The sequence below is a fragment of the Mercenaria mercenaria genome, chromosome 5 (genome assembly GCF_021730395.1).
Source record: "Mercenaria mercenaria strain notata chromosome 5, MADL_Memer_1, whole genome shotgun sequence".
NCBI classification, from domain to species: Eukaryota; Metazoa; Mollusca; class Bivalvia; order Venerida; family Veneridae; genus Mercenaria; species Mercenaria mercenaria.
In genome coordinates this window covers 1,966,261-2,038,349 of record NC_069365.1, presented here as the reverse complement: position 1 = coordinate 2,038,349, position 72,089 = coordinate 1,966,261, and the positions used below count along the sequence as shown (strand labels likewise).

Here is a 72,089-nt window from a genome sequence, read left to right as displayed (position 1 = left end):
CTGGATTGAGCGGCCAACACCTTATCCACTAGACCACCGCTCCCTATTGCGATTAGAGAAACCGTTAGCAAACAGCATGGATCCTGACCAGACTGGGCGGATGTTGGTTTTCTCATGGCGCGGGCTCACATCGACCTCACCAAAAGGCAATTATTGTATAATATCACATGCGCAGAAATTGAAAATAACGATTTGCGCACGAGATATAAAAACGCTTATGATATATTATTCAAGTTAAAACTAATGGGAAAAGTGCATTGGACATTGTGTGGGGTATAATAATTTAACATCTGAATTGCACACATTTGTAATCCATGCTTTAAATGTTCATTTTAAAACAAAAAAGTTAACATTGTGTGAATAGTTGTATAGCATATAGCAAAGCATAGTTCGTAGTCCGACCGGACCGGTTTTTTTTAAATTGTGTGTTAAAAAGATATGCTAGATTATTTCAAATATAAAAGAAGAGAAATCAAAAATTAAGTAATCTAAAAACAAAAATAACATTACATCAAATTGTTAAAACATGCAAGTTCATTGCTATCACTACCCTCCCATTTATCCGTATTAGATATTTACCGTTTTTTTATTGTTTTGTTTTAAACAGACTGAGGGGGCATGTTTCGTGGTGTGTGTGTGTGTGGGGGGGGGGGGGGGGGGGTGGGGGGGGGGGGTGGGTCGGGTTCGAAACTTTGCGACCGATCTTTCATATTTTAACTCCAGTTCATTCATTTTCTACAACTTACTGTAACTCCGGGTATCATCTCCATACAAATCACCCGGTTTGTTTAAAGCTAAATCATATGATTTATCATTTGAGCAACATTTTATGATATTTTTTTTTCAGTTTCTTGTATTTCAGGAACAAAGACCTATTACATAGAGTTATACCTCTTCTGGAAATGTTTACTTTGATTATTTTTTATGAAATTTTGTAATTGCCTTCCTTTAATATGAAAAAAAATGTAAAAAGTAGACTTGTTTTTTAGATTTTGATATAATTTATTTAGTTTATTTAGTTTTATATTCAGATTTGAATACTTCAACAACCTGAAACAATTGGCAAGATGAAAACAGCGCATAGCTTCGTAGTTCATCTATTTTCGAACTATCTTGGTTGCGCAACGAGATAGGCAAAAGGAGTATAATAATAATTTCATAAACTTACATTTCTAGTTAATTTTCGCAGAATGTGTACTTATCAATGCAAATGTTTGACAACTTTAATATAAGAGTGATTATATTCATATGTTCCCTAAGACAAGATATTTTCATTAAATTAAAACTTAATATGCTAAAACGCTATCTTGGTCGAGCAACCAAATTTTATAAATACTTCCAGTGCACGGTATAGACCCCTTCGCCTTACTACACAACCTAGTGTCACATCGTTAGGTGTGAAATAACGACGACATTTAACTAGCCTGTCCAGTTCTGTTGAAAGTATCCTGCAAACTTGCTATCTCGTGTCTGTCGGTACACAAAATGACACATCGACTGCGAACGTATTACTTCTTTGATTGAGTGTGATTCAAATACATTTGTATCTTGTTATTTTAGGTCTTTGCTTATGTCAAGTGCAATACTTCATCAAACATACGTATCATCAATATTAAATACTTTGCTTCTACTTTGTAATAATGAAATAAATCCCATAATTGCCTTGATAACGATGACGGTATCACCATTCGTAATTATATTAGCCTTCCGTCCGTAAGTTTCCGGTGGTTTCCGTACAATCGGAATCGGCTATTTCCGTGGTTTGGGCCGGGCCGGGCTGGGCCGGGTTTTATTAATAACCAAATTGTTCGTGGGGAATTCAAAGTGGTCGTTAAAGACAAATGGTCGTTGAGGACACGTGGTCGCATCCACAATATTGACTGTATATACATTTGCTCATTTATATGATTTTATTTACATTCAAGCCATATCTGTGAATTTACTTGTCTGGTCTCTATGCAAGTTTAGTTGCTTTAGTGGCTCAAGCTGTCTACTAGCATGAGCCTCTCTGCTTTGTGAGCTTTTGTGACAGCTCAATGTCCGTCGTGCGTCATGTGTCTTGTGTCCGTCAACATTTTCTAAAATAATCTTCTTCTTGAAAACCACTGGGCAGAATTATTATGTGAGTTATATAGTAAAAAATACTTAAAAAAATATTTGATCCTATTTGCAAGACTGTTTAATTATAATTACCTGATGACCCCCCCCCCCCAAGTATTATGATGTCACTTGACTGTGACCGTCGACCTACTTTTTTTTTAAGATACAGCCTTGAAATTTTGATGACATACACAGTTTTGCACACCAATCGTAAAACTGAATTTCATTGACCATGAATGTGACCCACTGACTTTCTTAATATTTTATCATCAGTTTGACATTTGAAACATGTAGCTCATATTACTCAGGTGAGCGATCCAGGGTCATCATGACCCTCTTGTTTAAGTTATCCTGTGGAATATGTATGTCTCTAAATTTATATATGTTAAAGAGGGTTATGTTTATTTTTTTTTAAAAAGAGATATAACATGCAGCTATTTCTTTGATACAGTTGAATGTTTGCTTGTATTGGAGTTGTTCTTAATGTGATATTTGTAATGTTTGTAATCATGACATATATATTAACGAATAAATTTATCTAACTAATAAAATTGAATTGAATTGAATACAACTGGATGAAAAACTACAGCACAGCTTGCATTATAAAGGACCACCAATGGGAAGGCAAAAACATGTCTCATAATTCAATATAATTTGTTCTTTGATAGCATAAAAAAGGAACTGAGAAAGTGGTCTCTTAATGGCAGGTAGACTCTAAATAGAAGTGGCGTCTTGAGCAAGTTGAACTTTATTTGAAGTATCCATGTAGAATACATATATTTGGAAACCTGGTAAAACTGTAACCATAATTTTCTAAGTCCAAAAGCGGGCATAATTTGCCCAAAATACATGCCAGAGTTATGGCACTTGACCCAGTCAGGTTGGTAATTGACCTAGAAAAAGAAATAATAAGTTTCAAAGTTTATTGGTAAAGTCAAGGCCCGTTAAGGGCATCTGACAACAACAACATGAAATGTTAAACAGTAACAGAATAATGAAAATGGCAAAAACAACAATGATGGCATGATAAATGAGTGTGACAGCAAGAATTATTGTTAATTATTGCATGTTTTCAGTGAAAGTTTGGAAAATAGGATGATGTATTACCAGTAACTTTCACAATGGAAACAAAAAACTAAAGGACGAAGCAATTTTCAATGAAATAAACAATTTAGACAAAACATGCAATAAAAGTAAGGAAGTCTGCCTGCTCTACATGTGAGACCCAGATATCCCTACCCACAAGCACCACATCCCGCATCCCCACTCGTAGCTAAGCCACTTGTAAAAATATCACACCCGGTGCTCGCACGCAAGAGACATCCCACCTACACACTCAAACAAACAAACTTTCCCTTTTATATATATGTGTATACATGTGTGAAATATAAACGGAGAATGAGAGAACTGAAAGAAGTTACTTGCATATGGACATAATATGTTTACAAAAGAGTGAGAGTTTTACTAATACTACTCTGTCGGTGCTGTTCATTAACTGTGAAAATTTGACAGCATTTGGATTTTTATAATAGTACTTCTGTAAATATTTCTTTCTTGCAACTGTAAAATGATTACATTTAAAAAGATAATGAAACTCATCACCCAAAGCATTTTGATTACACAGATTACAAGTTCTAAGGTTCCTATCAATGTTAAAGAATCTTCCTTTTTCAATAGGTAATTTGTGATTCATGCATCTAAATTTACAATTAGCTAATTCCAATGACAAAATGCTAATATATTTTTCAAAAACAAAATTTTCTTTATAAATACGATATCAAAAGGAATGAGATCTGATGTTGATACAAGTTTTGTGCAAGTTTGATGAAATTCAAATCATAAATGAAGCTGCTATTGTGCAGACAAGGTCAAAATAGCTAATTCTGGCCCTTTCAGGGGCCTTCACTCTTGAACCCAAAATGGGATCTGGCCAGTTCAAGAAAGGAACCAAGATTTATGGAGAAACAAGTTGTGTGCAAGTTTGGTTAAAATTAAATCATAAACCAGTATCGTGCAGACAAGAAAATGTTGACACACGCACGGACTGGCTACGGGCAACAGACGAAGGGTAATCATGAAAGCTCACCATGTCACTATGTGACGGGAGCAAACAAAAATACATTTAATACAATTATTATAATACAGCTGAAGACGTACTGGATTATCATTTTATATTATAAATTTATGTGTGTACATAAGTGATATTACCTGTGGTAAATTTCCGTCTTAAACCTGATCCACTCTAATTCTATGGATTCAACTGCCAAATCGCTATTATATGCCTTCAGAGCAGGTTCACAACTCTGAGCTATGTCTACCAGCTCCATGTCAGCAAAATCTTCTAAAATTTTGAGAAAAAAACAACAGTAGGCCCGTGTTTGCATTTCGTCAGCATGATTGTGTTTGCACTGACAACAACATTTTCTTTTTTTAAATCTGAATTAAGATTAAAGTATTTGATAATTTAGACAATACTCTGATGGCCATGATGGCCCTATACATCGCTCACCAGAGTTGATCTGGCCTACTGACCTAGATTTCACTCCACACGACCAAGAGTTGAAATTGACCTAAAGATCATCAAGACAAACATCCTGACTAAATTTCATAAAGATTTGGTTACAACTGTGGCCTTTAGAGTGTTCACAAGCTTTTCCTTTGACCTGGCCTAGTGACCTAGTTTTTGACCCCACATGACCCAGATTCATATTTGACATAGAAATGATTAAGACAAACATTCTGACCCAGTTTCATAAAGATTGAGTCACAAGTGTGGCCTCTAAAGTGTTCACAAGCTTTTCCTTTGATTTGAACAGGTGACCCAGTTTTTGACCCCACATGGCCCAAATTGAAACTTCACCTAGAAATCATCATGTCAAACCTAATGTTTATGAAACTTTGTCAGATCGTTTGTCATGATGATCTTTAGGTCAAGTTCGAGACTGGGTCATGTGGGGTCTAAAACTAGGTCAGTACATCAGATCAAAGAAATAGCTTGTGAACACTTTAGAGACCACATTTGTGACCCAATCTTTATGAAACTTGATCAGTACGTTAGTATTGATGATCTCTAGGTCATGTTTGAATCTGTGTCATGTTGAGTCAAAAACTAGGTCAGTAGGTCAGAACAGTGGAAAAGCTTGTGAACACTGGAGGCCACAGTTGTGACCAAATATTTATGAAACTTAGAAAGTTTGACATGATGATTTCTAGGTGAAGTTTCAATTTGGGCCATGTGGGGTCAAAAACTGGGTCACCTGTTCAAATCAAAGGAAAAGCTTGTGAACACTTTAGAAGAAACTTGTTCAGCATGTTTGTCTTGATGATCTTTAGGTCAGTTTCGATGTTGTGTCTAGATTGTTCACAAGCTTTTCCTTTGATCTGACCTACTAACCTAGTTTTTGACCTCACATGACCCAGTTTCGAAAATGACCTAAAGATCATCAAGACAAACATACTGAACAAGTTTCATAAAGACTGGGTCATGAATGTGGTCTCTAGAGTGTTCACAAGCTTTTCTTTTGATCTGAACTACTGACCCAGTTTTTGACCTCACATGGCACAGTTTGCAGCTTGACCTAGAGATAATGAAGACTAACATTCTGACTAAGTTTCATAAAGATTAGGTCAAAAATGTGGTCTCTAGAGTGTTCACAAGCTTTTCCTTTGATCTGACCTACTGACCTAGTTTTTGACCCTACATAAACCATTTTCAAACCTGACCTAGAGATCATCAAAATTAACATTCTGACCAATCTTCATAAAGATTGGGTCACAAATGTGGTCTATAGAGTGTTCTTAAGCTTTTCCTTTGATCTGACCTACTGACCTAGCTTTTGACCCCACATAACCCAGTTTCGACCTTGGCCTAGAGATCATCAGGACAAACATTCAGACCATGTTTCATAAAGATTGGGCCAAAAATGTGGTCTCTAGAGTGTTCATAAGGCAAATGTTGACGGACGACACATGCCGACGCACACCGGAAAATGACTTGTCACAATAGCTCACCTTGAGCGCTTTGTGCTCTGGTGAGCTAAAAAAAACAGGAAGTTATTAGTAAATGTTTGTAGAAAAACTTCCTTTATTTTAGATGATAGAGCTACCTAATTCTTCGTTAAGACTACTTGGCTAGTTCTTAAAACTGGTGAAATAGCTTCCTTTGAACAGATGAAGACCACTGTCAAAGCGGGAACTGGGTGCAAGAGTTATGCACCTTGTGTCATATGATGAGGGTGATGATGTAGAACAACTACTTCAAGTTTGAACCAAATCTATTAGGTAGTAACTGAAATATAGCGAAAATGCATCACTCACATCATATGACACAAGGTGCATCACTCTGGCACCAATTTAATAATACTTACTACCAGAGTTATGTACCTTATGTCATTTGATGTGGGTGATGATGTTGAACAACTACTTCAAGTATGAATCAAATCTATTCAGTATTAACAAAGATAAAGTGAAAGTGCAGCACAACTTTAACCTGAAATTCTTAGGACAAGAGGATTATGATGGTCCTGAATCACTCACCTGTCCCCAAATGACCCAGTTTTGAACTGAGTATGACGCCGTTTTTTTCTACTATTTGACATAGTGACCTAGTTTTTGAGCTCATGTGACCCAGTTTTGAACTTGACCTAGATATCATCAAGATAAAAATTCTGACCAATTTTCATGAAGATCCATTGAAAAATATGGCCTCTAGAGAGGTCACAAGATTTTTTAATTACTTGACCTAATGACCTAGTTTTTGAAGGCATGTGACCCAGTTTCGAACTTGACCAAGATATCATCAAGGTAAACATTCTCACTACATTTCTTGAAGATCTCATGAAAAGTATGGCCTCTAGAGAGGTCACAAGGTTTTTCTATTTTTAAATCTACTGACCTTGTTTTTAAACGCACGTAACCCAGTTTCAAACTTGAATTAGATATCATCAAGATAAACATTCAGACCAATTTTCATACAGATCCAGTGAAAAATATGGCCTTTAGGGAGGTCACAAGTTTTTTTTTATTTTTAGACCTACTGACCTAGTTTTGGATCGCACATGACCCAAATTCGAACTACTTGACCTAGACATCATCAGTATAAACATTCTGACCAATTTTCATGAAGATCCATTGAAAAATATGGCCTAGGAAGGTCACAAGGTTTTTCTATTTTTAGTTCTACTGACCTACTTTTTCATTGCACGTGACCCAATTTCGAACCTGACCTAGATATCATCAAGGTGAACATTCTGACCAATTTTCATGAAGATCTCATGAAAGTATGACCTCAAGAGAGGTCACAATGTTTTTCAATTTTTAGACCTACTGACCTAGTTTTTGGCGGACGTAGCCCAGTTTTGAACTTGACCTAGATATCATCAAGTTAAACTTTCTGACCAGCCTTCATACAGATCCCATGAAAAGCATGGTCTGTAGAGAGGTCACAAGGTTTCTCTATTTTTAGACTTACTGACCTAGTTTTTGACCGCACTTAACCCAGTTTTAAACGTGACCTAGATATCATCAAGGTGAACATTCTCACCAATTTTCATGAAGATCCATTTAAAAAATGGTCTCTAGGGAGATCACAAAGATTTTCTATTTTTAGACTTACTGGCCAAGTTTTTGACTGCACATGACCCAGTTTTAAACTTTATCTAGATATCATCAAGGTGAATATTCTGACTAATTTTCGTGAAGATCCGTTGAAAAATATGGCCTCTAGGGAGGTCACAAGGATTTTCTATTTTTAAACCAACTGACCTAGTTTTGAACGGCAGGTGACCCAGTTTCAAACTTGATCTAGATATCATTAAGATAAACATTCTGACTAACTTTCATAAAAATCCCATGAAAAATGGACATGTGGTCTCTAGAGTGGTCACAAGCAAAATTTTACGGACGGACGGACGCACAGACGACGGGCGATCACAAAAGCTCACCTTGTCACTTTGTGACTGGTGAGCTAAAAAAGGAGGCATAATTCATGAAAAATTGGTGCCAAAGTTATGCACCTTGTGTTATATGATGTGGGTGATGACATTAAACAATTATTTAAGTTCGAATCAAATCCTTTCAGTAACAACAGAGACTGAGTGAAAATGCATCAAAACTTTAACCAGCAATTCCAAGTAAAAAGTTGAAATAATCCATGAAAAATTTGTGCCTGAGTTATGCAGCTTGTGTCATATAATGTGGGTGATGATGTTGAACAACTATTTCAAGTTTGTTGAACAACTATTTCAAATTACAATCAAATCCATTCATTAATAACAGAGATAAAGTGAAAGTGCATCAAACCTTTAACCTGAAAATCTCAGTGAAAATCATGAAATATTGATGCAAGAGTTATGGCCCTATGTCAGATGATGTGGGTGACGATGAGGAGTAACTATTTAAAGTTTGAATCAAATCCATCAAGTAATTACAGAGATATGATGAAAAAAGAGAAAATGTAAAAAAGCTTTAACCAAGGTGGGGGACGCTGAAAGACGCCAACACCAGGTCAAGTGGGATAGCTCTCTTTATACTACATATAGCTGAGCTAAAAACTTCAGCATAAGTTACTTACATGTATGTGTTTGTGCGTTTGTTTTGGGTTTAATGCAGTTCTTCATCAGTTTTTCAGTTATATAACGGCAGGCAGTTAACCTAACTGGATTCTGTACCAGTACAATCCTGTCCTCTGAAAGAAAATTGCCAACTTCCCCACATGAATACAAGGTGAAGTAAGAATGACTTCAGACACAATGTCTTTTATCAAATTGTCATGGAGAACATGTTAAAAGCCTGAAGATCGAACTTATAACCTCACTATACACAGATCTGCACTCTTCCTTTTGAGCTAAGTGGGCAGCCATAACTTATTAAAAACCCCAAAAGGGAGTTATATTAACTGAGTACCGCATGTCAGATTATCACAGTGAACAAGTGTGCAAAGTATTATCAATTCCCAAAAGTGACATCAGCTTAACATATAAAGACATGGACACAGAAGCTGTCACATAAATTGATGGACAAGTCAGTGAAACAGCTCTATTGCCAAGCTAAAAACTAGTTTACTAACATATCAAATTAGCAAGGGGATTTTAGTGTTCTTTTTCAAAATTGAGCAACCTCCCTTCAGTTGTAAAAACTTTACTTGTTTTAATTTTTTAAGTTTACTTTTTTCTTAGTGCAGCTGGATAAGTGAAAAAAATGATCTACTTACCTATTAACATGTTTTCCAAAAATGCCATTCACTGTTTCCCTCATCATGTAGGACAAAGACCTGCATCTCATTATCATTACAACTGAACTTCATACATTTCACTTCAAAAGAAGAGACATTTTTTCAGTGTTTATTAAAGCCTAAAAAGTTCTAGATGTACAGGGATAAAATGGGTACAGGGAATGATAATGTGGTAATTATAGACAATGCCAAGTTTCTGTGTTACCACAATGTATATACATCCTTTGTAAATACTGTAACATATCAAGTACCGGTATCTTGAGGCCTGAATGGAATATTAGATAATCCAAATGTGTAGCCTCATAAAATAAAGTTATTATTATTATTATTATTATTATTATTATTATTAAAACATATGATAAACTAAAAGTAAAAAAAATAAGAGAGCCACTGTTGACCTCTGTTGCTGACCTTAAATATATGTATGACTTACTGAATCACAAATAGTAATAAATGTATTTGTATAAACCAGTAGCCTCTAAAAGGAGATAAAGTTAGATAAAGTTGGAAGAAGATCTGTAATGATGCTACAGACCAAGTTTCATGAAGATCCACCAAACAGTTCAGGAGAAGAAATCATTTGAACACTTTTCTTTTTTAGCTCTAGCGACCCTTAAAGACATATTCACCCTATTTGAAACAAACTTGAAAGAGGACCTTATAAAGATGCTACAGACCAAGTTTTGATGAAGAGCCATCAAGCCGTTAATGAAAAGATATTTTTATTTTTAGCTTTAGTGGTCCCATAAAAAGGGTCTAGCACCTCATCCCCCATTTGAACAAATGTTGGAGAGGACCCTATCATGATGGTAAAGATCTGTCAAACAGTACATGAGAAGTACTGTTTTAAATGCATTTCTTTCTTAAGCTCTGTATGGGTTTGGTGGTTTGGGAGACTGGGGGGTAATGTGAGAGCTCGAAAGAATTTAGTAGTGGGTCACCAGAGGAATATTTGCGAGGACTTACCGGTATTTCTAAATCGTACCAGCAGTGTTAGGGCAAAAAAAAACATTTTAAAGCCTTTCCTTTTGGTTGCCACTGCAACACAACTTCTCAAAGGCTGACTTAGATTTGACGGAATCTGAATCTGTGACAATCAAAGGAGCATTCTTGGGAGGTATGGTTGAAATTGGCTTGGTGTCATAGATGTTCTTTAAAGAAATTATGGAGAACATAAATTTCAGTACCTGCACAATTCATGTGAGCTTGAACTTAGATCCAGAGATAATGCTAACTTGGCTATCCCCAAACCACGCATAGAATTCTTTCGCAAATCCCTATCATACTCTGGACCTGTAATCTCGGAATGCTATTCCAGCATATATTCGAAATTCAGATACACTTCAAAAATTCAAAAACTCATACCTTCAATGGAAGTACTCTCAGGCTGGGACCACCAATTTTAATATGTAATTTCATGGTTTAAGCAAAATTTTCTTAAGTTTGTAATATATATGTATATATGCATGCCTTTGCTGTTTCTTTTATTATCTTCTTGTGTTTTATGCTACATTTGTTCATTATTAAACTTTCTTTTCTGGTTTATTTCTCAGCTGTATAGCTATATATTTATCAATCATTACAGTTCTCTGACTTGTAAGTTTTGTAATTCATGTTGTACTTATTTTTTTGATAATGTGGACCATATTGAAAATTGGTTAAACACCAAATATGTTATCCATTTTATATAAAATAAAGTCGTTATTATTATCATTAATTTAGAACAAAATAAAAACTGACAGGAATTATATCTTTTGCTTCTAACCCTTTGAAATACAAGAACAGCTTAGGAGTAAATGTATAACTGGATAATTACAATCTATATTTAAATCCAGATTTAACAATAGCCAAGATCCAGAACCACCTTCTTGCTTGGCGTTTCAGCAGCAGAATGTTTCCATTCAGCATAATGAAGGAAGGAGAGGTGGCAAAGCTTTTTGGCAGTGCAGTCATACATTAGATTGCCTGGTTAGGTGCTGGAGATCTAACAAAATGCTTTACAAGTTATCTGATATTAGAGCTTCAACCATTGAATGCTTTGCTGGACACACACTTTTTGTCTTGTGAAGTATCTGGTATGTTCTGGTGAAGGTACAGGATGCCAGTGGTACAGGTCTGATGTTCTATGTTTATCAAGGTTGATGTATTTGTAAATGAATGCTAATGAGAAGTCTGTCATGGAAATTCTTCTGTATATAAGGCAAAGCAAAGCAGCTGTACTGACAGTGTGAATATATATATTTTTAAAAATCTTTCTTCTTGACTGCTCCTTGGCACAATGTCAGACGGTTTCCTCCTCAGAGTAACAATATGTTGTTTCTGAATTTAAAGACATGCATCCGTCATATTCCATTTCAAGTTCTGCAGATTATTTACTCTGTTTCGAAAATATTGATCTCTGTAGATCTATAGTATTTTTCTTTAATTTCAGAAAGTTATTTTGTAAACATGAAATTATCTATTAAGAAAATTCTACCTCAGGGATCAGCTTAACTCTGTTGAGCACTTGCCCATAGGGTAATTTTTTGTGATCTTTCAAACATTTCAAATATTTCACTTGTCTGATGGGCAAATGAGTATAATATTTTGCTTGCCCACACTCCACTTTTACCTTCTCTGGGCAATAAGGTGGTTCTCAAGTTTTTTTGTCAGCAACAGCTTTCAGGCCCCTTGACCTTTGATCTACTACCCTAAAAATATTACAGGTCCTATCACCCTATGAAGTCTTAAGCTTCTAGGTCAAACGGTTCCCAAGTTATTGAAAAAAAATTAAGTGTGACAGAGAGATGGCCCCTGTGATGCTGACCTTTGATTGAGTGACCCCAAAAACAATAGAGGTCATTTACTCTGCAAGTCCTATCACCCTATGAAGTTCAAAGGTTCTAAGTCAAATGGTTCTCAAGTTACCGACAGGAAATTGATTTCCATATTCTAGCTGCTGTGACCTTGACCTTTAATAGAGTCCCCCCGAAAAAATCAATAAGGGTTAGGGTTTGTTATTCTACATGTCCAATCATCCTATGAAGTTTGAACATTCTTGGTCAAGCAGTGGTTGGGAAAGGAGGGCGCGATGCGCGATTTCACGCATGGCAGTGGCTAGGTAACCGTTTTTAGCCGGTTCCGGCTACCTAGACCTTTAGTCTACGTAGCCGGTTCCAGCTACCTAGACTGCCGGTTCTATATATACATAACGTATATGTACATGTAAGGTCAAGGTAGCCGGTTTAGATAAGCTTTATTATAAAGGATCATTATATTTAATTTTAATATATTAGTTAAATAAATTACATTTCTTGTGATTTATTATTTACTATTTGTGACTTACTTGTTTATTTGGCCGTATTTACGCACTTATCATATCTGCCGATACTTTGTTATGTTATCATGTCGTTTTTGTCACTGGCGTGTTTAAGTGGCGCGTTTATAAATTCTTAAAATATCTTTTAATGATTTTTGTAGTTTGTTATATATTAAAAAACATTTTTGATAGATGTCAACTGTCCGAGATCCTTTAGCATTAGGTCATTAGTTATTAATTATCTTTTGTATTTAGTATAGTATGCTGCCTTAGATAAAGAGCTCATATGTTCAAACAAACAATTAGAACCAATCAAGATTATTGACTAATAAACAAATGGGCGGAGAAATTATGTAGTAATTAATTAATTTAAGACGCACATAGAGGTGCGAAAGTGATGATCACCTACAATTATCACTTAAACGGGCGCAGGAAAGGATCAAACGCCAGTATGTTCAGTTGAGCCACATCATTTAATGACAGACAGACAGACAGACAGACAGATTTCTTTATTACTACCCAAGTATACATTTACATATACAATATGTGGATTTTCTAATAAAGTTATTCATTACAGTGCCAATTTAAAAATGTCTTAGGATAAAAGCACAAGTTTAAACAATATCAAATTCAAGCGTTAACGGTGTCATACATGATCAAAATTTGATACAGTTGGTGGATAAATTTATATATTTTTCTGATCAAATATTCTATGTATTAAAGTTACATGTTAAGGCGTCATTATCAATTATAAAGAAAGAAAAGAAAAAAAAAGAAAAAAAGAATGATATTTATTGCAGCAAGCATATTGGAGTTTCAACATTCTAAAATACATTTGAGATGGTCATTTGTCAAACAAGATGATTTTAATCAAATTACATGCATGAGTTGACTTGAATAAAAATATACATATATATGTATGTTTACATTTAAGACTATTTTTTCTCATAATATAAAGTAGTGCTAAGTCAATAAGGTTATTAAGAGTTGTTACGCTATTATTGCATAAAATGAATTGACGATAATTGATGAATGGTCATTGATTATGTGATTCTAATAAAATGTCATAATAATATAAAAGACGCGCGTGTACATTGATGCTCTTTATTTTGCCCTTTAATACTGTTTGTTTTGTTTTGTTTTAAGAATGAATCACAGTATCTCATATATCTATCGAGTATGTTTTAACATAACAAAATATCGCCCGCGTAAACACGAAACATACAGGTTAAACAAAAATAATAAATAATGAATTACAGGAAATTTAATTCATTAAACTAATATTATGATTCTTTATAATACAATTTATTAAATCTGGCTACCTCGACTACCTTGATTGTGGGACGTTTTATTGAGGGAGGTTGCGGCCCGGCTGTTTTGGGGCGTGCTGCGTGTTTGGTTTTCGTCCGTTGCGTTGGCGCTGCCTTCCCTTTGATTTGTGTCTGGCGGGGGAAGGGAGGTGGGGTGGGCGGGCTCTGTGGTAGGCGGTTTTTAAATCCTACCAGGACTGAACTGAACTTTATATCGTCTCTGCCTGTTCGTCGGCCCTTAAGGGTGTTTCTCTTGTTGCTCTGTCATCTGGGGGTGGGAGGGTGGGGGGGCATTGGTGCATCATTTTTGGTTCTTGGGGTTTTCTTTTTGTGTGTTTATACACGAACATTTTTGTGTTTTGCATGCCGTGCCTTTTTGTTTCCTTTGCGTGTGTGAGGGATTCGCCTGGGGGGATTGCTTTTCTTTGCACTGTCCCTGTCTTTGGAACATGGGGGGGTATGAGTGAGGTTGGGTGCGCCATATGCCGTTTTGGTTTCCCTGTTTTGTTTTGCCCTGCCGATTCAACACTATTTCCTTGTGTTTCTGTTGTTTACTATGTGCTTTGTTGTTGCCCCACTTGTTGTTCTTGGGTGTGTTGCTTCTGTTTGCTTTGTTGTTGGGTTAATTCTGTAATTGCTTTTGTGTTTTTGTGTCGTTGCGTGTTGTTTTGTGTTTGTTTGTGTGTCACGCGGTCTGCTGTTGGCTTTGGTGTGTGTTGTGTGTTTTTGTGATGTTGTGTGTTTGTGTTGATAAGGTGCTTTGTGGTGCACGCATCCTCGTGCTGTGTGGTTATGCACGGTTGCGTGGGTTTGTAGTATTATTTTTAGGTGTGGTGATGCACCGTCTGCGGTGCTGCGAAGGTCACGCGTTGTTCAGTTGGCCACCTGTTTTGTTGACGCGCTGCGCGGTTTCTTTATTACTTATCCCTATGTATTTACTTTGGTTTTTTATACATTTCATATATCGAATTTAATATAGGAGCCGGCTACCTAACCTTTAGTGTAGCTGGCCGGAACCGTCTACGTTAGACTAAAGTCTAGATAGCCAACTGCTATCTAGCCAAAGCCATATTTAAAAATGTCTTATAAAATATTACTTAAAATATTTTCTGAATTTCAATATACATGTAATCTAGTAAACTTTAGGTTTTACTCCTTTCACGATCTAACCTCTCATTTTCAAAAGTGACTTTCTGAACTTATTGACTATAATTTATATTATGAAATACTGATGTTAATATAAGTTTGTTTCATATGATGAATTGACATAATTGATGATGTCTAAATTTTCCATAATAAAATTTAAAAAAAAAGCAGTTTTGGGAGTTTTAAGATATTTGCAAATATCAAATATTGTTATAAAGATTTTTTATTTTTCTAACGGAATACCGTGATAACTCAATTAAAGTCACAGCATTATTTACATCTGTGGTAGTTTCTTTCCATCATCTTCAGCCTTTCCAAATAGCATGTTTCAAATGTAACTGAGTGTTAAAAAGAGACTTAATCAGCATAAAACTGAAAAATAAAATAATCTTACATCTACAATATGCTTTTAGTTTTGTTATCATTGTCCACACATTGATAAATACTAGTTTATCTTATATGCACAAACTGCTTTGGGTTGTATTGGATGTCACATATCGAATGAGCTGCATCCCTGGATTGTCCAAACGGAAGTATAGAGTGGTTAGTGTAGGTTTTCAACCCTACAGTATCGAACGTGAAGTCTGGCTGTTTCGTCAGACCTTAAGTTATCGTACACGCTTCGGAGGGGAGAATATTAATTCTTGAGGATTTTTTTGGTAAATTTAATACAACAATTTTATGGTAATTGCATGACTTTTTGTTAATTCTTTGTTTAAACTTGACGAAGGGAAATATTATGCTATAACTTGGCACGATACCCTCTCTATAACAGGGGGGTGGTTATTGGTGGTAATACCGTTGAAAACAGGGATTTTTCTATGTCAACATACCGCTTACAGCTTCCTGTGTCCTTTGTGCCGAGTAGTCCCAGCTGGCAATTTTGTTGGGCAGCTGCACCTTTTGTAGTTTTTAATTCAACATCCGTGCTTTTTCTGTGTTTGGTTGGGGTCACGGTCTGGTAATAGTTCTTTTACTGTCTTTTGTACAGCATAATCCTGTTGATTTTTTTGTTTTTTTTAACAGTTCATCTATCATATCTTAAACGCTCTAACAGTAGCTCGTGCTAGTAACTTTATGAAGATAACTTCGCCAAAGTGTTAAATTCTACATAATAATAAGCACTAAAATATTTTGATCCTTACTATAATCTAGAGTAAATCCTTAACTGCAACGCTGACTAGCCAAAGTTAACTTTTACTTATGACTCATTATTGATGAAAAGAGTAATATAACCTTTTGTCATATTCGGACTTGATACGTGGTCGTCGCGTAAATGTTAGACTTCTAATTCCATAATGAATATACAAGAAGCGTTGGGCTTAAGTATTGCAAAATTAGATAGAAGTTTTGATTGTCATCGAATAATGAACCTATTCTGTCAAAGTCAAGCTATACCTGGATTCTTAAACTTCACTTTCCAATAGATTCAAGAACTGATTGTATAAAAAGAATTGAATAGGAAGATGATATACATAATGTACCCCTATGATTGATCTTTATGTTATACAGTCAACGATACAGTACCTTGAATATAAAACTGATTTGGATGATAATCAAAAAGCTATCAGGCCTGGATCACGAAATGTGAATATAGAAAGTCAACCGCATGTACCTCATATTCAGTGTGTTTTGTCACATCATCAGTTGACCGCTGAAGCAGTTAAATAAAAGTATTTCGAATAATAACTCAGAATTTTGCTAAATCTTAATCACACAATGTTATAGGATTGTCTGCCATCGTGTTTATTTTTGAGTCGTTGTTTCTGAAATAAGGTCACATATTAACATACGTATAATGGTTTGGCATCTCTTTCCAAACAAGCCGAGGGCTTTGATATTGGATGTAACAAAATCAGTTCACTCTATGTTCAGATTATCGAAATATGGGACAAGTCCTGTTCTTGCAAGCTATATAGAAAAACTGTTGAACCTTTTGCCCATTAACACCACTGATGAGCCTAATGTTCTTTACTATTTTGTGATGACATCAATCTGTGTGCCTCTTATTATTCAAATTTTTCACAGGGTCAAAACGCTCCGCTGTCACGGTACGATTGCTGTACATAGAACTTATTACTTTCATAAATAATTTCTGTTCAATATTGACATAATAAATGCACAAGGGGTCATTTTCGTGTCCGACGAGCCTCACTGTTTAATTTTGGACACCATATTATTAATGACTTAATAGTAAGAACTATTCGCAAGTGGAACTACCTGGACATTAAATATGAACTTTAAAAAGTTAAGAGACATGATTATAAAAGAAGAAAGCAAGATTTCATTGTTTTACTCCTTCCTAGATATGACATATATACACTCACCTACAGTTTGCATTAAACGTTTATAATTCAAAGTTCAGGTACTCTGTCTACATATTGTATCTAGAAATGTCAGCCAGTGTAACGTAACATGGTTTTGTCACTAATCATCGTTATCGCTTAAGGCAGTTATTTTTTTCTTTCATAATATCGTCAGTTTTTGCACATTTCATTTCAGTGATCTTTCTGTGCATTGTGTTATGTTTTTGGGGAACGTTTTTTTCTGTATTGTCACATTTGCATCGTTTATGTATGTGTCATTTTTAAAAACAGCTCGCTTTCAGAACTTGGATGACATGTTCATCTTATTTCATATTATAAATGAGTTAAGTATCTTCCATAAAAGAAAACTGTTGAGTGATTCTTACTAAGTCTTAAAGAATATTACAGTTAATGCAAGGTAAGTTTTTAATTTGTTTCATTTTGTGCTGTATGTTTACATATTTGAGTATTCTCGATTGTACCGAAATGTTCCTTAATCCTGTATCCATGTCATATTTAACATTAACATTTCTTCTGTCATTATCGTTGGCCCAAACTTTCTTGAACGGTTATCATCCGGAAACTGTCTTGTACCCGACAAGCAACTGGAACTAGTGTTGCATAAGTTATACCAGAAACCGTAACTTGGCAAAATCACACTTTCACCTGGTAGCAACTGGAACTAGTGCTGCATAAGTTATACCAGAAACCGTAACTTGGCAAAATCACACTTGTACCTGGTAGCAACTGGAACTACTGCTGCATAAGTTATACCAGAAACCGTAACTTGGCAAAATCACACCTGTCTGTTAATAACCAGATTCTAATCCGTAGATCTTTTTTCTTTACCTCTTCTTTGACCTAAAATAAATGACGTACGTCTTTAGTAATACAAGTTATTAACACAAAAATAGCAATTTACTGACTAATTTTGCAATTTAGTTTTCTTATTTCGAGGTGTTCAACTTAAATTTGAACGCGTAACAAAGATACGTGTATGCTCAATGAACTATATTTCGCAATTGATAGTTTATCGCTCCAATTCTTTCTTTTGTTCTAAAAACTAATTGTTTAATTTTGTTATAGCGCGCCCCTGCGTCCGTCTTTTTAGGATCCCCTTATACAGTAGGTCATTGGTGTTGCGTTTCTATTCTTCGGTGGGTTAAGGAAATATCTTTTCTACTTTTAAGATAATCTAATGTCTATTGAGATATATGGCTTGATGCGGTGTACTGATGAAATATCAAATGTTAAGAGAATTGTCCTGGAGATACACTAGTCACATATATGTGTTCACAAATTGTCCAAAAATATAAACTGAATTTAAGCCTTTTCTACGCAGACTTTGTATTTTGTTTAAGTTCATTTCTTGACAATATGGATCTCTGGTTTGACTGCAACGATACCCCCACCCAAGCATCCAAGGAAATATGCTGAATGATCATCAGTTTCTCAACATCACTGTCACTTTTCTGACATAGAACAATCTCATATGCCCGGAGGTTCCACCTAAATAAATCATAGCCTCATTGGAAATAACAATATTTTGCCATATCTGATTGCATATTTTCTAACCTCCAGGAACCTGCTCTTGTTTGTTGATGTGAGCAGCGTTGACTTGAACATTCCATTTCCCCCCGTAACATTTCCCTCTAATTTTAAACAAAATGCAATTAAAAGTTCAGTGAGAAACTCGATACTTAGCTGAAACAGACTTGGATTTTGACGATAATTGACTAGCTATATAGGTTTTGCAACAGCATGCCGTTCATTGAAAGTTTCCTTCATAAATATAATCTGAAAAGTAGATCCCTCGGAAGCGCCGAGAACAACGCAAACAGTGAAAATTGCAGACTCGGTTTGATTGAGTCTGTTCATGAGCAGTAATGGAAAATGCAACAATGCCCACGCCCCCTAGCACCGGCTTAAGCAGTATTCAATCTTCGAATCTAAATGATTTGAAATCAATGATCCCGAAGGACCAGAAAATATAACAACACTGAGATGAAGTCGGGGAGACTTTTTACGGCCGCCACACAGCACTTAACATCCGCTGTTGTGAAGTAAATATAATCTGAAAAGTAGATCCCTCGGAAGCGCCGAGAACAACGCAAACAGTGAAAATTGCAGACTCGGTTTGATTGAGTAAAACAAATACTATTTCTATTACACTGTAACCCAATTTTATGATGAATGTTTTGGTAACAGCTTTAAGAAATGCTAGATAGGTCTCATTTACCACGTTTTTCATACACTTTCATATGATGGTTAGTCTCCTAAACCCCAGGTACTCTGCTTTCTAAGCTGTCACATATTTCGCATGTGCAACTTTCATTTTAATTTAGGTACATAGTACCTATTCGGTTGAGAAGTGACCCGTACATATCAAGTTTTGATCTTATTTCTAATATATTCATTAATCAATAACCTCAGGTATCAAGTGAACGTTCAGGTAACCTCCCTTTGTTTACATAAACTACTCCCGGTTAGTCAAAAAGTAGTTTTCCAGTCCGAAAATGAACTTCAACGCAACACTACTGGCCCTGTATGTATTCATCCTTGGATGCCAGCTCCTTACCTTTAAGAGAAATATGTGTAAGGACCAGACCAGCCCCAGAATTACTGATTTTCATATTTCTGTACCTGACCAAAGCAACTTTACTGTGTGGAACAGTTTCAGCTATCACAGAAAATTTCCAGTGCAAGTAAATGGTAATCCTAGAAGGTCATCATCATTAATTTTTCTACACTGCCTACTCCTGACCCAGGTCTCGGATATTGAAACTAATCCTGGACCCCCAGCAAACCATACTCCCAAATACCCTTGTGGCACATGTAATAAAGAGGTCACATGGGCACAGAAGGGTATCTTGTGTGACTCATGTGACTTCTGGTATCATACAGACTGCCAAGGTATAGGCGACTCAACTTAAGACTGTCTGTCCGAGTCCCGCTTTATTTGGCACTGCACTAGGTGTGGCAACACTAATTATTCGTCGTCACTCTCAACCTCCTTAAATTCACTTTGTGAATTAAAGCACCATCTATTTACCCCTATAACCTCTAACTAGAGATGACACCCCAGATATGAACGTGAATAGTCAAATACCCGATCAGGTAAGATTCACACGCAGTCCAAAATCTAGACCAATTGCCACATCTACCCCAAATACTAAGCAAAAGGTCAAGACTCCCAGACCTCCTAAATTAAAGCCTGCAGAGCGTCTCTCTGTTATAAATGTTAACTGCCGTTCCATCAAAAACAAAATCCCTGATTTACATCAGGTTATTTCTCAGGTTAACCCGGATATTATATGCATGCCCGAAACTTGGCTGAAACCAGAAATTCGTAATTCAGAAATTCTTCCAGACCACTTTAATTTTCAAATATTTAGAGATGACAGGACAGAGGGCCAAGGAGGTACCCTCCTAACCATCTCTCGCTCCCTTGTCAGCTCAGAACAGCCTCAACTCAGGTCAAAATGTAATTCTGTCTGGGCCAAACTGTCCCTTAAAGGTATCAAAGATATATACATCTCTTCCTATTACAAACCTAAGGAAGATGATGAAACATCCTTAAGTGAACTTTGGTCAACCATCCAGAATATCCCCAAAAACAGTTCTATCTGGGTCATTGGTGATTTTAACAAAAAGTTTTACTCATTTGTCAAATCGAATAGGACAGAAAATAGTAGTGTTGCTCCTCTTAAAAGTGAAGGTCAAACATTTGTCGATCCGACAGCAAAAGCAAGCATACTCAATCGGCAATTTGAGTCAGTTTTCTCACGGCCTCAGCCCCTAAGCCTCGCCCAGTCATGCAAACAACTGCTAACTCCTGTAAATAAACCAGTCATGCCCAAGGTCAACATATCCCAGGAAGGTGTAGAAAAGCTCCTTAAAAACCTGGATCCAAGTAAAGCCTCTGGCCCAGATGAATTACCACCTAGGTTATTGAAGGAACTGTACTTAGAAATAGCCCCTGTCCTTACCTACATATTCCAAATCTCCCTCAATACTGGTATTGTCCCCAATGACTGGAAGCATGGAGTCATTGCCCCTGCATATAAAAAAGGCCCTAAGTGTAAACTCTCTAATTATCGCCCCATATCCCTCACATGTATTGCCTCAAAGTTAATGGAACACATCCTTGTCTCCAACATCATGTCCTTCTAAGATCAGTTTAACATTCTCAGCCCCTATCAACATGGTTTCAGGTCAAAACACAGCTGTGAAACCCAGCTAATAAGTTTTTCCCAAGAAGTGAATGACAGCTTAGAACAAGGTCAACAAACAGATATCATAGTCATGGACTTCAGCAAAGCTTTCGATAAGGTAGATCATCACAAACTAGTCCACAAGTTACAAAGACTAGGTGTTAATCCACAGGTCACTTCTTGGGTCAAGTCGCACTCAGCAGGTTGTCGTCGAAGGTCACAATTCAGACAATCTCCCCGTCCTCTCTGGTGTCCCACAAGGCTCGGTTCTCGGACCTTGCCTCGTCCTCTCGTACATAAATGATCTGCCTGAAAGTGTTAAAGGCAAGGTGAGGCTGTTCGCAGATGATACAATAGTCTGTGTTACGGTCAAATCAAACAGTGATGCCCAAGCTCTATAGCAAGACCTTTTCAGTCTCGAAACCTGGGAGTCTGATTGGTCCACGGACTTCAATCCAGATAAGTGCGAAGTTCTAAGAATCACTCGCAAAAGAAACCCTGTAATATTCCCTTATAAGCTGCATGACATCGAGTTAAAATCGGCTGATTCTGCCAAATATTTAGGCATAACCATTAGTAAAGACCTATCATGGACCAATCATATCAATAATGTAACATCCAAAGCAAAACATTCCCTAAGACTCCTCAGACGTAATGTCAAAACCCCAAATAAAAGAGTCAAAGAGGTTACATATAAAACCTATGTTAGACCCCAGTTAGAGTACTGTTCCACCATATGGCATCCATGGCAAAAATACTTAACCCATAAAATTGAGCAAGTTCAAAGATCTGCAGCAAGATATGTCTATAATGACTACAATTACACCAGTAGTGTCTCCAAAATGATAAATGAACTAAATTGGCAAACCCTAGAACAACGCCATAAGATCAGCTCAGTTACTATGTTATACAAGATCCAGCAACACATTGGTTTTGTTGACAACAGTCACCTTAGACCTACTAGAAACTTGAACTACTTGATACCGTATTCAAAGACACATTATCATGCAAACTCCTTTTTTTTCCCAGAAGCATACGTCTGTGGAACAGTCTCCCTGTGTCTTTGCAAGCTAGTCCCAGCTTAGAAGTATTTGCAAGGCAGCTACCACCCTTCTATCAGTTCTAATTCAACTTCCTGCTTTTACTTTTTAACCTGACCTGTAAAACAGTTCTTTTTACTATATCTTTGAGATGCACATAATCTCTGTATTCTTATTATTTTTAACAGCTGTCCCTGACATAGACAATCAATTACATCATATCTTAACATATTTGTTCTAACATTTGGCATGAAATGTTAAGCTTTGAGAGTTTAGATAACCTGGAACACATCCGCTCACAGTTGCTTCTTTTGCATAACGACCGTAGTTACTTTTTAACCGCATAATTACATGTTTGATACAGAAGTTCGGATCTCATTTTCCTGATAAAGGAAGTTGATGTCTTCAACATGACAATACTGAACGGAAAAGAGCAAGTCAGTTCGTATACTGCAATTTATAAACTGTTTTGATGAATTATACACCTAGCAAATCAAACAGTGTATCAGATAGGTTTAATGAATGTAATAGAGTCGTCGGTGTATGGGAATATTTAATTATGTGACACGTTTATATTTATATAGTTTAATTGAATAGAAAGGTCTAGTTACATCAAATTCCTGTATTCATTTTTGCCTTTTCAGAATTAATGTAGACCTTCTTTTGAAATACAAGTTGTCAAACGTTACACGTGATTATTCTATTGAGTATTGACATTTGATTTCTTTTTATAGATGTTTAGGATAGTGATATATTATTATATTTATGTTATGCATTTAGAGTGTATGTTTTTGTTATGACATGTTAAGATATACTACTGTAAATTATCACGTAATTGTAGGCGACTATTCTGTAAAAGTATTACCCGTCATATTTTCTATAAAACGTTTCTTCAAAATATAAGAATGTAAAGTCTAATTCAAAGACCAGCTATAAAATTAATATTTCATTAGTTCTATCATTATTGCTGAAAAATGCGAAATTTAACTAAGATGTTTTAATCCATCTTAAAATTTACGAAACATCTTGTAATTTCTAGCTCACTTTGGACATATTCATCATATTGAGTTTGACATGCAACCACTCTGTTTGACAGATATTCATATTGATTGATTGGTTTATTAATTTAAAAAGTGCATTCTGTGTCTGCAACCACTGCATAAATAAAGAAACAGCTGGTATAGCACTGAAGTAGAAATCTGTAAAATAACTACTTAATGTTTTAATGTATTCATCACGCAAAAATAGAGTTATGGTATTTCACTGGTTTAAAAAGTGGCCTTTAATGGAAGTATGCGGTCAGTCGAATGTCAGTCATCGTAACATGGTCATTTTTATAGGTTTAGTGTATTTTTTTCTCTTTCATTGTCTCATTATACAATTTTGTAACTGTAACTTTATCTGTCATTGTACATGTTATCTTGATCGACTTGTGATTCTCAATTGTTTACTTGCTGGAAAAAAGTGACACTTTACCAATGTCAGATATAAGGGCGTTTGTAAGAATATTTTGTAATTTCTGGAAGTGAAGTAGAGGGACTACGGAAAAAGTCTCCTTCCGTAATTATTAAGCATAACAAAACTAAACACGAATTTACGCATTTAGGATAAGTTTCGAATTTATATAACAGTATCCCTATGATGACTATTTATGTATATATGAATATTACATCAATTCTAAAACCCGTTGCTGTTCCAATAAGTAAAACTAATATTTGTATTTATGTGTAATTAAACAAAAAAATAAACGAAGACAAAATGAAGACTATTGGTGCATTTCAAGTTATAGTATATATGATATGAGTCGATGCGTTCATTATTCATGTTTTATGTTAATACGTGTTCATAAATACTTTACGAACGTTCATAAACCTGTTAGCCAGTATTTATACATTCACATTTGCATATCTATAATTGGCTGTAAATGAAGAATTTCATTTTATATTTTCAGAATAGCCATGACAGGACATTTGTATAGTACATGTATATTTAAGAATTTTCAATATTTAACATTGCCTTTTGATACAAAGGTCTGTCACTCTATAGCGGATTTATATTACATACAATTTTCAAGGTTAGTTTTCTGCTGTCAGGATAAGTATGGTATTGTTGCTTATTTTTATGTTGTTTTTTGTTGTTTTGTGTGCTACAGGATTATTGTGTTAAATATTTACATTTGAATATTTTGGTATATACCAATGCATAGTTAGAATATTTAACCAAGTAGATGTTGGAATGCAAGTGCAATTTCTTTAAACGTAGATTTTTTCTACAAATAGCTGACCAAATGCAGTATTACAAGGACGTCATTAGTTTATTATGATATCTGATAAAAGTAGGGCACACTGTTTTTTTTCTAATAATCTTTTCTATTATGACCTTTAAGTTCTGTTGTACTTATTAAGCATTGTAAGCTGATTTAAAGATTAGGCAAATTGACTCTTAATAAGATCATGTTTTTAGAGATAGGAATGATATATACTTGGGAAACAGATTTTAGTTTTGCGTGCTTTGTTGGCAATTAAAACACGGTTTGAAGTTCAGATGCGTAGTAATTTTATCACGAAGGCCGAAGGCCTAAGGGTTTAATTATGACGCATATGAACAAAAAAAACGTGTTTTATTCGCCAACAAAGCACGCAAAATTAAAATCTATTCCCATTCTAACACGTTCGAATTACACAGGAAATGATATTAATCTGGAATCCTTTTTAATTGTAAATGGACTTATTACCAAAAGTAGGTCATTTTGCGAAATGTGTTAATAATCGACAAGACAATACAGGTAAAATCCTTTGTTTATGTGAAAGAAAATGTGTTAGAATGTTTCACAATTTATAGACATGATATATACTCATTTCAAATACTATTAGTATACTGGATACACATTTACGCTACTATGTGACAGATATCTATATAAATTACATTTCAGTATATTGCGTATGGTTACGATGAAAATAATTATAGGTTATTAGCTTTGTATCGGAAAATATGCACGAGTTCTACAGCGGAAATATTGCGTGATTTTATGAATGCAATATTCTTCCGCTAAAGAACGAATGCATATTTCCCGATGCAAAGATAATAACCTTTTTATTACATACGTATCTACACGTATAAATATTGTAATATCGTGAATTTGTTCAATAGACTGAATAACATTGACCATACAGAACTAAATAAAAGATTAAATGCAACGGCACTCATGAAATTACGTCACGTACCCGATATGAAATTCAGGCGTCAGTGTATGTGAAAATATTGACGTTTCCGGTTCCATTGTAACTTAACGGGGAATAGAAACGCGTATGTAATATTCTAACACGACCAGCGAATAACCTACATACATGTAGAGCAAAATCTATCTCGGGTTATTCTGCAATAAACCACTCGCATGCAGTGACGTCATCCGATCCAGGTGCGTAGCACGGTCGTAAAAAGTAGTTACAATTTTTTCTAACACTGTTGATACTAGCATGTCGAGATATAACAAGTTCCCAAGTGTGATTTATCGTAGAATAACCCGATTTTTTCGTTCTTATGCGAAACAATACATCACTTAGGCCTACGGCCTTCGTGATATTAAGAACTCAAAACACGGGTTATTTTACGATAAACCGCACTTGGGAACTTGTTATTTCTTAAATAAATTGTATTACATTTATACAGTCGCTTTAAAATGAACAGTTTAATATAGATTTATTCAGATGTGATTGAACTATGGGTTCGTTTTTTCTGTCCTCATTGAACTTAAAATCGTTTTAGGCAAGTTTTAATCCAAAAATTGAAACCTTTGTACATTTCTTGTTCAATAATAACAGTATTTGTATAAAGCTTGTTACCTCTGTCAGTTGAAAAGCTGCCTTTAATAGTGGATTTGTTCGGTATATAATCGATGCATTGTCTATCTATAAATGTCAGCCTGTGTAATATAACATGGATGTTTTACATCTAGTCATGTTTCTAGGTTTGTTATTTTCCACAGTTATCTCATATATATTTCAGTCTATTTATTTATGCGTTTAGTCTGTTTCTTTTCTCCAGATTATTTCCAATATTATTTATATGTTAATCAATTTAGTGCTTAGCAAAGGCAATGTGAGAAAATACCTAAAATATCAATAGCGTTAGTTCAGTAACTTGTGTTTTTATGATTCTTGATGGTAGTCAGTATGAAGCACAGATCATCTTTCGATGACAAATATAGCATTAGTCAGTCGGATAAGGATATATAATTTTAAAGCATTCGTTTGGAAGGTAAACGGCGGTCAGGTGTCAATTTTGAGTATGTAATAATTATTAGTGATGAGAATCGGACAGCTGAAGCAGAATCGATTAATCGGTCCGATTCTGATCTCTCTCCGAATCGATTAATCGAAAGAATCGGAACCGAAAGATCAATACAGACTTTTGTAATGTGGCAATATGGTAGTAACAGCAAACCTTTCTCAAGACTTTCAGATTATTGTATGACTACTTTTATTGCTTTTTATGAAAAATTATATGACACAGCTGCTGTACTGTACAGCCTTTAGCAATTGTTGGGCAATTATGGCCTAGTTGTTCGAATCTTTAACCGGCTGTTAACCTATCTGCTGGTTAGATCTTGATTCAAAATATTTGTCTTGATGGGATTTTTTTTTTATTTCACTATAAAGGCAGTCCTTAACTCAAAGATTTGTTTTTCATTTTTTTCTAAAATGTCGACATATAGCCTTAAAAGTTAACCAACCGATAGCTTAACCGGCTGTTCAAAGATTCGATCAAATAAGTCCAAACTGCGATCTGGGAGGAACTATTGGACCAAATGCAAATGTAACTAGAATTCATCTTTTCTCTATGACTCAACGCCTGGGATTCTTGAAAGTCATGCTAGATGCACTGCCAAATTTGACATGGAATATATGCTGGGGACATTGCTGGCAGGTCTGGAATTGGTTAATCAATTTTTTTTAAGTAAATCAACTATTTTGTATTGAAGGAATGATAAAAGCTTGTCAAATAAAATCTGAAAATTATTTCCAATTAGAAAAAAGTGGGTGGGGTACCTTCGTTAATGTACGCTTTAAAGCATATTTTGCAAACAGCTAAAGTAGTGTCAAGGTTTTCCTTAAAAGGAGCCAACACCCGGCATTCAGGCTTCATGCAGAACCCAAAATATTTCAAGGCGTCTGACTTTTTACTGCTAGGGCAACAATTTTTTTATTATTGTTACGATCATGACAGCTGGCCTGACAGCGTTCTCCAATTCAAAGAGCAGATATTTTGAAATACTAACCCAAAGATTATAAAAGAGCAAAAGTATTTACGCTAAACAGCGAGAAGTATCTGAAAAAGTCCTGAAAGAGGGATGTTTTTTTTTAACAAAATCAGCGACTAGAATCGATTCATTTTGGTCAGAATCGATGTCCCCGACTTTTAAACTTTGGCGATGATTAATCGAACATCGGCGACAATCGGAACATCACTAATAATTATGTCTCCCACATTAAGTAGGGAAGACATCTCGATTTTGTGCTGTCCGCCTGTCTGTCTTTCTGTCTGTGTGTCTACGAAACTCCTCCAACACAACCGGACAAATTTATACCACACTTCCCAGGGGTGATCATTGCCTAGCCTAGTTGTGTATATCGTTGGCATGTTCCAGGGGTGAACATTGCCTAGCCTAGTTGTGTATATCGTTGGCATGTTCCAGGGGTGAGCATTGCCTAGCTTAGTTGTGTATATCGTTGGCATGTTCCAGGGGTGATCATTGCCTAGCCTAGTTGTGTATATCGTTGGCATGATTGCCTAGCCCAGTTGTGCTTAGCCCAGTTGTGTATATCGTTGGCATGTTCCAGGGGTGATCATTGCCTAGCCCAGTTGTGTATACCGTTGGCATGTTCCAGAGGTGATTATTGCCTAGCCCAGTTGTGTATACCGTTGGCATGTTCCAGGGTGATCATTGCCTAGCCAGTTGTGTATACCGTTGGCATGTTCCAGGGTGATCATTGTCTAGCCCAGTTGTGTATACCGTTGGCATGTTCCAGGGGTGATCATTGCCTAGCCCAGTTGTGTATACCGTTGGCATGTTCCAGGGGTGATCATTGCCTAGCCCAGTTGTGTATATCGTTGGCATGTCCCAGGGGTGATCATTGCCTAGCCCAGTTGTGTATACCGTTGGCATGTTCCAGGGGTGATCATTGTCTAGACTAGTTGTGTATATCGTTGGCATGTCCCAGGGATGAGCATTGCCTAGCCTAGTTGTGTATATCGTTGGCATGTTCCAGGGGTGATCATTGCCTAGCCTAGTTGTGTATATCGTTGGCATGTTCCAGGGGTGATCATTGCCTAGCCCAGTTGTGCTTAGCCCAGTTGTGTATATCGTTGGCATGTTCCAGGGGTGATCATTGCCTAGCCCAGTTGTGTATACCTTTGGCATGTTCCAGGGGTGATCATTGCCTAGCCCAGTTGTGTATACCGTTGGCATGTTCCAGGGTTATCATTGCCTAGCCCAGTTGTGTATACCGTTGGCATGTTCCAGGGATGATCATTGCCTAGCCCAGTTGTGTATACCGTTGGCATGTTCCAGGGGTGATCATTTGTCTAGCCCAGTTGTGCTTAGCCCAGTTGTGTATATCGTTGGCATGTTCCAGGGGTGATCATTGCCTAGCCCAGTTGTGTATACCGTTGGCATGTTCCAGGGGTGATCATTGCCTAGCCCAGTTGTGTATACCGTTGGCATGTTCCAGGGGTGATCATTGCCTAGCCCAGTTGTGTATATCGTTGGCATGTCCCAGGGGTGATCATTGCCTAGCCCAGTTGTGTATACCGTTGGCATGTTCCAGGGGTGATCATTGCCTAGCCCAGTTGTGTATATCGTTGGCATGTCCCAGGGGTGAGCATTGCCTACCCTAGTTGTGTGTATCGTTGGCATGTCCCAGGGGTGATCATTGCCTAGACCAGTTGTGTATATCGTTGGCATGTTCCAGGGGTGATCATTGCCTAGCCCAGTTGTGTATATCGTTGGCATGTTCCAGGGGTGATCATTGCCTAGCCCAGTTGTGTATACCGTTGACATGTTCCAGGGGTGATCATTGCCTAGCCCAGTTGTGTATACCGTTGGCATGTTCCAGGGGCGATCATTGCCTAGCCCAGTTGTGTATATCGTTGGCATGTCCCAGGGGTGATCATTGCCTAGCCCAGTTGTGTATACCGTTGGCATGTTCCAGGGGTGATCATTGCCTAGCCTAGTTGTGTATATCGTTGGCATGTCCCAGGGGTAAGCATTGCCTAGCCTAGTTGTGTATATCGTTGGCATGTTCCAGGGGTGATCATTGCCTAGCCTAATTGTGTATATCGTTGGCTTGTTCCAGGGGTGACCATTGCCTAGCCCAGTTGTGCTTAGCCCAGTTGTGTATATCGTTGGCATGTTCCAGGGGTGATCATTGCCTAGCCCAGTTGTGTATACCGTTGGCATGTTCCAGGGGTGATCATTGCCTAGCCCAGTTGTGTATACCGTTGGCATGTTCCAGGGGTGATCATTGCCTAGCCTAGTTGTGTATACCGTTGTCATGTTCCAGGGGTGATCATTGCCTAGCCCAGTTGTGTATACCGTTGGCATGTTCCAGGGGTGATCATTTGTCTAGCCCAGTTGTGTATATCGTTGGCATGTTCCAGGGATGATCATTGCCTAGCCCAGTTGTGTATACCGTTGGCATGTTCCAGGGGTGATCATTGCCTAGCCCAGTTGTATATACCGTTGGCATGTTCCAGGGGTGATCATTGCCTAGCCCAGTTATATATATCGTTGGCATGTCCAAGGGGTGATCATTGCCTAGCCCAGTTGTGTATACCGTTGGCATGTTCCAGGGGTGATCATTGCCTAGCCTAGTTGTGTATATCGTTGGCATGTCCCAGGGGTGATCATTGCCTAGCCTAGTTGTGTATATCGTTGGCATGTTCCAGGGGTGATCATTGCCTAGCCTAGTTGTGTATATCGTTGGCATGTTCCAGGGGTGAGCATTGCCTAGCCCAGTTGTGCTTAGCCCAGTTGTATATATCGTTGGCATGTTCCAGGGGTGATCATTGCCTAGCCCAGTTGTGTATATTGTTGGCATGTTCCAGGGGTGATCATTGCCTAGCCCAGTTGTGTATACCGTTGGCATGTTCCAGGGGTGATCATTGCCTAGCCCAGTTGTGTATACCGTTGGCATGTTCCTGGGGTGATCATTGCCTAGCCCAGTTGTGTATACCGTTGGCATGTTCCAGTGGTGATCTTTGCCTAGCCCAGTTGTGTATACCGTTGGCATGTTCCAGGGGTGATCATTGCCTAGCCCAGTTGTGTATACCGTTGGCATGTTCCAGGGGTGATCATTGCCTAGCCCAGTTGTGTATACCGTTGGCATGTTCCAGGGGTGATCATTGCCTAGCCCAGTTGTGTATATCGTTGGTATGTTCCAGTTCGGTGTTTTTCAGCAGATTTATGGCTCTGCATTCGTCAAAATTTATGATGATATTATAGATATAGCCACTTCTCTTATGTAATAAGGCGGATTACCACCAAACCTTACGGGAGTAATCAGTGCCATGTCTGATTATGCATATTATCGTCACGTTCCGCTTCAGCAACTTACCTCTGACTTATGGCCCTTGATTTTCACCCTTTATAGTGTTTACACGACTTGCTGTATACAGTCAGGACTGAATTTTACCAATCGTCATGAGTGACGACAATATGCATAACTATGCTTCACATGATATTGTTGGAATGTTTTGGTTCGGAGTCTTGGCCCATGATTTGTGGTATTTTACAATTTCTGCACGGTAAGTAGTGGGAGACATACGTTTTTCGTGAAAAACAATTTCTAGTTGCTAGTTTAATTTTCCACGTTTCTTCTGTTAAGCTGAACTAACAAATAAGTTGAGGTCTTTAACCGCAAATGAACGCAAAAAGAGAAAGTATATACATGTACCTACCTTTAAATGTATACAATTCTACGTAAAATGTGTAGCGTATCAAATGGAATTATTCCGTTTGTTGTTACGGACTGGCAGATATATTTATTACGTCTCAATTTTGAATTGAATAGAAAGTTAAGGTATATTTGAATCAATAATATATTCAACTTACTTTGCCTTTCAGGATTAATGAAAACTTCACTTCGTATGATGTTAATCTTAATGCACAATGTCCACGGTGCTGTGTGATTATTCTTTAAAATTTGACTGTGGTTTACTTTTTTACAGGTTTATAGCATATTTTGCCTAGTGATATTAGATTAGTAATACGCCTTTCGAGTGTATGTGTTTCTTTGGACATGTTTTTCTTTGGACATAATTATGGTTGTTAAAGAAGACATGCTATTGCAGACAAACCTGTAATGGCTATGTAGGCCTACCTTCGTCAACGGATGTAAGTCACTTTTATTTTGAAAGTAGTTCCTGGAATATTTTGTTGATAATATTTATAGGTTATTAGATTTGTATCGAGAAATATGCACGAGTTCTGCTGCGGAAATATTGCGCGACTTTAGGAGCACAATATTATTCCGCGAAAGAACGAGTGCCTATTTCTCGATGGAAATCTAATAATCTTTTTATTACATACACATACTACACTTATAATTATTATATAAATGATATAAATTTGTTCTTTAGTCTGAGTAAAATTGATATAACGTCGTTAAAGAACTTTTAAACGCGACGACATGCATGAAACTGACGTCACAAATGACGTAACGCACCTGATATGAAATTTGAACGTCAATATGGTTTCAGGTTCCACTGTAATTTAACGGAGTTAATAAATGAGTATTTATTTCAACTGGATGTTATATCAAGATCCACTTCTCAAAGATCAGTTAAAACCGTTTAATAAGTTTAATCTAGCTTTAAATAAAAGAAATAACATTTAACGTAAAAAAAATGTGAAGCATCGGTCTTTAAGGTCTTGTTTTATATTAGGCTTGTCATGTTAACTTTTGGGGTTGAACTAATTCCAACATAAACTTTTTGGTGTGTAAGGAAATGAAACATAGAAAAAATGTCCTCAAAAATATCAAAGCACATTTTTGAGATATTGCATTTGGAATCATCTGAAGTAACGTTTACATCTACTACTTATTAGGGCCGTCACTGTGGACCATATGTTGTATTGTTCTTCTACTGGTAAACTACAGCATAAATGTGTTCTTTGAATATCAGTAAAAAGATATTTTAAGATCTCTAGCACTTACTGGTAGCTTACCTTTAGTATTTTATCATCTTTGTCATAAAGCGTTGGGGTGTCAGAATTCAGAACAGAATTTCTAACCAAATTTATACATACGTATTTCTACAACAAACTCGTCGGCATTGGAGTTAAACGGTTTAAACACCAAACATGTGTATCTCAAAGTCCGAAACAAGAAAATAAAACAGTCATAGGGCAGTTACTGCAGATCGGTGGGTTACTTGATAATATCAATATATGCTCGAAATTTATAAACAGTTACGATAATTATTCAGTCATGCTTCTTGAAGTGCTTTGTTATGCAATGCATGCATGTGTATAAAGAAATGATACTAATATTTTGTTTAATTGACTATATAGCAGATAGATTTGCAAAACTTTGTTAAATTAAAGTCTAAAGGAAGCTGCCCTTAAATATCACTTAATTATCATTGGGTTTCTTTTGAGGACTTTTTTTCTTGTATTGTTTACTTATTCAAAGATGATAAATTAGCAATAAAACTTCATGTTGGAATTAGTTTGAGGTTCGGACATTTTGTCTAGTAATATAACAAAGCTCGAACTTGGTGAAGCAAATCTTCATTTTTGACATAATATAGTTGTCATGTCATTCCTCGTAGCCGGAATAATCATTTACGTCAAGTGATAATGTCCTGTTGGACTTGCAGTCACTTTCAAGCTACGTCTCTGTCTTTCTCGTATTGATTGGTTTGTTTATTATAGTGTATTGTGTATCTGCAACTGCGGTGTACATAGCGGGACTCTTACGATATAACCATGTACATGTTTCAGGCCAGTGTGTTCCAAAGTGTATCATTTATCAGGAGTATAAAAATAAGAACAAATACAATTGTTGAATATAGTTATCGAGCCAAAAATAGAATAGTGTCAGCTGCCTTTAATGGAAGTGTTGAGGTCAAACGATACGCTAGGCCTATAAATGCCGGTCAGTGTAACATAACATATGGATATAATGATTTTGTTACAAATTACCTTTATAGGTTAGTGTTTTTCTTCTTTCATTATATCGACATTCAATTTTGTCACTACAATTACGTTTGCTATTATGTTTTTGTCCAATCGATTAGTAATCATGGACACTTTAAAATCTGTCAAGGATAAAAGCGTTTGCAAGAATATATTGTAATTGCTCGGTGTTATAAAGTATCCGTTTTCGCTGACTTCTAAAGGTGTTATAATATTATACAAAACTCGATGAACTATACATTAATTAAGGAAATGTTTAAGTATGATATTAAATTCCCTACTTTGAAGTTTTATTTATGAATATTACATGAATTATAAAATTCTTTTAATATTCGTCTTACAAAATAATTAATAAAATTAACATTCGGGAGTTTCATAATAAAACAAGAAATAAAGTGAATAAGTGTGTGATTACTGGTGCATTTCTAGTTAAATGATATAAGATATTAGGAGGCGATGTGTCTTTCTTCATTGATGCGTGCTTTCATAAATACGTTAGAAACATTCATGAAGTGTTAGCAAGTTCTCTTACTCTGGCATATGCAAACATTATAATTGAGCCGTGCCATGAGAAAACCAACATAGTGGCTTTGCGACCAGCATGGATCCAGACCAGCTGCACACCCACGCAGTCTGGTCAGGATCCATGCTGTTCGCTAACAGTTTCTCCAATTCCAATAAGCTTTAAAAGCGACCAGCATGTATCCTGACCAGACTGCGCGGATGCGCAGGCTGGTCTGGATCCATGCTGGTCGCAAACCCACTATGTTGGTTTTCTCATGGCACGGTTCAATTAATATAATATCACTATCCTAAACATCTATAAAAAGAAATCAAAAGTCAATACTCAGTAGAATAATCCTGTGTAACGTTTGACAACTTGTATTTCAAAAGAAGGTTTTACATTAATTCTGAAAAGGCAAAAATGAATACAGGAATTTGATGTAACTAGACCTTTCTATTCAATTAAACTATATAAATATAAAAGTGTCACATAATTAAATATTCGCATACACCCACGACTCTATTACATTCATTAAATCTATCTGATACACTGTTTGATTTGCTAGGTGTATAATTCATCATATAATTTTATAAATTGCAGTATACGAACTGACTTGCTCTTTTCTGTTCATTACTGTCATGCTGAAGACATCAACTTCCTTTTTCAGGAAAATAAAATCCGAACTTCATCGGCGTGAAGTTGGCAGTATAGCAGTAGCTGCAGTAGGAGCATTTAACTGCTGCTACTGCCAGCAGTTACAGCAGTTTAACTGCTGCTACTGCCAACAGTTACAGGAGTTAACTGCTCCTACTGCTAGGTGGTTTAAAATTCGTTCCTTGATTTTATATTTCTAAAATTCATTTATTTATTTATTTGGGTTTTACGGCGCACCAACACAATATAGGTTATATGACGCCAAACAGGAGTACAAATTTTGGTTTCACATCTCATTTACATCGAAATAAAAACATGCGGTATGGAATCAAAATTTGCATATCTGCGGGAATCACAGAGTTACAGCAAAACCAAGTGTTAAGACCCTATTAGTCGCCTCTTACGATAATGCAAGGGTAAGGCAGTGGTTCCAATTCTTTTCATACATAGATTGTTCCAGAACCACGTGGGGTTCCAAAATTCAAGTTATATCAATCTCCCTTACTGTACTTCGTCGAAGTTTACATAATAATCAACAGCGACTCTTACATCGTAACAGTATAACATTCAAGTAGAAATCGGCTTTAATTAAACATGCTTCTTGTATTAATTGAATGAAGCATTATTCTTTGAAAATAAATCTTACTTTTGTTTATTCCGTAAACAAATATCATTTCTTTTTTCTTTTTTCTCTTTCTTTAGGTTGCTTTAGAAGAACACTAATGGTTTCATAGCTAACAATTGCCATTAGTAGTTACGTACACCATTGCATATAGAAATCTCTATCTGAAACACAAGCTTATTGTTTGAATTGCGGAATCAAATCCTGTTTCCAGGGGAGGTGGGGAGGGACTAATTACTAGTTTGTGTCTGCCAAAATTTAATTTACATGTATTTTTTTCTTCGCATCTTATTCACATCACTTGATCTCGGGCTACACTATATGCAGCAATAATTACTAGTTTATATTCCTACGCCTTTTCAATACAGCTGAACACACGAATTAGAGTTTTCAACTATAAAAATAATAAACGGTTCAACCGTAGAAATAATGAACGCAAAAAGAGCAAGTCACCGCATAAAAGTTCAATTACATACTAACAATAGCAAAAAGTGTATCTGGGTGTCATGAACTTGTAGGTATATTTATTACGTTTCACGTTTTATATTTATGTAGTTAAATGAATAGATGGTCTTGGTATATGTGAATCATTTCTACATCTATTTCTGTATTCAACATTGGCTTCATTTCTTAATAGTGCTAGACGATTACTTCTTATAGCGTGTCTAACCTAGTGACAATAGATATGCTATTGGAGTGTTTGATTTTCTTTGGAAAAGTGGTTGATGAAAAAGAAATTATAAATAATCGTGTAATGGCTATGCAACTTAATTAAAATGTAAGTGAATTTTCTTTTAAAGTAGCGCCAGGCATATTTACTTTGTTGAAATCTAAGCATAAAACTAAAAATATAAATCTGTATCATTTCAACAAGCATGTTGTATTGGACCCAAATTAAAAAACAATCCCAAACAAAAAAAAAGATTGGAATGAATCGGTGTAATAAATGGTAAACAAATCGGGTGATTTGTTCACGATTTGATCACGATTCAGATGGTATGCACATGAGCTAATGAATCGGTGAAAAATCGTAAACAAATCGTTTAATAAATCGGTAACAAATCAGGACTTTAAATTGTTTTACTGAATAATGAATCGGTAACAAATCGTGTATGCTGAAGTTGAAATGAAAGGAATTTGGAAATCAGTGGCGCTAATAAATCGGTTATAAATCGTGCTAATGAATCGGTTATGAATCGTACTAATAACTCAGCATTTTTTTAAGGGACGAAATCATGGGTACAAAAAGTTTGAGGACGAATTGTAATTCTTTAGAAAGGGTAGCATTAACTATAAAAATGGCAAACTAAGTGTTCTAGTAAGGAAAGAACAACATGAAATATATAGATTCTATTTACAGTATAGCAATTGCAAAATTCAAAAATATGATACATATTAGCATCAGATCTAATTTATAAAATTTCTTTAAAATTGTCATGAAAACATATGACAATCTTGTAATTATTTCCTAAAAACTAAATAGCTTCAAATATAGTGTGAAGAGTTAATGTATGCACTTAAACATGTCCTTTTACAACTATATTAGACAATCAAACATTTGCACTTACTCCATAACAGTTAAAATTCCAGTATTTTAGAGGATGTGGTGTCTCTGTGTATTTCAGTTATCTCGCCAAAATGCATTAAAGATGGCTGACAATATACTCATGTTTCCCGCCCAAAAAGTCACAATTTTACTTTTTAATGAATCGGTAATAAATGGTACTGCACAAAATATTTGTTTCTAATGAATGGTAAACAAATCAGTTATCTGCAAAATTAATTGGGGAGGGACTTTCTCTGCAAAACCCGATTTGCTTCCGATTCATTAAATGAAGCGTAAACAAATGGTGTTAATAAATCGGCAAATCCCGATTTGTTCACCATTTATTCACGATTTTGATAGCATTTGTTACTTGATTTTTTTGTTTGGGTTAACATCTGCTTAACTGGTTTCAATTTTGTTAAAATGCCAAGGAAAAATGTATTGACTTAAAAAATGAAGAATCAGTACTAATCGCCTGCTTATATGTTTGCCTACTCTACCTTATACCGTCTTGACACACTTCCTGAACACCATATAGTGATTAACCTAGTAAAACCGATCCTTGTTCTGGGCAGTCCTCGTGACCGGAATAGTTATTTACGTCAAGTTATAATGTCGAGTTAGACTTGCAGTCGCTTTCAGGCTACGTCTCAGTATGGTAAACGTTCGTATTGATTGGTTGTTTATTATTCTAGTGTATTGCGTTCCTGCAGCAGCTGTATACAATAGCTTTTCAAACCTTTGCAAATTGTATTTTTTTCCAAAGTTAATAATTGATTAAGAGTATAAACTTGTATGATAGTAACATCAAAAATTATACAGAATTATCCGGTCAAAATAGAATAGTATTAGCTTTTGTTAACGGAAATATTCGGGTCAATCGATAAATAGTGTGATGCGAGTTAGTGTAATATATCATTCGGATATAATGGTTTTGTTATTTAACATTTTTATAGGTTAGTGGTTTTCCATTTCATTAATTCGTCATGTAAATTTCTCATTGCATGTATCATTAAATGGTTTGTCCGATTCGTTATTTTTGTTTGGCTGAACGAAAACATATTGGTCCTTGCCACTATACCAACTTTAGGTGATCATAACTTTTACAAGAACATTTTTTATAAATTCTCGAAGAAATATGGATTGGGAGTGTCCGTGCAGAAGCATTAAGCATTGATAAAACTTGTTATGATCATATACAAAACAGAGAAAATGTACACATGTTCCAAACGCAGCAAAATGTTTTAAGCATAACGTTATCCTCACTATCATGAATATTTATTTTTATTTTATGCAAATTTCTGTCTTCCATTTGTACGACGTGAACTCAATATATTAAAATACACAAAAGAGTCATTATTATTTTATAAGATACGACAAAAATTGAACATCAAGAACCTCGTTTACAGCCTATTTTAGGCATACATGTGAGATTATATTAGTACTTTTTAACAGGTTAATGAAAAGCATTAACATAAATGATAAATAATGAAATATGCAGTGACTCTTTATAATGTAATTTGTTTTAGCTGGATTGTAATGAAAGTTTTAAGCTTATTTGAATCACTCTCGGTTCTGTTTTACTTCTGGGAAAAACCAGTACTGACGTCATATGAGATGTGGTCATTTCGCAGCCCCATGGCAAGATTACTAAAGCGACGTATCAAATTAAAAAAAAAAAAAAAAAAAAAAAAAAAAAAAAACTATTCACAGAGCCTACTCAGTTTGATAACCTTCGCATATAGGGCCTAATCAAAAACTCCTTTTGTTTACTTTTTGTGAGTTCATTTTGTTTTGTTTAGAATAATACTCTAATCATTTTAAACTTATTTTAATGCTAGTTATCAGAAGTTACACTTTTACACATTTCATGTATTTTAAGCAAATAAAAAAACTATTGTCTTTAAGAATTCTTAAGTAATATGAAAATCAACCTGTGACACAAACTTCCGGATAGAACTGTACGAAAGTTCAAATTATTTTCTGCATGTATCTTTTTAACATACAAATAAAAATGAGTTCCAACTTTTGAAATAATGAACACAGAAAAAAAAAGTTTCTCATTGTTGAGTGCAGCTCATTCTATATAACGTTTTATCTGTCTAAGTACATTCATTGAGTTATTGGAAATATCCACTAAAATATTGCTAAACTTGGCTAAATTACATAGTCTCTCTCTTACCATAAGGTCATTTCCATCTTTAAATATTACATTTAGCCGGTAGTCCCGAATAGTCATATAAAGACAATTTCAAAATATTCTTTTCAGTTCAGCATTACATGAAAACACCAAACAATTTCAAGCCTCCATGTTGCAAATATTCTATATTTAACAAGCAAATATCTATGTCTTTTTTATTGCATACATGTTATCATAGTATCTACTTTTTAACACAAATGAAGTTCATTAAATGTGACACTTACCTTATTAGCAAATAAATGTTAAGTTTCAGTGATTTTGCTCACTCGTACGTTAGTATCGGTATTATTAGCCATATTCTCAGCAGTGAGAAATATTGTCTAACAATTTAGATATACATCATTTGTAAAAATTGATATATAATATGAATTGTAATTGTATTATTATGTCAAAATGTAATATGTCACACCTTCTCCACTTATATGTATTCACTGTTCGTCATATATTATGTAAATGTTGCCACCATGGACTTAAAGTCCAGTGGAATATATATGAATAAACTTGAAAACTTGAAACATGTTAATTATTGACATAAAGTTATTGTTATTTTTTCTGTGTTTGTTTTGTTTTACATTTTTGTCTAAGCTAATATGTAAATAATTGCACTAAAGAAGACCCGTTACTGATGTTGACAAAACTTATGGGTCAACCCTTTTACCTGATATGTGTACGAATGCCGCCTCGATAGCCTAGTGGTAGAGCGTCCGCTTCGAGTGCGGGAGGTCGTGGGTTCGATCCCAAAGACGTGAAAAATGGTACCAGCAGCTCCCTTGCTTGGCGCTCAGCATTAAAAGGGAAAACTGGACTCTTCTCTCATACCCTCGTGGCGATGGATTCCGTCAGAAATGAGGTGTCGAGAGTGATTGATATAAGTTGTAGAACTTGCTTCGCAATCGACCTAAAATAAATTATGTATAAACTAATGCAGTTGACAATTTATTTAAAAATGTATTGGCAAAATATTTTTTTACTAAACTTATAACATAATACCGAGTATTAACGAGTTTAAAATAGCAGAATAACAGAACATATTTTATTTCTCACAAAAACTATAAACAGTTTCTAGTGACAAGCAATAACATTTTAATATTCACTTGATAACGACATTTAAGTTTTAAAAAAGCGAAACTTCATTATTTTCCATTGTCTCTTCCATTTAGATGAACACTTCAACCGTAGAAATAATGATTTTATGTAATTACATTCAGTTTACAAAATATTTTGGTTAATTATTCATTTCCTTGCATGGGGTACACGTGGGTGTATTTATCAACAATGTACAATTATGCCTGTATAGAAAAAAGTGGTGACATTTTGTTTCATCAATTGGTATTAAAGAATTTAAGAGCGTCAAGTCTACTATTTGGGGGTAATGAAGCCTAACTACCTATAAAATGTTTGTTTCAAAATCAGTTTTCTGCTTTAAGAATAAGTAGGGTTATTTTATTAAATATTTGCTTTTGAATATGCTTGTATAATTACCAATGGATGTTAAAATATTTAACCTGGGGCGTATTAGATTTGTGGTATGCTTGCGTTTTTATATGATGTATTTGGACATGAAAACTGCCGGATATTATTAGTTCTTATTCAGCCTGTAATGGTTCACATTTCTTCAAAAGCAGATGTTAAAATGTAAGTTTTACTTTTTAAAGGTAGTTTAGTTTTTTGTTTAAATATAGTGTACTTGTAAGCGCGATATTAGTTTATATTTGATACGAGAAATAGATCTAGTACATGAGGTATTTTCTCATTACCGCTACATAGTTCCGTTGCACCTGTTAAGCCTTCTTAAGCTAGTCTAAAGCTTACATGTTTGGACACAAGTAGTTTTGTTGTACCATGTTTTAGAGAAGTGTAATGGGTAATTATTACATTGTTTCCCAATGTATGGTCTAAATTCGAGGAGAATAATAGTGTGTTGGACATGCAGTAACGCAATTCATGATTTAGCAGATATCACGCTTAATATTTACATGATTTATATGTTCGCCATGTAAAAATCTGATCCGTTCTAATATTAGTTGATGAAAGTCAGTATCATAGCATGTATACCTTTAGTCAATGAGTCCCTCGGCCTGGAACACGGATATAAAGTTCAAAACCATCATGGGACGGCATCAATCAGTCCCGAGACAACACAATATCCTTCATTTGCTTCATTTGTATATCTGAACAAATAAACTTATTGAAGTCTTCCAACGTCAAAATAATGATGAATGAACAAGTAATTTGTTTGAGGTTTTCAAACGTAAAAATAATGAAGTTAAAAAGAGCAAGTCATTGCCTAAAAGTTCAATTTATTCAATTATAGATATAAAAGCAAATAGTGTATTCGTTGTATGCTATGGGCTGGTGGGTATATTTATTTTCGTTTCATCTTGCTATGTATGTATTGAATAGAAGGTCTAAGTACATTTGTGTCATTAATAAATATTAAATTTTATGAATTTCTATATTTATATTGATGTTGGCCTTTTTGGAATCATTGAAGCCATTTTTATTTCGTATGTTTTTTTTTCCATAATACACACGTTTCCATCGTTCCACAGGATTATTCTATTAAATATTGACTTTGAATTAATTTGTAGAGATGTGTATAGAATATTCAGCCTTAATGATATATGCCCGCCCTCTAGACTCAATAGGGAGAGCGCAGATCTACAGATCTCGGGGTCGTGAGTTCGAGCCCTGGGAGAGGCGTATGTTCTCCGTGACGATTTGATAAAAGGCATTGTGTCTGAATCTTTCGTCCTCCACCTCTGATTCATGTGGGAAAGTTGGCAGTTACTTGCGGAGAACAGGTTTATATTGGTACAGAATCCAGGAACACTAGTTCGGTTAACTGCCCGCCGCTAAATAACTGAAATACTGTTGAAAAACGCGTTAAACCCAGAACAAACAAACAAATTAATGATATACTTTGGACACGTGGTTGTTTTAGAAGAAATGGTATTGTAAATAATGGTGTAGCTGCTTAAATGCAAGTGGTTTTAAAAGTAATCAATGCATGGCATATTTTAAGAATTTATTTTCAAAGCATAAGAATGTAGTGTTAATACTAATATCATTTTAAATATATCCCAAAATTCCTGTTCAACTATAGCAGTCACTTTCAAGCTACTTCTGCGGCGAATATTTATATTGATTGGTTTGCTGCTGTAAGTATAAAAAGTTTAAGATATAATATTATCGTAGCTGTTTACTGTTTCAGGCCTACATGTATCATTGATTCGAAACAATAAAGCTATTGAATAGTGTTAGTTGATACATTGTATCTTTAAATGTCAACCGGTATAACGTAACATCTGCATTTAATGAGTTTGTTACTTATCAGGCTTTTCTTCTTCATTCATTACATGATCTGATCACACAATGTGATCATTGTAACTTCATCTGTCACTGTACGTTTTGTCCGTAGTCCAGTAAGTGATTGCTTGTTTTTTTTTTTGTACACGTATCAATACCGCCACTATACCATTTGTGTGTGATTGGGTTTTGTAGTGATGTTTTACATATGAATGCGACTGTGAAAAAAAATCTCAGTGCACAACCTGTTTTAGCATTATGCAAAACTATATAAATATGGATTTACTGCTTGAACTATCAGATCCGTTATAGAGTGCGTTTTTTCTTCAATTACCCCCTCTGTGACAAATGCTTATTTATAAATATTACGTCAGTTAAATAATCCTTTTGCATCGAAAGAAATAATTGAACATTCGTAATATTAATAAATGAACAAAAATAAAACGAAAAAAAAATGTGAAAACTGGTTGAATGTCAAAACTAAGATACGATTAATGAATCCATGCGTGTTTCATTATACGTCTGTCATATTAATGTGGTTCATAAATACGTCACGGACGTTCATACACCTGTAAGCAAGGTTATCCATACCTAATTAGAGATGCATCCGGAATATATGCAATATGATTTTTTTGGCCTCTGTATATTTCATTAAAGAAAAAAAAATTACGTGGGTTTAAGCTTCAAACAAAAACAAAACAAAACAGATTTCTTATCTAATGTTAATAGCCAACTGCCAAAGAACTATCAAATAAAAATGTTGAAGACGAAATTATGGAAACAATTACTAAATATCACTTGTTTGAAGAGGGTTTGTAGTTTTATTTTACAATAATTGCGAAAGCTACAGGTATTTGCTAATTACAGACAACCAGATATATAAAAGTGTTTTCAACCGTAAAAATAACGATCACTGAAGGAGCAATTTACTGACAAAAATCGCAATTTGGATGAATTGCGCATAAAAAGAAGTATATCTGGGGAGTTGTTGAACATTAAATATAACCTAAAGACGTATTTATTTATCGGCAAGCCTGTACGTGTATAATCTAATCAAATTCCACTAGTCTCATTACTTAATATTCCATTTGATTTGGACAAATTGAATATAGAATTAATGAAGTCTTTCGTTGAAATTTAGTAGTGCTGTAGTAAAGTGATCTGACCGCGGATTGATTATTTAAAAGAGGCGAAAAAGTTAACGTTTTGGGGTAGTTTATACTACTGGGTTATTGTGTTAAATATTGACTTTGGATTATTCGTGTATATACAAATAGATGCATAGTTAGCCTACATAGTGATAAATAATATACCTGGTATTGTTGGCGAATATAAATACATTTTATATTTGTTTGTGCATTATATGCTGGATTGTGTTCTGTAGAAAAGATTACTACACTGTGTATAATCATGTAACAGAAGGTCAGTATGTTTAAATGCTGGAATGTTAGTATATTTTCTTCTCTTTGAAATAATTTCGTTAAATTTACATTTGTATCGCGTACAACTTTCCCTTGATTAATAAATATATAAAGCACACAGTCATTGCTTTAACTTCTAGGCAATTAAGACCTTAAAATTAATTGTCCTTTTCACGTGAAACTCGACTTTAGTGTAGAAAATCGATCTATATTAAATTGTAATATCATGGACGTATCATTTATTGTGTTTGGATGATGTGCATTTGCTTTCAAATTTTACAAACCTACCTATCGTTAAAATGATACTAAGTTTGACGTCATTTTTTCTACTCTTCAGTTTGTTCATACATGTATAGATTGCCTTCTAGCTTATTGTTACATGCATTGAAATTGATGGTTTCCTCAATCAATAATACTGTCTGCAGTAAGTTTGCAGGCAAATTTGGCGGCAATATCCAGACATGATCAATAATTTATTTCTAGTTTCTTTACAGACCAACGACGCATCATATATTTGTTATTTTGTAGTTTCGTGGAAATTCTCAGAATGGAAGCTTGTATCGGTGCATCTACAGCTCATGTTTTAAAGGAAGATTATGCCAAAATTAATTTTGACGTGTCAAGATTTTTCAGATAACAAAAACATGTTCCAGATTTGACATGAGTAAAGATTTATTTACTTGCTTAATTTTGCCGTATAAAATAGTTTACTGTCAAATATGTCCTTTTCAGAAAATGGACATGAATATTGTAGAAGAAATCGAAATAGTGGATACAGGAAATGACGTAGACCTAATGCAGCAGGTGCTCCGGGACGACGAGAATTTTATTCGAAACGTGTCACAGTTTTTCAATCAGAAAGATCTCAGTGACGTCACGATCACTGTTGGTGAACAAAGCTATTTCGGACATAAGTTTGTTCTTGCAAAATCTAGCGATGTCTTCCGAACGATGCTTTACGGTGATGGCTGGACTCAAGGCCAAGATCAAGAACTGATTCTAACAGAGAGTGACGAGTGCCAAGCAGTATTTGACGTTTTTCTACGATTCATGTATACGGCGGAAGTGACCGTTACCGTGGATACGGCGGTTGGGATTTTATGTCTGGCCGACAAATACAACGTAACGTCATTAAAGTCATTATGTGTGGGATATATGATTCAAAACACACAGTCACCTAGGGTACACAATGCCTTACACTGGTATAACTGGGCAAAAGCACTACATCTTGAAGATCTGGTTGAGTCCTGTACTAAAACAATTGCATGGAATATTGAAGCAATACTTGGCTCAACCGAGTGGCATAATATGGACTTACAGTTTATTCGGGATATTCTAAATAACTCGGGCCTGGTAGTAGCCAATGAATACTTGCTTTACACCGGTTTAGTTTCCTGGTTGCAGTATGAATCACACGAAGAAAACTTAAGAGAAAATGCAGAGGCTCTCTTACCGCTGATTCGGTTTCCGCAGATGTTAGTGAGTCAGTTGTATAATATTGAGTTATCTGATTTTTTCGAGCTGCCGGAAGTAAACTGTATCTTAAAGGAACTTGTAAATAAAGCATACAGGTACAGATCACTGTGTCCTACACAAGTTAAGCTCGATGTAACGTTTGACGGACCGTTTTACAAGCCGAGAAATTACATGGACCTTGCTGTTGACTCGGTGCTTATGCAAAATACGCTACGATTCGGAATACAGGTGGATGTGCGCACATATGCCGGACCAGTTGTGTCTGAAAACCGCAACGGAGAGTGGAAAATTACGTACAGAAAACATGAAAATAACTGGACTATAAATCTGTTTTGTCATGAATCTGCCACTATTAACGGTGAAGCCTTTATCGAAGTGTGTGTTCTGATATTTAATGATGAGGAAAAAGTTATACAAGTTGACATGGTTCCGGCAACAGTCTGTACAAGGACAAACAACCTTGGACTTAACGTCAACGTAGACAATCCCGCCGCTTCGAAAAATATGGTCTTGTTGATAAAACCCGTACCGCATTAACTGCATTTATTAGCACATTTTATACTAAGATGCCTGAACTAAAATCACTTACAGCACGGGAACTTTCTTTCCGTATGTGAGAGTAAAGTAAGTAAGTAAATAGATATTTTATTATTGCGACATGTGCATATCATAATATCAATATAATGATATTTCAAACATACAAAAGTGGGCCTCGAAAGCTGGCCAGTCATATTTGAGCAACATTTTCTGACACTTTTCAGTTATTATATGTTCTGTTAGAGGTATATTTAAGGAACAGTAAGACCCATTACATACAGTTAGATCCATATCGGAAATGTATATTTCATTACTGTTTATGACATTTTGTAGTTATCTCCCTTTTCATCAAAAGTGCATTATTTCTTCTGATTTCAAGGTAATTTCTAGTTTTACATTTGTATTTGATAAATACTGAGATATTTCAACTACCTGAAAAAATGCAAGTTTTAAAACAGCGTGTAGCTTCGGAATTAACTTAATTGTCAATCCATCTTGGTTTCGCAACCAAGATAGACAAAGGGAGGTAATGATAATTTTATAAACTTGCATTTCCAATGAATTTTGGCAAATATATGACACATATGAAATAAATGGCATACAGTAATGTGTATACTGGATATACAGAAGTCAAACAGTAAAAGATCTTTGCGGGATATGTATTCAGCAAAAGTTAATAGGGTCTTATGTAACTATACAAAGTCCGTTCTCTCAAAACATTGTTAAACTGATAATGATATGAATATACACAAAATTATGTACAGTGCGCACGCGCGCGCGTGTGTGGAGTTTAAACGGGAACTACCAGTTCAAGAAAGTGGACTTTGACTCTGTCTTCAAATGTATGTCTTTCAAATTAAAAACACTTGGAACATATAGGTTTTATGTTTCATTATGCCCCTGACCCCTTGAGTGCAGCATATATTAATTAAAGCGTCCGTCCGTCCGTTCCTTCGTTCGTTCATCACGGATTCGTAACCGGTCAGTAACTATGTCATCCATCAAGGGATTTTAATTCTGCTTGGCACAAATGTTCCAAATAATGAGTTTTAATCCTTTTACTGTTTTTTTTTTCAACACTGCGGCTCACTGAAATAACGAAACCCTGCACAAATGCATACAGAAAAGTACAAATTATCTTAAACTTTTCAAGTTATTCAAACTACAAATTTACAGTAAATGGAATTCTTGAGTTGGCTACACCAGACCTTTGCCAGTCAAGTTTTAGCCAAATCATTTGTCAGCCTTTTCAGAGGCACACAATGTAATATCTAGAGTGTTAAGACGAGTTTCTTATTATTTGACCCAGTTACATAGTTTTTGACCCCAGAAGACTAGTAAGATACTCATTCGAGATTTTACTAAGGATAACAATCTGACTAAGTTTCATTAATTAAGTCTAGGCCAAAATTGTGACATTAGACTGTTAACAGTAAAAATGCTGACGATGGACGACGTCGGACGAGGGACACTGAGCGATCACAGTAGCACACCTTGAGCAGTTTGTGCTAAAACACTCATTTAAGAATTATTGCGGAATTAGGTCAGCCGTTTCAGAGACAGAGAAAGAAGAACTTCCTATTATTTGACATACTAAGGATAACAATTTGATTAAGATAGTATCTTAGCAGTGAAAATGCTGGCGATGGACAAAGACGGACGAGGGACACTGGGTGATCATAATAGCACACCTTGAGCAGTTTGTGCTAACAGGAGGTAAACACTCGTTTAAGAATTATTGCGGAATTAGGTCAGCCGTTTCAGAGACAGAGAATGTAGTATCTAGAATGTTAAGAAGACTTTCCTATTATTTGACCTGGTGACCTAGTTTTTGACCCCAGATGACTCGGTAACATACCCATTTGAGATTTTACTGAGGATTACAATCTGACTAAATTTCATTAAGTCTAGGCCAAAATTGTGACCTATAGACGTTAACAGTAAAAATGATGACGATGGACGACATCGGACGAGGGACACTGAGGGATCACAGTGGCACACCTTGAGCACTCTGTGTTAACATGAGGTAAACACTCATTTAAGAAATTATTTCTAAATTAGGTCAGCCGTTTCAAAGACGGAGAAAGAAGAGTCTCCTATTATTTGACATACTGAGGATAACAATTTGACTAAGATAGTGTGTAAGCAGTGAAAATGCTGGCGATGGACGATGATGTAAACACTCATTTAAGACTGAAAAATATGCGCTGAAACAATACACTACTTTTGAAAAAGTGCATGCCCCCATACCGCTTCATTTGAATGGTGGAGTAAATGTTTGGCCAAGTCTTTCATAACCTATATGTCATGGATCTGAGAGCAAAAAATACCCTATTGATCACCAAATGTGACATTGGTCCTTGATTTAGGGACAAAGTGAAGACGGCTTATCTGTATCACGCCGTTTGACGGGATTCGGTCTGAATGAGAGAAAATATGTCATTAGAGATGAAATTAAGGATGCCACCCAGATTGCTACACCCTTTATTGACGATGCTGTAAGTATATAGTGTTAAAACATCCGATAAACGCCGAAGCACCATGTGGATGCATAAACAATGATCTGTTGGCAAACAAACTGTCATTGACTATTAACAGGTCTGAAAGGTCAGAAATTAAAATTAAAATATAGTATATGCATTAAACAAAATGTTAAAAATATTTGGGTGAACAAAGGCTCAACAAACATTCAGACAAGTAGCAATGATCGCCACAGCACGTCAGCCGAGCACACGTGTACCAAGCAAAACAATTATAAAGACAACTGAACAAAAGGGTGCTGAGTTGGACTCTGATAATGATATTGATTCAGGTATGCCAGTAAACTAGGAAAGACGTGTTATTCAGAATGTTATTGGTATTCTTTGCAGTACCAGAAGCATTGTTGACTGTTAAATAGAATTCTTTCTTGAACCACAAAAGATGAAATGTGGGTTTCATCTCCTATCAAAATCCTGAGTTGGAATATACCTACAGATATTCAGACATAATATTTGTACCAATATCAAAAAGGATTTGGTTGAACATATGTGTGTATAAGATTTTAATGCTATTACGATAGATGAAAGCACTGTACAAAAACACCTCTTAACGGATGTAGGGTGGCCAATAAGAAAGTTCTTAGGGAATATTGATGCTGAAGATGGAAAAGAACAACTACCTGAATGAGTTCTTAGGGAATATTGATGTTGAAGATAGAAAAGAACAACTACCTGGATGAACTCCATATTGACACATCAAGAGAGGGTTTATTGGCGACCGATGGAGCAGGACAATGATGGGTAAGAAGACTGGTGTAGGAGATTAGGTTAAGTCAAAATATTCTTTCGTAGTACACACTCATTATTTTATTTGACAGGGTCTGATGACAAAGTGCTTGAGAAATTCAGATACAGGTTTATAATTTATTGAGTGCACCCAGTAATGTTACAACTGTGCTGAGGAAGATGCAAGACCTGCTTGAAGTACTGCAGTTAACCCATAGCTCATAGATGGAACTTTGGGTAAACTGAAATATGTCAAGTCAAATGATGGCATCTACCTGACAGAAATGAAAGCATGCAATAACATTGAAATTGATAATACTTATGAGACAAAATATGCCACTTGAAATGAGGAAAATGTTTGATGGTACAAGGACAGTACTGAAATGTGGCAAGCTATATGTCATATTTACAGAAAAAAAAACACCAACATAAGGTTGAGAAAAGAAGAAAGTACAATATTGTCCACTAAGTTTTGTGTCAAAGGGTCATACAGATGCATCCTGACAAAAGACCATGAACTAGGGCTGTGTGTCAAAGGGTCATACAGATGCACTCTAACAAAGGACTGTCAGTCAAGGCGATGTGTCAAAGGAATCTCAACTTATGTTATGTGTAAAAGGATTGCTGGTAAATTGGCATGAAAAACAAATGTCAGCTACGACTGTCTGTCAAAAGGTATTATAGATGCTTTCTGACAAAGGACTGGCAGATAAGACTGTGTGCCTATGGTCCATGCGGATGCATTATGATAAGGACTGTCAGCTACGGCTGTTTTTTAAAAGGCCATACAAATGAAAAAACAACAACAGTTGTTGAAGGACATCTACGTTCGACTATTCGACAGCCTAGTCAACTGAAATAATATAAAAGTTAAAAAGGGGCATACTTATGTACAAATGCAAAACAGAGTTGTGGACCTGTAGAATGCAAGTCAACTCATCACAATGGACAAGTGTGTGGCATTTCAATCCGTTCCTATTAGTGGTTACTGAGCTACCAGCTAACATAAAAATGTTAAGTCGTAAAGGGGGCGTAATTTGTAAACATGCAAAGTAGAATTATAAACCCTGTGCATTGAATGTCAGATGATGACAGTGAACACGTGTGTGAAATGTCCATCCATTCCCATCAGCGTACTGAGATACCAGCTTATATACAAAAACTTAATCAAATACTGTTAAATCAATAAACGGGCATTATTTTGTAAAAGTGCAAAGTAGACTTATGACACCTGTGCACTGCCAGTCAGATCATCACAGTGAACAAGTATGGGACGTTTCAATCCATTCTCTTTAGTGGGTACTGAGAAACAAGCTGACATACAAAAGCTGAACCAAAAATTGTAATGTCGAAGAAAGGGCATAATTTTGTAAAAGTATAATTGAGGTATGGAACCTTTGCAATGTAAAAACAAAGACAAATATCAAACAGGGAATGCCACGTACCAAAATCGCAGCCTCCCCAAAACGAAACCTACAGCACGCAAACGTGCACACCACAAACACACACACATACACGTGCACACACACAAAGCCAACACACGAGGACATAACGAACAAACGAACACACAAACATACACGCGCACACATAAAAAGCCTACACAAGAGGACAAAACGAACAAACAAAGGAACACAGTGGGACACCGCCTTGGAACGGTCAGTGGCAAAAACACCACTGGGGAGCTTAAACCGGTTTATGGTGCGCACCCAACCTCACTCTTACCCCCACCATGTTCCAAAGACACGGGACAGTGTAAATAAAAGTAATCCCCTCTAGGTGAATCTCTAACACACGTAATGGAAACAAAAAGGCATGGCATGTAAAACACAAAAATGCTCGTGTATAAAAATATAAAAAGCAAACCTTTAGAACCAAAAACGTATGTACTCAATGCCTTTTCAGAAGCCAGAGTAACAAGAGAAACACCCTTAAGGGCCCGACGAAACAGGCCAGAAGGCAGATATCAAAACAGTTCAGTCCTGGTAGGATTTAAAAACTGCTTATCATAGAGTCCTCCTCCTCTTCCGTCAGACACAATCAAAGAGGGAAGCGTAGTGTCCAACTGTAAACGGGTTGAACACTAAACATGCGGTATGTCTCAAAACAGTTGGGTCGTAACCTCTTTTAATAAAACGTTTTATAATTTTACCAAATACATTTGAAAAATTACCATGACCCAAGATCTTACGAAGTTTGTAAACCACATCCCCATAAAAAACGGGTTTAGAAATACCTTCTCGCAGAAGTGTCTTTAAATTACTATTGAATTTTAAAACTAAATCAGAATTACGATAGTAAAATTTAGCAAAATATTTACGCAATTTGTAATAACGGTAGCCTTGCTGAAGAAGTTTACTTGTAATATATAGATTACGTTCATTGAAATGCTTGACATGACTACACGCTCTGGCAAACCGAATTAATTGAGAAATATATACCCCATAAGATGTAGCCTGAGGTACATCCCCATCCAAATGGGGAAAATTTACAATACTAAAGTTAAAATCATCCCTCTTGTCATAAATTTTGGTATGTATAATATTGTCATTAATAGAGAGATGTAAACCTAAAAACGAAGCATCAGTATCCGAATTGTTAGTTTTAATTAACTGAAGCTCCCTAGGATAAATAGTATCCACCAATTGACCAAAAAACGGATTATCCATATTAAGAATATCATCCAGATAGCGTGATGTATTATTAAATGCAGTTATAATATCTGCCTGCGTATCCGGAGAAAGGCTCAACATAAAGTCTCTTTCATAACAATATAAAAACAAATCTGCGACAAGGGGTGCACAATTTGTTCCTATGGGAATACCAACTACTTGTCTAAAAACTGCATTCCCAAACCTGATGTAAATGTTGTTCAATAAAAAGGAAAGGGCTTTACAAACTTCGTCACAGGTCCACATTGTATAATGTTTAATAATATTGCTAGTAAAAAAAGCTTTATCAAAACTGCAAGCGAGAAATGTAGCATTCTCTCTGGCAAAGTCTTTTGAATTAGAGCAGTTAGTCTGTCATTTATTAAGTTATGTGGTAAAGTGGGATACAAAGTAGAAAAATCGTATGTACTGACTGTAGATACCTTGTAATTATTAATTTTAAACTTATCCAGGATTTCGCCAGAATTTTTAATCGACCAAAATAAATGTTTACCAGAGTTTTCGTATACTTTATCGCAGTATCTTTTTACGTGGGCTTTCACAGCAGTTAGACATGATGTTAATAGTTTTGAAATATTTGTAGTTGTACAAGAGCTTGAATTAGCGATGAAGCGGGCTTTATATGGTTGTTTATGCAATTTAGGAATCCAGTACATGGTTGGTAGTTTAATTTGTTGATCGTCTATACGAACTTTTAAATTAGAAACTTCAGCGATGTGATCAGTGACCAAATTATTTTCAACAGAAGGACTCAATGTATAAGTTTTAGTGCTATTTAGTTCGTTTTGTAAAACATTAATATAATGTAGGCGTCAAATGATGATAATATTGTTGGCCGCCTTGTCTGCTGGAACTAAGACATACTTAGAATGAAATTCTTGGATGTCCTTTTTCAAATGTCTTAAAGTAAACTTGGGTTTTGGTGGAAGTAGGTGTTCATTAGTTTGATAAAATTTTATTCGAGAACCAACAATGTTAAAAATATTTCGTTTCCAAGACGTTAAAGCATTGGGATCAGCATTCTCACGACGACACCATTTAACACAAAAAGTTTCGATGGATTCCGCAATCTGACCACGACAAGCATCAAAATCAATAGTTGAAGAAATTCTATATTTAGGTCCTTTGAAGAATAAATTATAATACGTTTGTCTTTAATAATATCAAAATTACCAGTGATGACATGACCGGCATCTGAATAGCAAAATTTTGAGTTTTTACATTTGCAGTAAGAAGGGGTATTTGTTTGAACATCTAAGTCGGAAACAATTTTATTGTAATTGAATATAACATTTCTTACAGGTGTTTTATATTTATAACAGATAATAGGAACTTCGGAGTTTCTGAAATATTTAGGCACAGAATCAATGACACGTTTATCACGAAATATACTGGGTACATCGATGAAGTCAATACCTTTATTCATGAAATAAATTTTAAGAAAATGTCTCTCATGGTCAGATTGGGTGTCAGTATGTGGACGGAGAACGTGTTGTGTGTAACTTTGAATAAGATATGATACAGTGTAAAACGGATCTGTTTGAATAACATACTGGTCCGCTTCCTCGTCTAGCTTTTTAAGAGACTGTACAAAAAAAGATGTGAGACGAGAAAGCATTGAATGTCTACCAGTGTTTGAAAGAATTAAATCGAGGTCTGCAACAGATATATTGACTTTAGATTTGCGTTTAACATTACCATTTCGTCTAATTCCATGAGACCTAGATTTACGTTTCCTAATATTTAAAATAGAAAAGATATCGATATCAGGGTATTTAGAGATATTACCTTCCTGATAAATGTTATCATTTAAGCCCAACGGAAACGGAAATTTTTAATCCATTTGAATTCTTCTACATGTCTGGCTTTAATTTTAAAACTAGATGTGGAATTTATATCATATACGATTTGCTCTACTGGCTGCATAGTTACCTGATCAAATGTATGGCCAGATTTACGAAAGTGTTGGTATAAAAATGTAGTAAACTTGTTCCGACTACGCATTTTGTATGAATCTCACGGAAACGAATTTTTAAAGAACGCCCAGTTTGGCCAACATACTGAATACCACAACTGGGTGCGTTTCAAGTCAGTACATATATCATGTGGGACGTATTTCAAACAACGTCAGAATTAAGTACCACATTAAAAGTTCTGCCGTTAACGTTTGAGGTAATTGTAGACCTGTGCGATAAATGATTGCAACAACCGCACCTCTTAGAATTGCACTTGTTAATAGAATGGTACTCTCTACATCTCTGTGGAAAATTAGTATGTTTAATTTTATATTTCTTCAGTATAGTAGAAGTTAAAGGTGATAAACAAGTACGTAGATTATTACGAAAAACAGCTGGAGAATTTAAACTAGTACGTGGAATATAAAATGATTGTACAGAATGTAGCTTAAGTGGAGAAAGGCTGATTGATGGTGTATGTCTTAAAAATACTATTATCTTTAGGCAGATGAACAGAAGATGCAGAATGTAACCGAAGAGGTGAAAGAATTAATTTAGGTACTCTATTATATGTACTCATGAAATGTAATTATGTAATACCATTCTGTGAAAAGTGGCGTTCGGGTAGAAGAGTCATCAGTTTCAATTCGTTAAGTGAAAATGTTAAGCGACAGTTAAACATAACCTAGTAAAAAAGCGCTGGAAGTCCCAGAATACAATAGGACGGGATAACTAGCATGGACCCGAATGTCAGTGAACACAGAACCTTCAACGCGGTATAAAATACTTCTCATCTTGACAGAGGCCGAGAGTTTAGAACAGTAAGTCGCTTTATCACAGTAAGTAAGTATGTGAATTTCAATCCATCCTTACCAGTAGTTACTGAGATATCCGCTTACATATAGAAAATATAAAAAAATCTTAATCATTTCGGGACGCCGACGCCGACACACGGGTGAGTCTATTCTTCGAATAGTAAAGCTAAAGAAAAAGATGGCAGACGACTAGGTTTTGTCAGGAGTACAACCCCTAGTCGAAATTCTTAGAGCTCATAAAGAGCGTCTATGTCATGCCAATAAAAGTAAGGAAAAGTGTTTGTTTATTTTTGTGTCACCCTACTGAAAGAGAAGCCATGTTGGCTTATGAGACATCTGCATACATTGAACAACATTACTTTTTTAACGCCAGGAACCAGGCCGGCAGGCAATCGGTGACCATTATTTAACTAGCTGGCTGCTCACCAAATGATCTCTCTTCAGAAATAAGACTGGCCTCTCACAAGGTTCAAACATTCGTCCTCCCAACAATTGGACAGGTGCCTTATTACTAACCCTAACCCTAACCATAACACTAACCCTAGGGCATAGCTTAGTCCATAACTTCAGATGTACTCAGTTTTGTGTTAATTGTTAAATTGCTACGTAAAGGGATACACAGGTGGAATGGTGGATGAAAACAATAAAATTCTTTTAATTAATGTGGAATTGGTGTTTCTTATTTTTTTATTGACATGCTAAATTGTTAATATTAATTTGATGACAAAAGTGCATAACTTTCATTATTTGCTAACCTGACTTACGAAATTGCCAGGTTAAGAAATCTAACTTTTTTAAATTCAGTTTGTAACTGTTAAATTTGCGCATGCGCGTTGTACATCTCGCCGGTCAAAATTACTATTTTTTTTAATAAAAAAGCAAAATAATTAAATCAGAACGTTGAACATCAAAAACAAACAAACATTGTTTTCAATAAGTTTACTGATCTTTTAAACCGTGACCTCCATTATCAGATTCACCCAGATGCTTTCTTATCGATTTCGTGGCTTCGATTGGCTCGTCTATAAATAGCATCATGGACTTATCCAAAGTATACTGCACAATATAAATCTTGTGGTCCACACTGTTAATGGCGCAGGTTTGGTCAATTCCTGGCTTGTCTATTTCAGATCAATTATTGATTTAAACAGGTACTGTTATTATCATAAGCACCAGGTTTTTTTAAGTTGCTTTAAATGTTTTAAAATTTTAAACATGTTTTAACAGTTTTAAATCAACATTAAACCAACATATTTACATTGTAGAACAATATTGTATGTCTTGACACTTCTTCTACGTAGTGAGAGCACAGAAATATGCTGTGCCTCATCCCAACATGCACATCATTGCACAAAGTCAGATGCAACACATTTGCTACACTGGCCCCAACTGACAATTTTTAGGTATGGATATTCTTTCACTAGTTGTGAAAACATCTTCTTGCTTACACAGAATACATCGTTCTCATCTATCTCCTCCTAAGCACCAGCTTCATCATTGTCATTGGTGTATGTTAATATTTTCCTAATGTTTGTTCCATTTGTACTTGGTTTACGGGGTAGTGGAACCCTTGTTTCATTGACATTTTATTTTTTGCTGGATTTTTTACTGTTTTTGGTTCTGTCAGATTTCAGCTTTTGGTTGTTCTCTTCTTACTTCATATCTATCTTCCATATCTATCTTCCATATAGTCAAACCCCTACTGGGGACCTAGACTTTGCGCGTCAACTAGCAAGAATGTTAAAACGAGTAAAAAAGTAGTAGTAAAAAGAAAAGAGAATGGTTAAAAACAGGTTAAAAATAGGGCAGGTGTATTTAAGGTGAGATGTGCTCAAACTGGCTTACAGCCTGACTGAACACTGGCCCAGACGAGTTGACAACATCTGAGGGCAAGGCATTCCAATGATATACTGTTCTAGGGAAGAATGAAAATTTATGATAGTTGGAAGATCTAGTGTTGGGTGTTAGGTAGTCCGGTAGTGGGATGGCGACCTGGTTATGCAAAATGTTATAAAACATAACCAGGCGCTGGTCAATGCGACGGAGTGCAAGGCGTCGCCAATTTAGGCTGCGCAGACTCAAGCTGATCAATAAGTGTTTCAGAGTGGGGGGACCACACAGTGGAACTGTACTCCAGCTGGGACCGTACAAATGTTTTGTATGCTTGTGATTTTAACCCTTCTGAGTGCACTTTGATGTTACGTCTTAGGAAACCCAATGTTTGATTTGCTTTTTTGGTGATGTTGTCAATGTGGTCATTCCATGTAAGGTTGTGTGATATAGTTATGCCAAGGTATTTTGCAGATGGTACTGTTTGTAAGATGGTTTTGTGTAAAAGGTACTGTGTTCGTATAGGTGTTTTACGCTTAGTGATCTGTAATACTTGGCATTTAGACGGATTAAATTTCATGTCCCATTTTGTTTCCCAGAGTTCCAGTTGCTGTAAGTCTTGTTGTAGTAGGCTTGAATGGGAGGAGACAGTCAGAGAAAGGTAGATGGCCGTGTCATCGGCAAAGAGTCGAACTTTAGAGTGTTTATACTTGTTTTATACTTCTATTAAAAAGTCATCTTCAGTTATTGCTCTGCCTCCAGCTTTTGGCTTTTTTCGGCGAACGCCGTCTAAATTTGTTTTCGTTACCTATGCCACGTGACTTCAGTTTGCAAATCAAACTACTTGATAACGCATTATAGATAATTTATCAAAATGGAAGATTTATGTAACACTGCCTGATTGGACGAGAGTGTCAATTTCTTTCACTCTGTTGATTGTGCTACGCTGAGTGAAATGTAGACAAAGCGTTTATCCTAAACGACGCTGTTCACAGTTTTAAAGCTAACTTTGGCTCAGTATATTTAGCAAGAATATTGATATATCTCAAAATGATAAGTAAGTTTAATAAATATGATAAAAACCTGTTCAAAAACCAACATATATCAAATTAAAGAAAGAGCTGAATGCGGTCTGCGTATCACATGAATAAGGGTGTGATAAGAGTCTTTTATGCAGAGAAGTGCTTTTTAAAAGATTTTCCTTGTTACAATTGTCGTCTGTATATAAAAAGGTTTCTTGCTTTTGTGACTTATTCAGATTGCATATTAAAATGAGTACTTGTTTGCTTTGATATATTTGTTATAAATTATTTAACTGATTTATTATATATGAATATTTTTCTTTAGTATGGTATGCAAATATTGAACTCAGTTGAAATCTGTTTTATTTTATATATGCTATATAATGACTGAATCTCATTACACTGACACGAAGGTACGCTGCATACAGTTGTGATGTGATTACGGTCAAACTTTGCTTATGAAACAGAAATATTGAAATAATTACAATTGTATGTTTTGCTTGACCTTCACTTTTTTATAGGTGTGACGTCATTGTCCAAAGATGCATTTGTTAAAGCGGGATCAGTTGGCCTATTTTAGAAATAATAAATAAAAAAGTCCTTCAATTGATTTTTTCTCATGTATTCTAATCAAACTTGATTTGTAGCATCTTTATTAGGCCCGCAGCCAACTTTGTTCAGCTGGGACATTTGACCCCTTTTAGGGGCTGCTAGGGCTAAAACTAGAAATGCCTTTATACAGCGTCTCATGGACAGCTTATACTTAGTCTGGAGCATCATTATAAGGTCCTCTTCCAAATTTATTTATATAGGAACTTCGGCCCTATTAGGGACCACTATAGCTAAAAGTAGATATGCCTTTCTTCGCATTAACCACTAAAATGTAATGGATTTTTATCAAACTCGATGTGTAACAATATCGTAAGGACTCCTGCTATTTTGTTACAAATGGGGATAGGGACCAATTTAGCTAAAAATATAAACACTTTAATGACCTCTTCTCATGAACCGCTTCATGAATCTTCACTACTGCTGTAATTATTCGTCTAAGGATAAACGAAACAAAATTGCAACCCTACGAAACCTTTGCGAAAAATTAAAAGAGAACCATTTAAATTGTTAAAGTGCGGTGTTTAGTTTTGCAGTTTGAAAAATGTTAGATGAAAGATGAATGTTAGATGAAAAATTCATAAACTTCTTTTCTTATTACAATTCGCCAACCATCATTTTTAAAGATATTTCTTGTTTAATCGTGATTTTGTTTGCTTATGATCACATAACTCACATTTCTGAATATCTTCTTCACTTTGATTTTTTCTTTCTCCAACATTTCCGCTTTCATGATCAGAAAATTTGCAAATGCTTCTGTTCCGGATTTAATGGCTGTCGTTTTCTGAACTGGCAGATCTTGATTTTGTTTGCTTATGATCACATACCTCACATTTCTGAATATCTTCTTCACTCTGATTTTTTCTTTCTCCAACATTTCCGCTTTTATGATCAGAAAATTTGCAAATGCTTCTGTTCCGGATTTAATGGCTGTCGTTTTCTGAACTGGCAGATCTTCTTTGAAGCTTTTGCATGGAACAAGCTTCTCTGTTGGCACCGCTTCCTTTGAAAAGTGATAGATTCCTGTCTTGCTTGAAGCCAAAGTTACAGACTAATTGACACATTTCATATCTTGTACTGGCTTGACATATAGTGCACTCTCTGCATACCGGTAGTAGAAATTCTTGAATGGTCCGAACATTGACACATCTAGTGACTGTAAAAGTGGGGTGGGGGTGGGGAGGGGTGGGGGAGGAGCTGGCAGCACAAACACGATGATGTTGGTCTTTCTTTCCCAGTCTTTAAATTGATCATTTATGTGCGAGACATGGCCATCATAAAACAGAAGAACATAACCATCTCATTGAGTCTGACCTCTAACAAATAGCAGGAGATTATCACAAAGATTCATTCTAAAGATGTATCCATTTGACCAGCCGCTGTCAGACATTGCTTGGCTTACACCTGGTTCTGCACCTTTCATCAACAAAGGACTGAACCTTTAAACACAAAATGTGATTTCCAATGGCATTGGAACAAACTAGAACAGTGACAATTGTAGATCATGGAGCTGCTATAGCATTTGGAGGGCGATGTTCTGGTTGCACACCTGACTCATCAATATTATATATGTTTTGTGGGAGGTTATATTTGTCAAATACACTTGAAAAGTTTAGATAATAATCATATACATTTTCAGGGGTTCTTGGTTTAGCTTTGTTGCTTTTTTAGTTTGCGGGGCTTAACTGATGTAAGTTCACCTTTCCATCTTTTCAAGAAACCATACAGCTAACAATTGCTTAGTGGTTAACAGTTTGCCTTTTTTCCATGTTCAAAAGCAATCGCTCTTGCAGCATATTTGTAACTGGGAATTTGTGAATCCATAACCGAGTTCAGCCATGGTCTTAACATGCTTTACAAGAATCAGTTCTTCTTCATAACTGAAAATAGTATCTCCTCCTTACTTGGCAGTCTCATGGTTCACATGGCCCTTCACCCTATCTCTTAAAGGATGTTCTGGCACACCATACTGTCTTGCAGCTCGATGTCTGTACAGGTAACACGTACTCTTTTATTGCTTTATAAGTACGATCTAAATTTTCAGCAGAATATGCTCTGTAAGCTAGGACATAAACTTTGTCAAGGACAGCATTAATAATATGTTCAAAATTGCTATAGCCATATACTAGGGAGAAAAAAATACTTCTGTAAATGTATTCATTTGATATTTGATTATACAGGCTAATTTCTAGTGGACCTTATGATGTGGCTATATGAACATGAGCCGCAAGTATGCTAATTGAACTTTAATTGTTTTCTATTTGATGATGGGGAGGATAAAACTGACTACTGGGATCGATGTAACTTTCATGACGCCGCAACATGGATGCTGTGAAGGAATTATATATATATATATTAATTTTATTTTTTTTATTGTAAAATGAAAAGATATAAAACTGCAGGAGAAAAAAGAACACAGTAAAAGTAAGATGAAACGCATAAAAAATTTTTTTCTTCTGTATTAAATAGTGAATATCCTTAAAATGATTAAGAAAACTGAAAATACCCTTTAGAAATTTTGAAACACCATTTGAAAAACTCAAGAGGGTAAAATACCCTTTGAAAAAAAAAAAGAAAAGAAAAAAACACTGTGAGGTAAAGCACCCTTTAAACTAAAATCTTATGTGGAGGTCCATTGAAATTAATACCATTATGAAATTGAAGGCATTTGAATGACAAGATAAATAATACGGCTGAACTTAAATGGAACTACTTCATTAATTTAAACAGGGTATTTCCCATTTTAATCCAAGCTCTACGTATATCACTTAAATTGCTAGTTTTAATAGTGAACTAGTTAATTCGCACAGAGTTCACATTGAAATGCTTCAAACAAGAAAAATGAGGTTTATTTTACTCGTAATGCTGATTTCTTATCTGTCTGTTAATAATGGAGAGAAGATTTTAGACAGTTGCAGACAGGATGACAATGTAACGATCACGTGTAACAACATTCCAAGCGATATTCCAAAAGGACTTTTAAAATTTCGTCTAAATATAGAACCATCTGGTATTCGTGTACTGAATTCTTCAACTTTTAAGTCGGAGAACTGGAGTAAATTGAAATATTTGGAAGTCACGGAAAATGAACGTACACATGTAGTGTTTGAAGATAATTGTTTTAACAGACTTAAAGCACTGCGTGAGCTTCGTATACATATCTGGTACCCTCACGTGTTCCGTAATTCTTTTTCTGGATTATTCAATGTTAAAACACTGGATATGAGTGGATGTGGAAAATTGCCTATGGAGAAAGTCAGATTAGCAATAAAAGGATCAAACATACTCCCTAGATTAAATAAAATTGTCTTATCTAACTGGAACTTGTACAGAGAACCATTTGCTATTGACAGCAAATTTGTAGAATTACTTCTTCCTAGAAACATAACACACATAGATGTTAGCAAAACTCAAATATCTGAAGTAAATTTTACAGTTGTTGTTAGAAACTTTTACACTTAGATGTTTCAATGCTCATATGCAAATATTGGCGATTCATGACGAAAGATATTGAGACCGAGAACATAACTTTGAAGTGTTTTAGATTTATCACATGCATTTGCTTCATTTACAAACTATTCATTTATACAGTTGACTGTCTGATGTTACTTTAAATATCTCTGATGTGCGTTCTGTGGATCTTAGAAAGATATTTGGTCCAGAAACAGTTAACTTAAGTGGAATCATTCCACATGTAAGTTCTTTATGGTTACATAATGTTACATTGATAATGGATGATGATCTTTCAACATTTACAAAGAATATTGGATTACAGCAAAATAACTTGAAACGAATGGATGTTCGATTGATTTGTGACACATTTGATTTGCCTTCAGTTCAAAGTTTTGACATTGCTGACAATGGAATGGAGTTTGTACATCCAAAATCTCTGTCCTGTTTTCGAAACCTTCGAAGTTTAGATTTATCAAAAAATCAGTTGTTCAAAATGGTTGATGAGAACAGTGCCTTGTTCCAGAATTTATTTCAAGGACTGAACTATCTAAAAGTACTTAGAATGTCAGCAAATGGACTACATAATATTCCAAATTATCTCTTCCAAAATAGCCAATCCATCGAAGAAATTGACCTTTCAGACAACACATTGGATCAGGTGACCTTCATTTTACGTGACCTTGAAAATCTAAAAGTCCTTGACTTACAGGGTAATAACATTCATCTCTTGGATCCTCTGTCTATTCACCATTTAAACTCTATATCACGAGAAAGCAATGTTAACATTTCTATTACAGTGATCCTGACTTCGAATCCTATTTCATGCTCAGATTGTGGGGCAAAATCATTCCTTCAGTGGCTTATATCTACATATCTGATCAAAATAGATTCCCAAAGGCTGACATGTTTGGATGAAAGTAGCAAACATAATGACATAACCGGCAAAACAGTAGAAATGGTGCAAGCAATCTGCAATCGGAAAACAATTAAAATTTCCATCAGTGTATCAGCAGCCGCATTCTTTCTTTTTTCGATTTCCATTGTAATAGCAATCTATAAAAGATACAAGCACAAACAGAGGATTCAAAACAGAACAAACGTTATAAACAATTTAAGAGATGGTGAGGGACAGTACCAGTTTGCTGTATTTCTGTCATTTAGTAACTTAGATGAAGAATTTGTCAACTTGCATGTTCTTAACAAACTGAATGAAAACCTTCAACTGATGACTGGCATAGACAGAACTCTGGTCTGTACCGGAGACCAGCATTTCAGACTAGGTTTTAACGTCCATGACGAAACATTCAGGCTGCTTGATTCTGCTTCAGTCCTAATTGTTGTAGTCTCAAACCATTTCCTTACTAGTGACTTTTGTCAATCTGAATTAGATAAAGCTTATGAGGACAGAAAGCCAATAGTACTTATGCTTACAGAACAAGTTGACCCCGACTGCATGATGCCGACCATGAAAGCACTCTACCAAAACAATACACGCATCCTTTGGAAATCTGAAAATGGTGAATACGTTCTCAAAACATCATGGGAAAATGCTTGTAAATCTGTGCTAGACCTCATTTTATGTAAAACATAACTTTCTCTGGCCAGGCATCTGTTTTGTTATTTTTGAAAAATGTTTTTACAACTGCCATGTGCATGAACTTATAAACCTTCAACACGACTGTTGCTTACCCAGTACCTAAAAAGGTACTTTCTTATGAATTGAAACTTTTTACAGCAGTAAAATGTTGTTGAAGGATCACACACACAGGATGATCACAATACTGATCAAGCTCAATAGAGCTAAAATGAACTACTGTGTTCCTTGGTTTTGTCATAGAAATGTTTTGCTTTATGTAAATAGTATATGCACTGTTTTGTATTGTGATAAGATAGTATCTCATCATGCAAATATTGTTGAAGTTTTAAGTTAATTAAGGTAGTTCTGCACGTTTAGATAAGAATATTTTCTACAATGTAGAATTTAATTAAACCCTGATTTTTCAAAACTTCAGAATATACATAGAACATTGTTAAATAAAACATATAATTTCCAGTACTATCTATTCTTACTAAATGTAAAGATGTTTACATGCAGGTGAAACCGGCAGATTCCCATTGTTTGTAATTAGACAGATAAGAATAGTTGAATATTATTTGAAATTATATACGGTTAGAGAAAAGTAATAACTGTTTGTTAACAACTTATTTAGCTCACTTGGATATGATACTGATAGAGATAAGAATGTGATAAACTGTGCTTCTAAAGTTAAACACTGGTTTTAAATGACGTATGGTTATATCCAGAATATGTCTATTCCAATACTACGAGCAAGATTATTTGATCTGTACATCAGCAACTGGCGACAAGACATGCATGACAAATCTTATCTTTGTTTGTTTAAAGAACTTAAGTTGACATTTGGAATATCTGAAAACTCAAGTTAAATGAATTGTGTCAAACTGCGAAATAGTATTGCCAAATTGAGAGTGTAGCCCTGAAAAGGCATTTACCACGTTACTGTTACAACCATCCAAGTTTGTTTAAATTCATAGAATTTTTAAACACATCTAATTTGAAAATTTTAAATAGGTTAGCTATAGTTTGTAATAAATCATTTAAAATGAGAAATGATAATTTAAATTATTTGTATGATTGAAAACGGTTAGTTTTAAACATATTACACTGTACTGTTTGTTTATGAAATATTTAGTACGAATTCTTAAATTTGATCGCCTAGTTCATGTTTATTTGCTATTATTTTTATCATTGATGTCTGTACATATTTTCATTCTCACTGTACGTATATATGTAAATATTTTATTACTGCTTGCTGTATATAGCTATGATGACGAGGTACTTCTTATGTTCAAGTCATATTAGTATGAATAAAGTTCTGTTCTGTCCTGTTCTGTTCTGTTCTATTCTATTCTACTATTAAAAATAAAAGCTACAGCTTGTTTGTTTGTGTTTCCTTTTCACACTTAGAAACAAAATGTCTCATCCTTCTCTTTGTTATATTTTTATAAATGCATATGCTTATGAAATAGAGAGGTATAGTTTCAAAGAAATATTCATAGGTTGATCAATAAGACTGAATTGTTATTTTTCTAGTGTATTCAATCAAACTGATGTTACTACGACAAGTTAGACGACAGTCTTTTTCAAGATTGTTTGAAATGGATACATGATGACCTGAAAAAAATGTGTTAAAATTGTAAACGTTTTTGTTCATAAGAGAACTTACTTTTATGCACACTGACGCACACCTGAAGCCCAATATTTGCGCTAGCACTTGCCTGAAGAAACATCCTCTTTGAACGATACCTGTGAAGGGGATAGTTTTAGGTCTGCGAGAAATAAATAAAACGATAGGTTGAATATTTAGTGCTAATAGACGACTAGTTCGCCTTATCACCTCTCCGTGTGTACTACAATGCTACAGTGGTGATTTTGTTATGACAGCTCCAATGGCATGTCCAACTGCTTGTATGTTTCTTCTGCGTACTCGATACATTACGGTTAGTCTATGCATTTTGTGTGTACACATTGGGAGAGGAACCACCAAGAGAACCAATAGGAAACACAACAGCCAAATACTTAACCGTATGTTAGGGTGCAAGAATACATAATAGGGGTAATTAAGCATGGCGGCTAGTTTACCTAATGTCTCCTTAACCTACATTTCAAGGGCAAGTTGATAATTATTCACTTTCTAGTTTTATTATATATCGATTTCTGTTATAAATTTGAAAATCATTTCACGACGGACAGTTTCCATCAGTCTTGTTAAAAGGGGGCAAATATCAAATTTGAAGGAAGACAACAAAGGTCTACTTTTCAAGTGCCTTGTCCCTAAACAAAGCCAAAGGAAATCAGTGACATAATCATTTTCCCCTCTTATGATGCTAAATGAGATATCTACTAATATACAAAACCGTATCCAAATAATTCTTAGGCAAAATAGGTTAAAACATCTAAAAAAAATCATGGAACCTACGTACAGCATGTCGGATCATCAAAGTATACAAGTGTGTGAACTTTTTAAGTTGAAATCTCAAAAATTGCCAAATTGAAAAAGAGACATCACATGAGTGAACAGCTTAGTTCCAGTAGATTCCAACTACTAGTATTGGTCACTGGTAAAACAGTATACACATATCACCAAATCGGGACACCGAAGCTGATAATAGCCCTGCGTATTCTTCAAACTCCTTTTGGAATTGCAAAAAAAAAAAAAAAACTCAGTAGGAAAGGGTCGGATGATAGGGCCTAGTTTCCATTCATTTACTGATCGATGTTCTTAAAAAACAATTGGCAAATGTAGTAGACAAGAGAACTTTAAAGTAATTTGTTTAAGATCAGCTCATCCTCGAGACGGTAGACTTGCTTGTGATCGAATCCATGGTTTCAAAAACGAAAGACTCGGATAATCTGCACCGGTCTTATCTAATCTTATAATAAAGCAAACGGTCCGGGTGAAATACGCCATCGTATGTTATAGGAAACACGGGAAACAAGTTGTGTACCGTTAACTATTATTTTCAAAGGGTCAATTCGAGAAAACCTAATTATATCCATGTTTGTGGAAAGGTGCACATGTAATGCCCCGGTTAAAAAGGGAGAAAAAAATATTGCATGAAACTACCCTTAATAGGGTTAAGCCATAGAACGAGTCGTATTTAAAAATATATAAATTATTTACATGCAAATGATCTTACATATGATTAGCAGTCAAGTTTTTCTGCCAGACTATTCGACGGTTTTACCATTTAAATAATATATATATAATCAAATTTGTTCTGCTTTTAATGAACTTGAATCTACTTGTTTTATATTCTGTAAGATTAGTAAAGCTTTCGATAAGGTATGGCATTCAGGATTCATTTTTTAAACTAAGACAATATGTATAAAATGGAAACATATTGAACAGGATTACCAGTTCTCTGCAATCGAAGCCAAAACAAAAGGTGTTTAATTGGATCCTCCTATTCTTGAGAAACACAAGTAAATGCAGGAGTGCTTCAGGGATCGGTGTTAGGACACTTGTTATTTCTTTTTTACTTAAATCATTACCGAGTCTCTTTTAAGTATATTTCGACAGTATGCTGACGACCGTGCAGTCGCCGATATAGTTGTGACAATTCTAATATATCGAAACAATACTAAACCACGATTTACATATGATATCAATGGCTAATAAAGTTTGATCTCTCTAAAACAGAAGTAATGTTGTTTTTTTTTCTCTTGCTAAAAACAACATTGCCAGACCCTCTTTACTTTTTGACAATTATGATCAAACACACAAACGTCTTGGAGTAATATTATGTGATGGCATAAACATATTTCAAGCTTCTTCAGCATCCGAAGTATTCGGGACAATGAAATCACACGAAAAAGAATTACTTTAGAAAACCCAATATGATGCTGCTTGAACATCAACCGGTTTAAAAAGATTTGTCTCCATTAATAACCTGATAAATGAAATTGATTGGACTTCATTATCCAACAGACGTAATTACAACAAGAGGGCCAAAATGGCCCTATATCGCTCACCTGTTATCATTGCACTTAAGGACAAGAAGTCAAAAAATCATAAGATCAATCAAAAGAATTATGAGAAAATATAGTTGAAATTTTCTTAAAGTTACTTCAAATAAATTTTTTTTTAAATCAGGCCAGTAGTTTCATGCCTGAAGGATTACATCAGAGGACGTTAGGAGCAAAATTTTGACTGATGAAGCCCAAAGGACAGGAACAACAAAGGGAAGAAATTAAAAATAAATCTAAGTCCAACAAAGGGAAGAATTTAACCAAAATTCTTACAAGGTATAGATATGTCAAAATACACCTAAAAATTGGAGGTACCATCCATGCTGTACCACAGAAAAGTGGTCTCGGTTTTTCCCTACAGCCAATAATAAAAAAGTTTCTTAAATAAGCTATTTATAGTAACAAAAAAGGGAAGTAATTAAAAAAAAGATTTTGTAAGTGAACAAATAAAAACAAGAGCACTGCAATCGATGCAAATGCAGAGCAATATACACACAAAACAAAGTCATATGACCTTTGACCCCTAAGTGTGACCTTGACCTTAAAGTGAGCCATCCGAAACATGCGCTCTGCACGTTGTTTCGATGAGGTGAACATTTGTGTCAGGTTTTTTTGAAATCCTTCAAGGGGTTCAAGAGTTACAGAGCGGAAGGGAAATTGCTAACCAATAGACATACAGACAGACGGACACCGAGGCGATAACATAATATGTCCCTTCGGGCGAATAAAAAGGAATCGAGATCTTATGGTGATACAAGTTGTGTGCAAGTTTGGTTACAATCACATCATAAATGAAGCTGCTATTGTGCAGACAAGGTCAAAATAGCTAATTTTGGCCCTTTCAGGGGCCATAACTCTGGAACCCATAATGGAATCTGGTTCAAGAAAGGAACCAAGACCTTATGGTGACATAGGTTTTGTGCAAGTTTGATTAAATTCAAATCATAAATGAAGCTGCTATTGTGCAGACAAGGTCAAAATAGCTAATTCTGGTCCTATCAGGGGCCATAACTCTGGAACCTATTACGGAATCTGGCCAGTTGAAGAAAGAATCCAAGAGCTTGTGGTGATACAAGTTGTGTGCAAGTTTGGTTAAAATCAAATCATAAATGAAGCTGCTATTGTGCAGACAAGGTCAAAAAAGCTAATTTTGGCCCTTTCAGGGGCCATAACTCTGGAACCCATTATGGGATCTGGTTGGTTCAACAAAGGAACCAAGATCTTATGGTGACACAAGTTTTGTGCAAGTTTGGTTAAATTCAAATCATAAATGAAGCTACTATTGTGCAGACAAGGTCAAAATAGCTAATTCTGGCCCTTTCTGGGGCCATAACTCTGGAATCCGTACTGGAATCTGGCCAGTTCAAGAAAGGAACCAAGACCTTATGGTGATACAAGTTGTGTGCAAGTTTTGTAAAAATCAAATCATAAATAAAACTGCTATTGTGCAGACAAGGTCAAAATAGCTCATTTTGGCTCTTCAGGGGCCATAACTCTGGAACCCATAATGGGATCTGGCCAGTTCAAGAAAGGAACCAAGATCTTATGGTGATACAAGTTATGTGCAAGTTTGGTTAAAATAAAATCATAAAGATAGACAATTTTTCGTGAACATTGGGTGAGAACTGCTAAAATTATTGTATAGGTAGCCGCTGTCTTTTTTCCACAATTTTAGATAAATAACGGCTAAGACTATCCAGCCGGTTATCGAACTTGGCAGAAAGATTAAAAGATTATGCCAGTAACACTATGATCATATGAAAAAATGTTCATGAGACCTCGAAAAAATACGAACTGTATCTAAATCTGAATTGCTGATTTTCCTGTAGATTCCCTTGGTAAAAAAGGTTTCCCTTTTTAAATTTTTTTAAAGCCTTGTAAAGCCTTGTCTAACGTGTCCAGCATGTTAATGTAAGAACTACGGTTTTCAGTCATGACCTAGAAAAAACCCCACCTGTATGACAAGTGAACTATTTCTATATAACACGTCATGTGAATTATTACTGTACAACACATCATGTGAACTATTACAGTATAATACTTTAAGTGAACTAGTACTGTATACATCATATGAACTATTACTGTATAATAATTCATGAGAATTATTACTGTAATAATGTGTAAAATTCTTTTAGTAAATCGTTAAAAATCCTACAGTTAAATGCTTAAGAAGACAGGAGGTTAGTCTCAAGTGCCGAAATCGGACTCACTATAATTCCGTTTGACGGTATTTTATAAGAGGTCCGCTTTTTAAACCAGTGATAGAGGGCGTGGACGGTGTTGCACATTTCCTTTATTTCTAATAAACAGACTCAATTAAACCGAGTCTGCTACTGTTTTTATTTTATTTTATGTACTTCCATATGAGTTTCTTATAAATTTGATAAAGTAGTAAATCTTTATCAGTCTTTATTTTCTATTTAGAACAATATAAAGATCCCAATATGGAATAGCTAACAAATTAATTTTTGTCACGAGCACGTTTGTCTTTCAGTCACACAGCGACCGACAGAGGGAGCTAGAAAAAGGCGGCCATTCTGACACATACACAGCTGGTAAACATCACTGTATTGTTTTCCGCTTCCGTTTGGCGAACTAATGTCTATGTTGTTCATGTAAACTCTTGTTGCATTAAAAGTAATCTGAAATAAAAAGCAGAATTAATATTCATAAATAATAAAATGTGTGCAGTACGCTTTTGAAATTTAGTAGTTAAGAACATCGCAATACATGTATTTATAAATGATACTGAAAATCTTGGTTTTTATCATATTTCATGTAGGTTTTTGTTTCTACCTGATATAAGTTCTTTGTTCAAGTTCTGTCAGTCTTTTACGGATTTATTGGTGGCCATTCAAATAAATAAATAGATGTTTTTATCATCCGACAGAGAAAAATAAAGTAAACTTGGGGGAGAAAATACAAAGGTCCCTACTAGGTTCGAATCCCGGATCTCGTGATCCGTAGGCGGACACTCTAATACGTCCCTAAAGGGTTAACCCAACAAAAGGCTGTTGGAAGTTGCCTACAAACCTATTATCACTAAACACCTCCCTCTCTACTTTTCAGAGCCCACCAGCTCTCCAGAACGAAACACCATGCTCACTGCATGAGTCCGTCAACACGTGTTGACACCATTAAAGTAAACTTGGATGAAAAAATACCAAGATCCTGACCAGTGTTCTTATCCCGGACCTCGTGATCCGTAGGTGGACATTATTACAACGTCACTAAAGGGTTAACCAAACAGCAATGACTGTTGGAAGCGGCCTACGAACTTACTATCACTACAAAAATATACATTCATTAAACAGCTTGCAGGTCAATAGTCAAGACTATTGCCCGAGGTCCGACGGTATTAATTACTGACCGGCACATCATTCACTCAGAGTTTTATTACATGATATCAGACATGGGTTTCCACAGAATTCTTTTATTTTTTAACTCATTACCCACAGAAAACATGTGCTAAATATACACCAGTGATCTATATTACGAGTCATGTAATAATACCATTTGTTTACCCTTTCTTTAGCACTGAATATGATGTCATGTGCACTTTTCATGTCAATATTTCCTTCTGGAGCCTCTATAAGGACACCATCCCTGCCGGACAGAATGATTGAACTGGACGCTGACTCTAGCCTGCAACATAATAATAATAATAAAGATGATGATAATAAAAATTATAATGAGAAACAACGCTTTATATGATGAAGATGATATATTAAGACAGTAGTATCGCTTAGTTTACGACTGTTATTGAACACGTACATACTGTTTACGTCATTGTTATCCCGACGGAGTATTGTCTCTTATCGACGGTGTACCATTATGCTCCGTCGGTTGTATCAACGACATCATGTCAAACGCCTGAATTAATGTACTCAAACTAGCATTTCATACAGACTTGACGATTTTGTTGGGTCTAACGTCGAAAAGACACAATTATAGGTCATATGGCGGCTTGGCAGCTTTGATGGTGGAGAAATACCCCAGGTGCCCTTCCGTGCATTATTTGACCGAGCGGGGTTGGGGCACCTGGGTAGAACCACCGACCTTCCGTAAGCCAGCTGGATGGCTTCTCACATGAAGAATTCAACGCCCCGAGTGAGGCTCGAACCCACAGCGTTGAGGGGCAAGTGATTCAAAGTAAGCGACCATAGCCACTTGTCCACGGAGGCCCCTATAGACTGGATGGAACATACACAAGCTATGGTTTCGGACCAGACAATACACGTGACGTAAATACCTTATTGATATAGCTAAGTTAACATTCCGCCAAGACATGATCGCAGAACATCTGCAGAATTAATATATAAAATTGACGAAGCATGGCAGAGTTACTAAACCAAAGTGCAGATATTGGAATATTGTCAATAAACCTGATAGAGCACCCCAGACATATTGCACCCAAATTAGGATTTCTGACAAAATAGCACCACAATAATATCAATAAAGTTCAAATTATTTTCGGACGAGATATGACGTGTGTGGTGATATAAAAGAACCTCGAATTTATTTACCAAAGTAAACCATCCAGAAAATACGAAACACAAACATTTCAGAAGTTAGAAATTCGGACAAGACATGGCGTTTGCAATAAATCAGAAGCGTTTCAGAATCATTGTATCTTAGTACAGTTTATAATAAAACAGAAGCAGCCGGACTAACATACCTGAGAGAGCCTACGTGAGGACCACGTATGCTTGGTGTTTCTATGGAACCATTGAAAACTGCTTTTCCTGTAAAAGACAACGAAATCATTTGAGCCGTGCCATGAGAAAACCAACATAGTGGGTTT

General features: G+C 35.5%; 3 protein-coding genes across 13 annotated transcripts in view; 2 read left to right on the top strand and 1 right to left on the bottom strand.

Moving 5' to 3' along the window:
* Positions 1–24,592: 24,592 nt before the first annotated feature.
* On the top strand, positions 24,593–46,985 carry LOC123556232 (BTB/POZ domain-containing protein 17-like). Of its 7 annotated transcripts, none has more exons than XM_045346832.2 (2): positions 24,593–24,719; positions 44,835–46,985. In XM_045346832.2, exon 2 carries the CDS (start codon positions 44,838–44,840, stop codon positions 46,113–46,115), a length of 1,278 nt encoding a protein of 425 aa, XP_045202767.2. In that variant the 5' UTR covers positions 24,593–24,719; positions 44,835–44,837; the 3' UTR covers positions 46,116–46,985. The 7 variants fall into 7 exon arrangements, with proteins under 7 accessions (XP_045202767.2, XP_045202766.2, XP_045202761.2 ...); XM_045346831.2 differs by lacking the exon at positions 24,593–24,719 and adding an exon at positions 26,547–26,612; XM_045346826.2 differs by lacking the exon at positions 24,593–24,719 and adding an exon at positions 33,621–33,859.
* A 15,026-nt stretch (positions 46,986–62,011) lies between these two features.
* Positions 62,012–63,325, top strand: LOC123557930 (toll-like receptor 4). Its single transcript, XM_045349733.2, has one exon. The coding sequence runs from the start codon at positions 62,012–62,014 to the stop codon at positions 63,323–63,325; it is 1,314 nt and encodes a 437-aa protein (XP_045205668.2).
* A 6,352-nt stretch (positions 63,326–69,677) lies between these two features.
* LOC123558720 (gamma-sarcoglycan-like) overlaps positions 69,678–72,089 on the bottom strand; it is an 8,785-nt gene continuing 6,373 nt past the window's right edge. For 4 of the 5 annotated variants that reach the window (XM_045350593.2, XM_045350598.2, XM_045350594.2 and 1 more), the window contains exons 6-8: positions 71,964–72,030; positions 70,810–70,930; positions 69,678–69,927 (exon numbers count right to left, since the gene is read on the bottom strand). In XM_045350593.2, coding sequence (XP_045206528.1) covers positions 69,757–69,927; positions 70,810–70,930; positions 71,964–72,030 — 359 coding nt within the window. In that variant the 3' untranslated portion in view covers positions 69,678–69,756. Of the gene's footprint in view, positions 69,928–70,798; positions 70,931–71,963; positions 72,031–72,089 lie in introns of all 5 variants that reach the window. The other variant, XM_045350600.2, reaches the window with a different exon arrangement.

Excerpts from the sequence above, each read along its gene's own strand:
- LOC123556232 (XM_045346832.2), top strand. The coding sequence starts at position 44,838 with ATGGACATGAATATTGTAGAAGAAATCGAAATAGTGGATACAGGAAAT.
- LOC123557930 (XM_045349733.2), top strand. The coding sequence starts at position 62,012 with ATGGATGATGATCTTTCAACATTTACAAAGAATATTGGATTACAGCAA.